This window comes from Poecile atricapillus, chromosome 4, assembly GCF_030490865.1.
Source record: "Poecile atricapillus isolate bPoeAtr1 chromosome 4, bPoeAtr1.hap1, whole genome shotgun sequence".
In the NCBI taxonomy this organism is placed as follows: domain Eukaryota; kingdom Metazoa; phylum Chordata; class Aves; order Passeriformes; family Paridae; genus Poecile; species Poecile atricapillus.
In genome coordinates, this window is record NC_081252.1 from 6884401 (window position 1) to 6939423 (window position 55023).

Below are 55023 nucleotides of genomic sequence, written 5' to 3' on the forward strand. Positions count from 1 at the left end.
CAGCCTAGTGCGGTAATTCTTCATAACTTCAGGTGGTTATAGCTGCTTGGATTCCCCAAATGCCATCAGAAATGGATGTGTGTTGCTGCTCGTTTCAGCTGTCATGTGCAAGCCTCGGGAAATGGCAGAAAACTTTTCTATTATTCAATTCACTCCCTGGTGTGCTGTGCTGGATAATTGCTTCAGGGTTTGGTGTGGTGGGGGTTTCTCTTCCTAAGAAAATGGTAAGTGAAAGAAACGGGGTTTCTCTCGCTCTCAGCATCCCAGGCAGTTCTCTCTGAAGGAATGGTGCTGAACTCTGCCTTATTAACTCTTTATTCTTGGCAGCTGTAGGAGAAAAGGGAAGTAATGGTATGGGCATGGAGCAGACAGTGTGCTGGACATTTATCTCAGAGACCTTGAGCAAATCATTTACTGTTTAGATAGTGAAGTTTCTGCAATTGCTGAAGAATTACAGGGTTTATCTCAGAAAAATTGTGTGATGTCAGGAGCTTAAAGCTCTTCCTATAGAAAGTATTGTGTGAAGGTGAAGAGTGATGTGAAGACTAAACCAAACTTCTGTGTTCTGTTGAAGTCTTCAGAGCCTTCTTTTAAACTATTTTTAAACATTGTACGTTTAATGGTTATAAATATTTTTTCTTGACAAACTGTCATGTATGGATCTCTATCCTGGATCTCTATCACTAGAGACTTTTCAAAGGTGTCTCTAGTGCTGCATTAGGCAATGCAGCATGGAGCTAAGGATGTCACAGGTACAGTAGAAACTGAGAACTGCTTACCTCAAGGACTTGAAAAAGAATGAAAAGAATTTCTATCCACCAGAATTGCTGTGCTGCCTAAACCATTGCCTTTTTTTTTTTTTATTTCCTTCACAGCTATGAGAGAATATAAGCCCTTCAATATTCACACATTGCAGAGTTTGTTATGTGATATTAAAGGGTCTCAAAGACTTCCCTTGTCATGTCTCATATCACCATTTTTACAAGCTGAAAATATCTTTTTAATATGCAGTTGTAAGGTCTCATTCTCAGCCTGGATTTACTCCTTTGAGCTGTTGAGTACTTCAGTCAGTAAAATAATGCTGTAAGTAGGCATGCTCAGGGTTTGGACACTTGTTTGGTGTTTTTGTAACTGATTTAACAATCTGAGCCCTGCTGTTCACCCCAGGTTTGGTTGTGTTCAGTTGCACTTTGCTGCTTCCTACCATATCATCTGTATATCCAAAGATTTCCATTTTAGTAACGCTAAAATGACTTCAGAATGCTTCCTTTGAGGAACTTGTATTTCTTAGTGACTGGCCAGAGCAGACCTTTATGTTCAAAGCAGTTAAGCAGCATTCTAATCATGTGAGATTTAAATGTCTGTAGTAATACACTAAACAATATGCCTCCTTTTTTTCTGCTCTTCATTTAAAACTCATCCTTTGTGTAATAAATCACCAGCATGTCACCAGCACTGTGGCACTGTCCAGGCAGGTAAAGAACAGGATGAGAATGATGGGGATTATTAGAAGACAATTATTTAAAATATGTCCCCAGAAAATGTGATCTACCTGAATAATACTGATGGATACTCAACCCAGAACTGGCTCTGTTTTAGTAGTTCTTGATGAAAAGGGTTTTTGTTACCCTTTAACAGGATGTTTTTACTTATAAATTGGACCCAGCTGTATTGTTTCTACTCAAGGGTCACAGTAAGCAGTTGCCCTAGCACAGGCCTGAGGTAAGACTAAACCAGAGTTTTCCTACTGGGCTTTGACAAATTTGATTTGAGAACAATTCCTCACTTATTTATGGATATTTCAGTTGAGCCCATTGCTTTGGCCTTGGTATTACCACAGTGCAGAAAAGTTTCTTGTCGTTTTAAAAATTGCGTTGATGCTCATGACTCAACTTTAATAGATTTTTTTTTAAATTCTCTGCAGTTTTATGTGCCTGTGCAGGTACCTAGTTTCTTACTTGAGCATCTTTTTTTACTGGATTGAGAACTCCTGTGAAGAGTTTAGTAGGCTGTGTTCCCTGGAAGAATTTCCATTAAATTATCAGGGTGACGTGATTTATAGAAGTCAAGAATTTGGTCATTTATTCTTACCAATGAAACAACAAACTAAAGAAAGCTGCAAGTGGTAGGAACTCGAGGTGTGCTTCATGTCTTTGGGGTTCCTCACAGTATTTGTTCTGTCATCAGTGGCACTTTGTTAGTGAATTTAAAAACCTGAAACAGAACAAGCAGAGCAATGATAAACCCCCCAAGCCAATCCAAACTGAAGATCTCTATTCAGATGCAGCTATTTTGTGCTGGTTGCCTGCAGATGCCTGTAATTGTGACTGCCCAGCAGTGCTGTTCAGAGTGCTAAATCTTCTGCTTAAGAAGGTGATATTTCTTTATCCTGCCAGCAAGATTTTCATGTGAACTAGTTCTGGGCTTCTGCAGTAGATGACAGGAGCACTGAGCCTTGCTGTCTGTGTTCATAACAAAATGCAACACTTGCTTCCGTGACTCAGCTTTCTCTTAGCAAGATCTTCTCCATAGTGAGACTGTAAGTCATAAACCAAATTCTGAATATTCCAAGATGCTAATTTTCACCTTAAAATGAGCATTTTGGCACCTGCTACTTTGAGCAGCAGAGGTAAAGGGTTCAGGTCTGAATTTTAACATGGTGGCATGAAAATGCAAACTAGGACATCAAATGCAGGTTGTAGGAGAACAAATGCAGGTTCTTCTAAAGCAATGAAGTTCTAGATAAAAAAAAAAAACATGCAAATTTTATTGCTTCAAACCATGGAAAAATACCATACGAATTATTCTATAGGTAAAATTTATTGTGACATCAGCTTTGTGGAACTTGGATTCATATAATATCTGACACCTGTTCTCAAGTGCTTTGAGGTACAGGTGGGACCACATTCCTCTGTCACTGAATTCCATGACTGTAGAAATCAAAAAGAGCTGAGACTGCTTATGCTATCTATGGGGGTTTTTTCATGGTTTTTTTCACTAGAACAATACTAACAAGCTTGAACTCTTGTGAAGACTTTCTAGACTCTTTCTGGTTTTTTCCTTTAAGCCTTTTTCTTGGATATTTTTTATTGATGTCAAAGCTATCATGACTTCTCCTTCCTTTAGTAAAGTACTGTGTTCTTTTGTAATGAAAGTGAGACTCTTCAGGTACTGTCCTCTTCTGAAATGCTGCTTCTCACACACTCACTGTAGGTACATTGAGAATTAGACCTTTTGTCTGGTTTTACTGTAGGAAATGATAGTGAGCAAGGACCATCTTCCCTGAAGCCACGTCTAGAGATGTGATAAAGGTCGCTGTCCCAATCTCCATAGGTCCCACGGTGTGTCATGTGAGGAGCATCCCAAGGATGGCGCTGTCAGGGGTGCACTGTGAGTTATTTTAGCTGTAATACAGCACTAGAGTATCCAGCAAGTTCTGTTGCTCAGGGGAAAATGCTGCTGTCCCTGGAGGAAAGCAACTGTATCTTGTCAAGGCCTTGAGACTGTTGATACTGTAAAATGCATGTTCTCTTTGAATTGTTTGTTTTCTTCTTCCTGTGTTCTTTTGAACTCCTGCCATCCAAACCAGCAAGTGAAAATTACGTGAGCCTCAAGCTGATACAAGAGAGCGTGCATTTAAAACTTGTGCCTTGCTCTGTTCCGTCCTGCTTCCTGACTGTCTTCAGCAGGGACTGTGCCAAGTCTGGCTGTGTCCTGCTGCCTCAGAGAGTTCCTCATTCCTCACAGAGGAACCTCACATCTGTCTTGGCAGTTCCAGCCACTCCTCCTTGCAGCTGCCCGCTGTAGCCCCACGGGGGTGCCTGCAATTAGGAGCTGAGGATACAATGACTGGGCTTTTCTTGAAGCAGACACGGGTTTCTGGGCTGGCTCCAGATTTTCCTCTCTATGGAATGGCATTAGGAACCGTGTCCTTGCTGCAAGTGTTTCTTGGGTTGCAACCCTTGTGTAATACCCAGTTCAACCAGCTCTGTCTCATCGGCCCTTCCTTGCTCTGAGCTTAGGTCAGTGTCAGTTCTCACTTTTTCTGTATCTGGACCAGCCAGGTCTGTGGTTGTCAAAGACAAGTAGGTGTATGTAGAGCTTTCCTGCAGAATGCAGTCAGTGATAATTTTAGGCACTAAAATGATGTGTTTCTTGGCATTCAGGCAGCTGAGCTGGAAACCCAAGATGAAGAGAACCCTTGGTGTGTGTCATGAAAAATCATCTGTCTGGAAGCCTCTGTCTGGTGTTAACTCCTTCAGGGTGGAACTTCTCTTTGTCACCTGACTTGTTCCCATATTAAATGTCTCTGTTATGCCATCCAGACTGAAATTCTTGAAGCTGGTGTGGCAAGGATCAGACATTTCAATGCTTAAGAATGTTAATTTCTTCTAAAGGTACTTCCATGTTGTTGTTTGGTCTTTCTGCATTCCTCAGGTTTTTTTTCAGACAGAAACCGAGAAGCTGGGGTTGTGTTATTTTAGTCCAGCACTGATTAGTGAGCGTGGGTGAAGGGCAGGTTTCCTGCCCAAAAGCTTTGAGCAGGACTTTGTGCAGCTGCAGGTCAGGTTCAAGGCTGGGTTCAAGTCTTCCCAGAAGAGAAGGGATTGATAAAGAGGTATCTGAGTAGACAGTGAGGAGAGTAAAATCTATGCAGACAGCAGGAATCTTGCTCTGACTCTTAACTATGAATGAGACGGCTCACGTACGCTCGCTCTTGATGCTGAATTTTGCGGTTTTGATGAATAGAATGCCTTGGAGTTTCTTTTCCCCTCCTTCATCTGATCTTTCTCGTTTAGTTTTACTTGATGCTCATCTTGGCACCGGGAAGATCTGTCTTCAGGGTTTAATTAAATTTGTGGACATGACATAGGTACTGTTAAGTACATCATATTTTTTAGCTTTTTTGAAAATCTGGAGTGAAAGACCAATTTGCTTACAATGTAGGAATAAAAAAAGAAACCAACCAGGACTGGAAGGATTAAGCTCTCAGTTGGGAAATGACCATGTTAATGCCACACCTTATCCTAATCCCATTTCCAAATGGACCTGGGTGCAAACTACGCTGAAGTTAGAGTGGCCATGTTCTAGATCTTCACACACCTAATATTTTCCAAGATCTGCTTTGAAGCTTTGTTTATGACTTATGATCATTATTTTATGCTTGTCACACCATCCAGTTGTTTTACTAGGGAGTTTTGACAGCAGTTGTACTGCTGGCTTGAAAAATTATTCTTTCCTTAAATACAAGATAAAGCATAAGTATATCCTTAGGTGATCTGCCTGTTAGGTTTAACTTTTGAGTTATGACTTTCTCTTCTCCAATTTAAGAGCTTGATTATTGTATTTCTTTTAATGCAAAGAATTGGCAAGTGCTTCTAACAGTCTGCAAGACTCCACAGTCCAGAGAAATGCTTTGTTTTCCTCTGATGTTGCAGGAAGGAGGTTTTGCTTTGAAAACATTCCTACAGTAGATGTAATATAGAGTGCATCAGTGTATGTTTGTACAACAGTTGTGTATGTTCTTAGTTCTTGGGAAAACTAATAAAAGATAAAATTTGTTTAATCATGTTCCCCCAGCTTTTTAGGAGTAGAAGGAAGAAGTTGATAAATTTTCTTCAGTATTTTGGTTGTTAGCAGCTGTCTACTTGGGAGTTAACTTTTATCTTTAGGTGAAAATAATTTCTAAAGCACAGTAAATACTTTGCTTTTACGCCTTGCTTTTCAGTACCTCTTCCTACTTTATTTGATCCTCTGAGCTGAGGAACCTGTGAGATTCAGAGACCTTCAAATGCACGTGGCAAGTAGTGGGAGCAGGGAAAAAAATACATTATTGCAAGATTTGGAGCTGTTGGTCTCCAACTCTCTGGCTGGCAGTGGTTTCTTTACTCCCCATTAGTTTAAGCAGGTGATACTTCACAAGGTGCTGCCTCAATTAAATCTCTGATTTTCTTTTCTTCTAGACCATACCTTGGGTAAAGCTCTGTGGAAGACAGATGTGTGTGCTGCAATGGTGACAGAAATATTTCAGAGGACTGGAACAAGTTGTTGAGAATCTGTGTTTGTTTTTCATGCTGCTGTTGAGAGCTATCTAAGGCAAGTAAACACCATGAGTTTTATCCTGAAACTTGACAGACATTTGCAAAGAAGAGTAATTTTGCTGGCCACTTTTTGTATGGTGAGCATAGTTATTTCTGCCTACTACTTGTATAATGGCTACAAAGAGGAGAATGAGCTTCCTGAAACCTCTTCAGAAGTGGAATGTGGTGATCCTCAACCGTTGCCATACAAGCTGATGGAGATGAAGAGCACGAAGCCCATCGATCCCCTGAGGACAGAGCTGGTAGTGCTGGTGTTTGTGGAAAGCCAGCACTCAAGCTTAGGCCAAGATATAATAACCATTCTGGAATCCAGCAGGTTTCAGTTTCACCTTGAGATTGCATCTGGGAAAGGTGACCTCCCAGTGCTTCTAGACAAAAGCAGAGGCAAATACGCTCTCATAGTGTATGAAAATATTCTGAAGTAGGTGAATATGGACTCTTGGAACAGAGGCCTTCTAGATAAGTACTGCCTGGAGTACGGTGTAGGTGTGATTGGATTTCACAAAGGCACTGAGAACAGCTTGCAGAGCTTTGAGTTGAAGGGTTTTCCTTTCCATGTCCACAGCAATCTGGGTGTTCAGGACTGTTGCATTAACCCTCATTCCCCACTGCTCCATGTGACTAAACCTTCTAAGCTTGAGGAAGGGCCCTTGCTTGGAAATGCCTGGGCCGTTTTCCAGGTTAATCACACAACTTATCAACCAATGATATTTGCAAAAGTAAAGACACCAGAAAACCTTTCTCCACCTGCTGCTCTAGGTGCTCTCTATGCCACAGTAATACATGACTTGGGGCTCCACGATGGCATTCAACGAGTCCTTTTCGGCAGTAACTTGAATTTTTGGCTGCACAAGCTGATTTTCATAGATGCCATCTCTTTCCTGTCTGGAAAGAAACTCACCCTATCCTTGGATAGGTACATTCTGGTTGACATAGATGATATCTTCGTTGGCAAGGATGGAACAAGGATGAACACCAACGATGTACAGGTAAAGTATGTGCACAAACTGATGGTCAATGCAGCAAAGCGGTATTTTCATCTGAAAGTGAATAGTTGTTCATGGTTGGAACTGGAGGGCTCCACTCAGGAGCTGTTCATATTTATTGCACTTGTTGTGAGTCTTACAAGCAGGAGGTGAATGTGGTGAGCAGCAGTAAATGGCAGCATCAAATGTGAAGAGTGGACTGGGTTATTGGCTGTTTGAGATAGGTTTGGATGTCAGGAGTTGTTTGCAGCATTTCACCTCTCTCATCTCTGTTATATGGCACTTGCTTGCAGGGAGGGTTTGTGCTAATATTGCTCTTAAAAGCTGTCAGTAAATGACTGGACAATTTCCATTTGAATGTTTAGAGCTGTACATTCCTGAAGGTCCTTTTCCACTCTGTTGTGCTGTTCAAGTGAGGTGACAGTGGTTGGTCAGTGGCACTAACATCTTCCCATTATTTCTTCCTGTGTTTCTTGTGTGCTTTTTGTGAGGAGTGTTGTCCCAAAGCAGGAAATAGGAGATCACCTTTCTCAACTTGGTCTAGAAGCTGCAAATCTCTAACATCCTGATTGTTGCCCTGTTTGCACTAAAGATAAGGGAGAATGTTTTCTTAGAAGTTTGTTAATGGGATGAGGAACTGCAAGAAGGAAAGCCAAGGACAGCACTGCATGCAGTGGGTCATTTTTGTTTCATTTTTAACCAAGTTTTTGGGTTTCTTCAGTGTTAATACACTTGTCAAGCCACAGCAGCTCTGCATTCTTTGCTCTCTTAAATGAAAGGTTTGACCCTGCGGTTAAACTTTTAATTTGTTTTAAAATTGCATTTGCTCTTTTCCAAACCATTCTCTGTCCATGCACTTAAAAATGAGATTTACCTCCTTGTTAAGTAGGTGTTTTCCTTAGGCAAACAAATCCCATGGGAGAGAGCAGAAATAAAGGTGAAGCTTCCTAAATGGTTTTTCCATGGAGAAGAGGATGGCAGTGTTTGAGTTAGGTGAGTGAGCATCCTTGAAGAGTCTCCTGAATGGAAACTCAGATGGCAGGAAAAAAGTCAAGTCTGGCCAGCATCACTGGCAGAACTTGTGTTGTTCTGCAGGAGCAGAACTTTCTGGTAACAAGGTGGCTGAAATAAAGCCTGAATAAATCCATCACTGAGTTGTGCAGTAGCAGTCGGAGACAGCACGTTTTGTATTGTTTGTCTTTGCAAGTGACACCTTAGGATTGTCATTTGAAAAGAAGTTGGGATGTTGAATTGCCAGAGTTATATACCAGAAGCAGGAGACTATTGAGACAAATTTGGTTACAGCAGATAGAGAAGGATAAACCATATTGTTTGGGGAAAATAATTTGCAGTATGTCAGAAAGTAATCTTCCCAAAATAAAACTGTCCCATTAAATAGAAGTAATATCAAAGTGGAAATAACTTTTAAGTGGGATAATTTCATTTATACAGAACTGTGTTCTGAAACAATGGAATCTGAAAAAAGTGTTCCCTTCTGAGTCTTCATCTACTTAGAGTTAAAATGTTGTATTAAACATGTTGTTAGGGCTGTCAGATGCAATGCATCTTCATTACTATTAATATCAAAGGAGTTCTCCTCGGTGGCACAATGACATGTGGAAGGAATGAAACAAAATCAGTTTGCAGTAGTTGGAAACACGTTATTGTAAAGTGTATTTGCAAATAAATGACATCTCATTAAACAAGAGTTTTAGTGAGTTCTGCTGCAGTGACTGTGACAGAGAATTGGGCGCTGCAAGTGTGAAAAGAGGTTCTAAATGTAGACTTTGTATCATTTCAGTACTCAAGATTCGCTCATTTCCACTAGGCACACATTTCTAATAAAAACATGTATGTTTTTCTGGCTCTTAACCTGCGGCACAGATTTTGCATTAGGTGGTGTACATTATTCTGTACCTGTTAATCCTCATGTGGTCCATTTCCTCCCTGTATAGGCAGGCAATCACAACAGTTGATTCTACTGATTTTGGTAGTGCAAAGCTTGTAGATAAAACATAGCATTACTTAGAACAAAACTTTCTGAAAAACATCTGTTTCTGGATTTGGAACTGTGGCTTTGATGGTGGTTGGGTTTTTTGGGTTTTGGAGGGGGTTTTTTAGGTGGTTGTTTGTTGTTGTGCTTTGTTGGTTTGGTGTAAGGAAGTGTTGCTGTGCTCTGTCCAAATCTTGCAGCTTACACACCAATCGCTACAATGTCTGTGAACATTTTTAAAGTTTTCATCTTTGCATCCCCAAATGTGGAAAACACAATTCCTGCAGTTCTGTGGTTAGAAACATAGAATGCTATAACCATTTAGTTTGGAATAGACCTTTGAGATGATGGGGTCCAACTATTAATCCAGCACTGCCAAGCCTACTAGCAAATCATGTTCCTAAATATGAGGCAGAGCAAGTCAATCCTCTCAGAAGTTTGTGTGTAAACACACAGTATCCCCCTGGTTTGCTCTTCCAGACTATCTGAAAACTTCCACTGGAATATCTGGATCCATGTCCTGCTGCTCCTGTGTGGAGTTTCTGTAGTCTGGCTGCTCCCAGTCTCCCCACTGTTATCTCAGTGCTCTGATGACACTGGAATAGGGGCTCCTTACTTCTCCTCGCAGCACCAAGGGCGTGTTTCAAAATTTACTGCAAGAGATAGAACCTTTTCTTTCAGCTGGAGACACAGTGATGGTCTTCACTGAAGGAAAGATGGCTTTTGACACTGAAGTTCATAATGAGTTGGATAGAAACAAGAAATGACCATTCCTGGAAGAACTGGTTTTTTCTTGAGCTGTGGAGACTGCTTCTGAACCTCCCTGTAATTAAACAGCACTGTGTCTTACTCGACACACAGAGCAGTTCCTCAGATGGTGTAAGCTGTCAAAACATCCATTGATTTCAGAGGAACTATGACAACTTAGAAGAGTTATAGATTAGTCTTAATTCTCCAGCAGCAACTTGAGATATGCGGAACTTAATTAGACTGGCATCACGAGTGTGAGAAACATAAAGGCATACCAGAATGTGGTTTGGGGTTCTTGGAGTGTTCATATATTTCATTAAGAAAAGTCTAGTTTGTTTTCTTGATGTCTCAAGAAGTTGTTAGAGTTTTTCATCTGAATCTTTGGGCTCTGGCTCAAAATGTGTTAGAGGTTTTCCAGAATCAGAAATGTAGGGATGAAATATGGATACACTTGGAGCTGAGTTTCACGCATTAGAACTCAGCTAGGGCACTCATGTCTTCTACTGGCAGTGCCTGCCTTGTCGTGGGTTATTCTTATTTCCCAGATATCAGGGGAGAACATGCTGCTAGTGGTCTGCTTCAGCATCAAGTGCTGATTTGCAACAACATCAACGGCAAAAATGCTGCTCAGTCCTCCAGTCAAATTAAAAAAAAGTGAAAAAAACCCAGCTAGATTCCCTGACTGCTGACTTGGTCCAGCTATACAGTGTCTTTTCCAGCTTCTCTTTTCCCCTCTTTATGTCTGGACACACTTGTACAGTTGATAAAGGCAAATCAGTGCATACCAGTTCTGTAATGACCTTTATCTTATACTTTTATTCCTCTGTAAGATACCTTTGATATCCTAGTGTGGCTTTGTTCCTGTATGGCTTTGGATGTATTAGTTTCAGAGAGTGTGCTGATAGAAACTAATGTGGAAACATCTGTTAAACCAACATCCATTCATTTACATCTAGCATTAGAGCTGCTCCACATATCTCTAATTACATTACTGTTTTATGTCTTAAGTGCTTACTCAACTCTGAAAATATAAACTGTGGGGTTCTAAGTACTCTTATTGAGATAGCATCAAAGCAAGAAATGAGTTGGTGCTTAATCCACAGCCTGATCTTTGTCACCACTTCCCATGTGACACCGAGACAAGGGCTCGTGATGTGTGAGAGAGATGGATGGATGGCTTTGTGTATCCATAAAGCTTCTTGGGCTCTGTCCCACGATTCTCCTGACAGAATCCTTCCCAGGTTTTGCTTTGGCCTGAAGTAGCAGACAGCTCCTGGGAAGTCAAAAGGGGTAGGAGTGGAGCTTAGAGAGAGAAGAGGTTTTTCCTAGGCCTTGCTTCAATGTCATAGGAGAGAGTGAAGCAGTAAGCAGATTTCAGCTCTGCTCAGCCCTCTTGTCATTTGTTGTTTGCACCTGTAACACTGTGGAAGAGCTGCATCCCCTTTGGTCTGTTTCCATCATGACTCTTTTTGTGACCTCCCTGCTGATAAGCAAGTCCGTCTAGTTTTGTAAATCCTTGCACAAGCAAGACCAAAAGCAGGTCCAAGTCCCATTCATCCAAGTGCCTCAGGCAGAAAAGCTGGCTGCTGCCCCTCCTCCATTGCAGATTGTCACAGACACTAATCCAGGAGCTTGGGTTGTGCCCCCATTTTCCCTTTTTTGTGTGAACATAGAGAACCATTTGCTGTGTGACTCACAAGGGTTGTGTTCCATCAGAGACCATGCCAGGGTTTCTCTGGTCCCCAGTGCTGCAGGCAGAAGTGTTGTCACCCCGTTGTGCATCTGCTCCCAGCCCGAGTTCAGGCTGGCCGAGGGAGTGATCAGAAGGGGAACAGGTTTTGTGCAGCACTGCTCTACAGCAAGGGGCTCCTTCCAGGGCTGGGCAGTGCTCTGCTGTTCCCTGCATCAGCTCCAGCAGAAACATTCCCCAGCTCCTGATGGTCTCCAGCCGAGCCAGCAGCAAAATGCTGACTGATGGTTTCCATGGGCTGGGACTGTTGTCTCTGGGTAACACCAGCATTCTGCTGTCACCTCAGCTGCGTGTCTGAGCTGTAGCAGGGCTGCTGAGATGGGCAGGGGAAAGGGGGCTTCTCCTAAAGAGCAATGCAGGTCAGCTGCTGGCAAAGCAATGATCATCAAGAGGATCATCCATAAAGTGCAGTGATAGCTTACAAATCTCAAACCCAAGCGTTTCTTCTTTGATTATTAAAAACAAAGGGGCTTGAACTCTCGGTTTGATGTATTAAGTGATATTTTTTTAGAAGACTAACTCAAGTTAGTCAAACTGGAATGATTCATAAAGCAGCTTAATTAGACCAGAGCTCCAGTGGGAGTCCCCTTTAACATGTCTACAGAGACTCTTTTAATACTCTAATCCACTTCTGAATCAAAGGTGAAACCAGGAATGGTAGTTTCAAAGGAGGAACTACAAAGAACATTTATCTTTCTCTTTTTGCTCTTCTGTCCTTGCCATCTAGATATCAAGCTTCCATTGCATTCTGAGGATGACTTTTTTTCTAGGTTAGCTTGCACAAGCAGAGCTTTTTCTATACCATCATTTAAACCTTAAAGAACCCTCAAAGTGAAAAATTGGATACTAAAGCACCACCAAACCGGTGTTCTAGAATTACTGTCATGAATTCATCCTGTTGTACAGTGTTTTGTTTCACCTCCTAGCAAGTTTTTTAAAAAACTTTTAGGTCGCCCTCTTATAATTTGTTTCCCGCTTTATCCGGTGCTATAGGAGGAGGCTTCATGCTAATGCTCCAGTAGGGTGGGAAATCCTGAAATGGGAAATGGAAGTGTGCCCTGAGGTCTGTTTTTAGACTGATGTGACTAGGCTGTGCTTCAAAATAAAATGAAAAATAACCCACACAGACCTGGGTTCAGCAAAAGGGAGGCTAAAGACTTGAAAATGCTGTAGTCTGACAAGGGAAATCAAGATCATGATGTTATATTTACTTTGCACTGGGCTTCTTTAGAGATGTGCAATCTCTCTACAACATCTGCTGGAACAGAGTTAATAAGCTAAAGCAATGCTTTTAATGTCTAACCACTATTGATTCCCTTTTCTTGAGGTAGGAATTGCTTACAGGCTTTCAGCACTACCATTAAAATATCAGGATGGTAGCAGAAGGAATGGTTGGGTTTTTGGTTGGAATATGCAATGCAGTTCCAGGTGAACAATGCCCAGTGGTGATTGCTCTCCAATCGTCTTTTGAGTGGGGGTTTTTTTTGACAATATATTTTTCTCATGGAAGGAAAACAAAGGTGACTTAATTAAAATGAGGAAAGAAAAACATGGATGGAATAATTCACTCCAAGTGAATAAGAACTTGGTACTTAACCATTGTACCTCTTCATCTTGCTCATTCCTACTTTCCTGCTTTCCTAATGTTCAGCAGGTTCCATTTCAAAATATCTGCCGTGATATTTTGGAGTGGCATCTTTGCTCTCAGAAGACTTTGGGGCACTTGAGAAATAATATTCCAAATGCTGTTTGCCTACCCATCCCAGTGATGTGGCACTTTGGGTCTCAGTTTTGTTCATTTGCTGGTTTTAAGTGTGCCTGAAATGCTGACACACACAGAGCAGCAGGGCTTCTGTGAACTGAAATGGTCACCTAAAATGTAAATAGCAGTAGCAGAGATACCTGTTAAACAATTTGAAGTGCAGGCTTGAAAGAAATAAATTAAATGGTGAGAGGATAGTAAGTTGGTTTCTCCTGGTGGCATAAAGCTTTTATGTTCAAGAGGAGTGTTTTAGGAAAGTAGATCCTATGCCCAAAAAAATGGAATAGGAGCAAAGAGCATCAGCATCCGTATTTCTGTTGTAGATCTGTTACATCTTGGGGCTCCCATAGAGGGCAATATTGTATAAAAGATAGTTTTAAGCCATGCATTAGGGGTCTGCCGATTCATCTGTGTTGATAGACCTTAAGGAAAATTGCTGTTCAAGTCAATTGAACTTCCAAGTGTGAGAAACTGGAAGAGACTTCAGGGGACACGACGCTGTTTAATGGGGCAGAAACTGAGAGACAAGTGAACTGCAGTGTGGGGTGATTTGCATTTTTCCAAGATGATTTGTAGAAGGTGAAAAGTTGCAGATGAAATGCTTTGATTTGCCTTTATCTCACTCTGCCTGTGCACTTGTGTTGTTCATTTCATGCAATAACCCCTACTAAACAGTCAGAGGCTGCAGCATCATTTTGTTGACCTTAAATTAAGGCAGAAAGCTGCAGTTTTGGAATTTGAAGTTTGTAGTATCTAATTGGCTAAAGGGCAAAAGAAAGAAGTAAAGATGAATGACAACTTTTCATATCAGATGAAAAATCAAGGCTCATGCATCAGGGAACTTCAAAACAATTAGTTTCATATCATTTCAGCCTAGGTCTCAATCCTAAAAGTGCATTAAAATGACACTCTCTAAGTCTCATTCCGTGGAGCTTAGATGAACCTCAGATTTTAGGTGTTCCCAGGATGGGAGTTACAGGAATTGATTTCTTTGCAATGTGAAGTGCCTAAAATAGGAAACAGTGGCAGTTTGGGGGCCTCTTGCTGCTTTCTTCCCTTTTTATTCCTTTCTATCCAACATGGCAGAAATGCCATCTAAGTGAGTAGCAGGAAGGCAACCTACATTGTTAGCAAGTGAGGGGAAAAAAAAAGGTTAATCTTTCAGGCTTTGGAGGAGCTGATAGCAGGAGAAAAACTGTGCCTGCAATACAAAGGCAAAAGTTATCAACTATCCTGAGAGATGTTTTCACAAATCAACAAAGAACATAAACTAGGGGAAAAAAACAAAAGGAAGCATTGCTCTGGTCTTTGTCCCTAAGATGAGAAACTGAAAAGCTGTGAGTATAAAGCAGGTATGAGCTGGTTGTCAGTGGAATGTCAGCTTCCAGCAGAACAGGAATAACTCAGGAGTCTGGAGATGAGTCTCTGCTGCCTTGCACAGTGTTTTAATCAAAGCCCTGAAGGAGCAGTTCCCAGCCAGCCACAAAGCACCACGTCAGGCCGTGCAGAAAGAGGATTGCAGCACAACTGGGGCTTCACCAGATCTGTCTGAGATCTAGAACTGGTACTAGGTGAGGCTCAACTTGAAGAATTTTCTTAGTTCCTTCTTTTGTCCTCTCACCCCAAATACAGCTTGTATTTTGCTTCAGCATGCTTCTGTAAATCCTCAGAGGATCCATCTTGGAAGCACTTCCAGGATGGAAATGCTCTGACCTTTAGATGTTGACAGATGAGGTGCATATTCTCCTGTTCTGTATTTATTGACAATAATGGCAGCTCTTCCTTTTTTTATTTAATTTTTTTTTTGTGAACAATGTAACTTTTACATATTTGTATGACTTCATTGTATAGCTGCCCTCCTGTAACATATTCTATATGTGCCAATTCTTTTACTCCAGGGATGTAAATGCAGTACCACATATTGATGAACACACTGTACCATTTAAACCACTGTCTGCACCATCACCCTTCAGAAATGAGACCTGCACAGCACTCTGCAATTCAATCAAATGAAAAAGGCCATGAATTTATCCACAGAGGCAGCATGGCTGATAAAGCAGCTCCTGTCTCCTGTGCTCAGAGGTGATTCCTGTTCCAGATCAGCTCTGTGCTGGACCTGCCTTTTGCAGATGTTGTGGGGCTGCTGCCACATGATGTGTGGTGGCTTTGTACGGGGGAGTCTCCTCCAGTGAGGATTGCACAGCACCACCAGTCATCCCAGTTAGCACTTGGATGAAATGGAGAACTGAACTCCAGAGGCAGGAACCAATTCTACTCTATTCCATTGCTTGAAATGTTTTCCTTAGAGTGTGTTCAGGGGAGGAGGGGAGATAGACCTTTTTACCTTTCTGGTTTTGTCTCTTTCCATGGTGTATCATATCCACCCTTGCCATAGCTGAGCTAGTAGGGCTGTGCTTTCTGAGAGGAATTCAACAGGAAAACGTTCCATCTTTTGTCCCCCGGGAAGAAGCAGCAGTTTTTGGGGCAATCTGTCTTCAAATGCTTCTGTAAAATTTTCCTTTTAGTTCTTGATCCTGCTCAGACACATCAGAGCGATACAAAACCCTCTGAGTAACGTCACCAGCCTCAGCAGAATGTCTAAACTCTCTAAACTCCAACTTTGCGTTATCACACCATAATTACATTAAAATGATGAACATAATGATGGCAGGTTGGAGGTCATTGGCTTTCAATCTTCCTGCTTAGGGCTGACCATAGCATTTGTCTGGATTTTCTTGTCTCAGGGACCGATCACTCCACGTTTCCTTAAGGGACCGAGCGCTTGCTCTCCACAGCTCCTTGGAGCTGAAGGTGCTTGCCCACACTGAGTGAGACTCTGTGATGTTTCTATTTGCAGATGTGCTGCTGTGATGGAAATTTCTGTTCCAGCACACTTCCACACCAAGAGAAATAGAGGAAAAAGAAAAGAGAAAGGAGTTAAAAGCCAGAAGGCATCATTTAAATGCCAGTGTGGCAACCAAAGAGGTAAGGGAATGAAACAGGGACAGAGGGAGGAGAGGAAGGTCACTGTCCCCAGGGACAGCAACGCCAGATGGCCACAAGCACTAATCAAGAATTCCACAGACAGGAGTTTTACTCTCACCCTTTGATTTTTTTTTTCAGCATCATTTGCATTGCAGTTTATTTTCATGGCCATTGGGAGGTTGGCAAAGGGCCAGATTGCCCTGAAGGGAGGACATGTTAATGTAATACGTGCAGGGGGCTGTTCTGAGCTATTGTCAGCACTAAACCTGCTCAGAGCAGCTCTCTTTGCTGGGGTGACAGCAGCAATGAAAGATCCACCTGAGGATCTCTTCCACCTGAGATGCAAATACCCTCTCCTTCCCTCGTGCAGTCCTAAAGCTTGCACATACATTTCCTGCATGGGGGCTGGACACTGCTTCCACTTGGATTTAATTGCATTTCCCTGCTGGGTGGAAACTTCCAGTGGCCAAGTGAGAATATTCTGGCTTGAAATAAGAAGAGACATTTCTTAGTAACAACCATTGACTATTGCACATCTCTCCTGGCAAAAATAAAAGAACTGACCTGAATGGTGATTGCCAGGGAATATTCCCAGGTTTACATTTGAGACACTTGCCTTTCCAGCCCCTTTTGCCTCCCTCCAGGAAAGCTGATGTTGCACAAAGAAGAGTCAGGTAAATTGCTGTTCCTGTTAGTTCTGTGTAACTGGAGCACCAGTATCCCACATTCTGGGTAACTTCACAACCTTTGGAGTTTCCCTTCCGCTGCATTGCATTTGTTTTCTGGATGTACTCAGTTTTGCTGGCACAGGACACAAAAATTATAAAAGGAAGTTTATGATAGAAGAGCAGGAAACAAATGACACTTGTGCATTTGTCCTTGATCCTTGAAAAATTAGCTGAGCCCCAGATTTGCTTTTGGATTTCTCTCTGCTTCTTGCACTCATGTGTTAGGGTGTTCCCAAAGAATCCTAAAGAAACAAATTCTCTGGTTTGCCTCCTATTCATGGAAAGGGCAAAGATGAAGTATCAGATTCAGTTGCTTAAAAATCTGATAAACCTGTAGGAGAAAGATGTTTTCTGCTGCACTGTTTGTCATAAACAAAATTAAGATTTAAAAAAAGCCCCACAACCTTAACAGCCTTTTCCAGAAATGAGGCAGACGCAGCAATCTTGAAGCAGTCATCGCTTCAGTCTTTCTATAACTCTGAAGACAACTAAATTAACACAGAAACCAGAGCTCTCACACACCCTACAGCCAACAGCTCCCAAAATTATTAAAACCCTTATGGATTCAGTTTATTGCAGATGCTGTCCTGAAGCAGAAAAGGTGATTCTGCACTTCCTTAGTCCTTTTCCCTTGGACTGAGGTTTGGTTTGGCCTTGTGTGGTCCCGCTGAAGAGCAACAGAGAGCAGTGACAAGGCTTCCTTAAGCCTGGGATCATAAAATCTTGTTGTTTGGGCAGAGACAAATCCCCCCCTGGCTACAGCCTCCTGTCAGCTCCAGGGGACAGGACCAGGTCTCCCCTGAGTCTCACTGAGTACTTGGTTTATGCAAAACATTTGGGCTCATTCCGTTTGCTGAGAAGAAGAGCCAAAGATGACAAACCTTGGGCACCGTCCCCTCCTCACCCCAAAGTGCCCCCCAGGATGGCCTGTGGCTCATCAAGTAACATTTCTGCAATCAGGCATTGCCAAAAGTGTTTCCAGCAACACATTCCATCACTTCTTGTCACTTTTGATTCAGTGCAAGCATGAAAATGTCTGAGATAGACAATGAAAGGCAATAGATAAAATCCAAGACAAGCGATCATAAATGGCCCTGCTGAGAAAGCAGATCCCAAGGAATGGAATGGAGGTGGAAGGTCACTCCTGACACATGAAATAGAACAGCCAGAGCAGATCCTGATGTCACCGTGATACTGAGATAGAAAAATCACCTGCTTCAAATCATTGAAAAGGAGAACAAGAAGCAGGAGGACAGGTGGGTAGGTGTGTTGTTAACTCTGTTAAACACTGTTTAAAAACCCCCAAAATGCAGTAGTTATTAACCAGATATTTGAGGAGCCACAGCCACAGATCTCTGCAGAACATTTACAAAGTGCTTGACAAATGGAAAGCTGGATCTTTTTCAGCAAGTGCCATGGGTGCTGTGCACCCAGACCTGCAGCACCAGGGCCATCCATCTGATTCAGGAGTCCTGCTTTCATCCTTGGAGTGTGCATCCTTCCATCCTCCAGTGTGCACCGGCACTTCAGATTGAGGTAAGGACAGCATTTAATAGGGGAAAAAGAACAGGAGCTACTACCTCCATGAAATATTGGCACCACCATGGGACACATTCACTTGAAGACGAGCACAAAGGGATTCCAACACAATTGTCCCCGTACAGAACACAAACCAAGCTTCTCCTGCTGCTCTGGGCGGTCACTAAACACAAGAAGGAGCTGTGGGTTTTCTCCATCGCTGCTGGTGCAGCTGAAGAAGTTCCTTAAGCCTTTCCCGTTTCCCTGAGTTGCCTCTGATTTCCATCACCTCCAAATGGGCATCTGTGGCACTATGAGAAAGAGCAGCATTTTCCTTGGGAAACAGCCAGAAAAGAAGCAGAGCAGGTCCCAGACTGGGGGCTGCCCCTTCCCGGGGATTATGTGTCAGCTCTGTTGGAATTGCTAATTCTTTAGGCACCTCCTTGGCTTTGAGGAGTGGATGGGGGGAGATGGAAAGCCAAGGCCTGGGCTGAAGGCCGTGCCCGAGGTGTGCCCAGCTCCCTGCACACCTTTTCCCCCCAGGTGCAGAGCAGGTGCAGACGCTGCCCATGGAAGGCAAGGAGAGCTGGGAGCCAAGAGAGGAGCGGTTTCTCCCGGAACACCGGGAGCCGTTCCATGGCAGCAGCTCATTCCCAGCCCCTGCCCCACTCTCTGCTCCCAAAGGTCACCGGGAGCTCGCCCAAGGCACGGGGGGCTGGCCAGGGCTTTCCCACCTGGGCCGAGTGCCACAGGAGGGGCCCCTGCAGGATTTCTGTCTTGCTCGGCTTCCAGCAGCTCAGACTGGCTCCTGCATCCAGCAGGGATTGGCTGGGCATTTGCTTGGGGTTTTTGGTTTGTTGCTTTGGCTTTTAGTTATTTGGAGAGTGCTTTGAGGGTCACTTTTGCTGCTTCATCAGCTTTACCCCCTGCCCAGCTGCCTGTTGTGTGCATGGAAGGGTTCAATCTGCATTTCGCTTCTTCTGCACCCCTACTTTATTATTTTAGGCTCTTTCTTTTACTTTTTCTCTTTTCCTTTTTACTGTTTTTCCCTCTTTCTTTCCCCTTTTAAAAATATTTATTTTTTGTAAATTTTTCTCTTTTTTTTCTTTTTTTTCTCTTCTCCTGAGCAGAAGCACCTGGGGCAGTTGCACAGCCGGGGCCACTCCTGGCTGTTAGAGAAGCCGGGAGCTGACTGCTCCACGGGATTTGTTTGCTCCCAGCTCCGCGGCTCGGGGCTCTCTCTCATCGTGTTTTATCAAATAAAGTTGGTGTGGCATTCCTGGCTTTGACGATGGTGTTTTATTGGGATGTGCCAAGCCTGGATTCCCCGGGAAGCAGCAGTACGGCTTTGCCTGTGCCTAAGGACAGCCCCGGAGCCGCGCAGTGCAGAGAGAAGCCGTTCCTAAGCCACTGCTGATGATCATAACCAAGTTGAAATTAGAAGAAATGAGAAGTCCCAGCTGAAACCGATGCAAAAGCAAGTTTGGATTGATTTTCAGGCCCTCCTGCTTCATCTGCTTTGCCTTAGGAGCCGGGGAAATGGCTCTGATTCCCCTCCCGATGCTGCTGCTGCTGGTGCGGAGCTGCCGGCCGGGCTTCAGGGATGCTGCGGCTCCCAGAGTCAGCCGGCGCTGCCTTTGGGGGCTCGGAGCTGAGCCCCAGTCCTGTAGCTGTGCCTCACAGAGACCCTTGGCTGTGTTTTGGGAGCTCAGAACCCGACTCACCCCATCAGTTTTGGGCTTCACAAAGGGCGGCGAGTGCCGCGTTTGAGGGGCTCAAAATTCAGGCTCAGAGCTTAAAACCAGAGACCGAATCGTGCGTTTTGGACTCTGAAACCGGGCTCGTGTCCGGGCTGGATTTGGGGTTCAGGCACAGTGACTGAGCCCTGGTTTCGGGGTTTCGGTCCGAGCAAGCGAGTCCAGGCTTCAGAGAGCAAGTGCCGCCGATTGACTCTCAAAGCCAGGCTGCGCTGGCCAAGTGCAGACAGCGATGAACCGAGCTGAGATTTGGGGATGTGAAAGCCCGGTCCCTCCGAGAGATCTGGGCTCACAGAGAGCAAGTTCTGCATTTCAGGGGCTTGAGGCAGAGACCAAGTCCCGCGTTCTGGGGATTTGGCTTCACAGAGCCTCGTGTTCGGGGGGCTTGAAGTAAACGCCAGCTGCGGTGCTTTGGTGTTCAGAGCGGGCTCGTTCGGGCAGCGTCAGTCGCAGCCGCTCAGCTCTAAGGGCCGCCTTTGGCCCGGCGCCACGGAGAGCTCGGAGCCGGCGACTCGGAGCTGCCTCTGGGGCCGGCGGCGGAGCCGCGTTTGGGGCTGAGAGCGGAGCCCGAACGCCGCGTTCGGGGCCAGGGGCAGAGCCCGGCCCGGCGCGTCGGGCTCCGCTCGGGGCCCCGGGGGCTGCCCCGGCACCGGCAGAGCCCCGGCTCCCCGCGGCCGGAGCGGGACCGTGCCCGGGGCCCCGAGCGGCCGGAGCGGGAGCCGGGCGCGAACCTCCGGCTCCCGGCCCGGCCCCGCCGCAGCGCCCCGGGCTCGGAGCGGCCCCGCCGAGAGCGCCCGGGCCGGGCCGGGGCCCGCACAGCGCCGAGCGGGGATCCCGAGCGAGACCCCCGGGACAGCGGCACCCGCGGGGCGGGACAGGGGCGGGATGGGACAGGGATGGGACAGGGGCGGGATGGAACAGGGGCGGGATGGGACAGGGGCGGGACCGGGGCGGGTCGGGATGGGACAGGGGCGGGACAGGGGCGGGATGGAACAGGGGCGGGACCGGGGCGGGTCGGGATGGGACAGGGGCGGGCCAAGGGCCGGGGCGGGGCCGGGCAGGTGCTCGGGGTTTGGGGCGGGCGGGGCCGGGCTCAGGTGCGCGGGGCGGGGCCGGGCAGGTGCTCGGGGTTTGGGGCGGGCGGGGCCGGGCAGGTGCGCGGGGCCCCAGGGCGGCTGCGCGGGGCGGGGCCGAGGGGATTTAAGGCCCGGAAGTCGTTCCCGGCGCCATTTGCTCCCCAGCGCTCGGAGGTGCCGGCACGGGCCGGGCCGGGCTCCCCGGCGGGGCCCAGGTGAGGCGCGGGAGCCTCGGCTTCCCGCCCCTGCTTCTCTCTTCCCCTTCTTTCCTCCCTTCCTTTCTCCCGCTCACCTCCATCTCCTCCCTCCTCTCCGCAAACCCCCCTTTCCTCTCCCCCGCTGCTCTTCTCTTCCTCCCCTGCACCTGCGTCTTCCCCTGTCCCTCCTCCCTGCACAGCCCGACCCTCCAGTGTATCCCTCCTCCTCCCCCCGCTCCTTCTCCCCCCGCTCCTTCTCCCCCCGCTCCTTCTCCCCCCGCTCCTTCTCCCCTCCTGAGCTCCCCTTCCCTCCTCTCCCTGCCCCATCCTGCGCACCCCGACCGCCCCCGGCCCTCCTTCCTCCCCTCTCCTTCCCCCGGGCACCCAGCCCGAGCCCCCCCCATTCCCGCTCGGCCTTTCCCAGCTGCACCTCCCTCTCGTGCTTCCCTACAAACGCCGAGCCCGCTCCTGTTCCTCTTTCCCCTTCTCCCTCCGCTCTGTGCCCCCGCTGAGCTCCGCTCCTGCTCCCTTCTGCCTCCCTCCCTCCCTGTGCGCTGTCTCTCGGCCCTGTCCCTCTGTGTCCCCGTGTCCCCTTCTCCCCTTGGTCTCTGTTTGCCCTTTGCAGAGAAGCCGCGAGGTTCGGGGCGCCGGATAATAAAGCCCCGAGGGCCGGAGCCGGCGCCCCCGGCGGGAATCCCCACACGGGGCCGGAGCCCGCGGTGCGGGTCCCCCCACGCACAACACCGCCCCACACTGCCGGGTGTCCCCACATCACACTGGGGGCTGAGGGGGGCCGGGGCTGGGAGGGGGGCTCAGGGTGGGCCCCTCCTCCGGAGGGGTCCTGGGGTGGGTTAGCGAGGGTTGGGGGGCTGGGGGGGTTTGGGATGGGGGGGTTTGGGAAGGGCCCCCTCGTTAGGAGGGGGTCCCAGGTGGGGGGTGCGGGGGGGTTTAGGGTGGGCCCCCTCCTCTGGAGGGGGTCCTGGGGGGGAGGGTTTGGGAAGGGCCCCCTCGATAGGAGGGGGTCCCGGGTGGGGGGTGGGTCAGGGAGGGCCCCCTCCGGAGGAGGGGTCCCGGGGAGGGGCGGGGGGCGGGGCCCCCTCCGGAGGGGGGGAACGGGGTGGGAGGGGCTGGGGGGTTCCGCCCCCCTAAGCCCCTCCCACCTTGGCCCCTCCCCTGCGGGCGGGGCCCGGCCCGGCCCCTCCCCAGGACCCCTCCTCCGGACAGGGGCCCTGGGGGGGAGGGGGGCGGGGTGGGTGGGGGGGGCAGCAGGCGGGGTCACGTCAGTCTGAACCGTAATCGCACATTTGTGTCAAACGACCGCACTCCCCCTCCTATTCCCCCCCACCCACCCCGCCCCCCTCCCCCCCCAGGGCCCCTGTCCGGAGGAGGGGTCCTGGGGAGGGGCCGGGCCGGGCCCCGCCCGGAGGGGAGGGGCCAAGGTGGGAGGGGCTTAGGGGGCGGAATCCCCGGCCCCTCCCACCCCGGACCCCCCCCTCCGGAGGGGGCCCCGCCCCCCGCCCCTCCCCGGGACCCCTCCTCCGGAGGGGGCCCTCCCTGACCCACCCCCCACCCGGGACCCCCTCCTAACGAGGGGGCCCTTCCCAAACCCTCCCCCCCAGGACCCCCTCCAGAGGAGGGGGCCCACCCTAAACCCCCCCGCACCCCCCACCCTGGACCCCCTCCTAACGAGAGGGCCCTTCCCAAAGCCCCCCAGCCCCCAACCCTCGCTAACCCACCCCAGACCCCTCCGGAGGAGGGGCCCACCCTGAGTCCCCCTCCCAGCCCCGGCCCCCCTCAGCCACCAGTGTGATGTGGGGACACCCGGCAGTGTGGGGCGGTGTTGTGCGTGGGGGGACCCGCACCGCGGGCTCCGGCCCCGTGTGGGGATTCCCGCCGGGGGCGCCGGCTCCGGCCCTCGGGGCTTTATTATCCGGCGCCCCGAACCTCGCGGCTTCTCTGCAAAGGGCAAACAGAGACCAAGGGGAGAAGGGGACACGGGGACACAGAGGGACAGGGCCGAGAGACAGCGCACAGGGAGGGAGGCAGAAGGGAGCAGGAGCGGAGCTCAGCGGGGGCACAGAGCGGAGGGAGAAGGGGAAAGAGGAACAGAAGCGGGCTCGGCGTTTGTAGGGAAGCACGAGAGGGAGGTGCAGCTGGGAAAGGCCGAGCGGGAATGGGGGGCGCTCGGGCTGGGTGCCCGGGGGAAGGAGAGGGGAGGAAGGAGGGCTGGGGGCGGTCGGGGTGCGCAGGATGGGGCAGGGAGAGGAGGGAAGGGGAGCTCAGGAGGGGAGAAGGAGCGGGGGGAGGAGGAGGGATACACTGGAGGGTCGGGCTGTGCAGGGAGGAGAGACAGGACCCAGGTGCAGGGGAGGAAGAGAAGAGCAACGGGGGAGAGGAAAGGGGGGTTTGCGGAGAGGAGGGAGGAGACGGAGGTGAGCGGGAGAAAGGAAGGGAGGGAGGAAAGAAGGGGAAGAGAGAAGCAGGGGCGGGAAGCCGAGGCTCCCGCGCCTCACCTGGGCCCCGCCGGGGAGCCCGGCCCGGCCCGTGCCGGCACCTCCGAGCGCTGGGGAGCAAATGGCGCCGGGAGCGACTTCCGGGCCTTAAATCCCCTCGGCCCCGCCCCGCGCAGCCGCCCTGGGGCCCCGCGCACCTGCCCGGCCCCGCCCCGCGCACCTGAGCCCGGCCCCGCCCGCCCCAAACCCCGAGCACCTGCCCGGCCCCGCCCCGGCCCTTGGCCCGCCCCTGTCCCATCCCGACCCGCCCCGGTCCCGCCCCTGTTCCATCCCGCCCCTGTCCCATCCCTGTTCCATCCCGCCCCTGTCCCATCCCTGTCCCGCCCCCATCTCATCCCTGTCCCATCCCGCCCCTGTCCCGCCCCGCGGGTGCCGCTGTCCCGGGGGTCTCGCTCGGGATCCCCGCTCGGCGCTGTGCGGGCCCCGGCCCGGCCCGGGCGCTCTCGGCGGGGCCGCTCCGAGCCCGGGGCGCTGCGGCGGGGCCGGGCCGGGAGCCGGAGGTTCGCGCCCGGCTCCCGCTCCGGCCGCTCGGGGCCCCGGGCACGGTCCCGCTCCGGCCGCGGGGAGCCGGGGCTCTGCCGGTGCCGGGGCAGCCCCCGGGGCCCCGAGCGGAGCCCGACGCGCCGGGCCGGGCTCTGCCCCTGGCCCCGAACGCGGCGTTCGGGCTCCGCTCTCAGCCCCAAACGCGGCTCCGCCGCCGGCCCCAGAGGCAGCTCCGAGTCGCCGGCTCCGAGCTCTCCGTGGCGCCGGGCCAAAGGCGGCCCTTAGAGCTGAGCGGCTGCGACTGACGCTGCCCGAACGAGCCCGCTCTGAACACCAAAGCACCGCAGCTGGCGTTTACTTCAAGCCCCCCGAACACGAGGCTCTGTGAAGCCAAATCCCCAGAACGCGGGACTTGGTCTCTGCCTCGAGCCCCTGAAATGCAGAACTTGCTCTCTGTGAGCCCAGATCTCTCGGAGGGACCGGGCTTTCACATCCCCAAATCTCAGCTCGGTTCATCGCTGGCTGCACTTGGCCAGCGCAGCCTGGCTTTGAGAGTCAATCGGCGGCACTTGCTCTCTGAAGCCTGGACTCGCTTGCTCGGACCGAAACCCCGAAACCAGGGCTCAGTCACTGTGCCTGAACCCCAAATCCAGCCCGGACACGAGCCCGGTTTCAGAGTCCAAAACGCACGATTCGGTCTCTGGTTTTAAGCTCTGAGCGTGAATTTTGAGCCCCTCAAACGCGGCACTCGCCGCCCTTTGTGAAGCCCAAAACTGATGGGGTGAGTCTGGTTCTGAGCTCCCAAAACACAGCCAAGGGTCTCTGTGAGGCACAGCTGCAGGACTGGGGCTCAGCTCCGAGCCCCCAAAGGCAGCGCCGGCTGACTCTGGGAGCTCCCCAGCAGCCGCTCAGTCACTTCGCACCTCGCAGCGGGATCAGGAGGGGAATCAGAAACAATAAATACATAATAATGGAACAATAGTGACAGTACATGACAGTACAATGGGAGGAAGAGGGATAACAACCATGATGAAGAGATTAAAAACCAAATTTTGTTTATACATACACACCTCAGAAATTTTATTAAAACCAGTTTCATTAATTCCTGATAGATATCAGGTCAAACAGTATTTGGGAAGTCTTTTGTCCTTCAGCAGAATGCTTCTTCAAAGGAACTGGATAAACTGTCATTGGTCATCAAAAGTAACTGTTCTTGAAATATCAGGGGTGAAATTTCAGCCATTTTAAAGGTCAGGTGCTGCCTCCAGTTGTGTTTCTGCCAGAGCAGAGACTTCTGGTGTTCCTAGAAAGCCACAGCTGATTTTGAAACGTGGAATGTTTTGTGAAGGTGGTGATTTCTGATGTGTCTGCATCCTGCAGTGTAGATTTCAGTGTGGAATCTGCAGCAGGGATGGAATTGTCACCCATTTATAAAAAGGCACGGAACAGCGGTGTGCCTGAGCTGAATTCTTCTGTTAAACTGCATTTACCATAAATTTGATCCAGTTGAGAATTTATATTTTGATGCCTGTTGCATAATGCCTGTATCCAGTGGGAAGTCTCCAAGAGAGGAGCTCCTCCTCCTGCCTCAGGAGAAGGGGCTGCTGGAACGTCTCGGCCAGCAAAGCTGTGCTGGACTGCACTGACAGGAAAGCCCCCGTTGGTTTGGGGGCTCATTGCGCCAGGTGCTGAGGGTGGGAATGAGTTCTTGAGCTGTGAGGAGCTTGCAGCAAGTGCCCTCTGCTCTCTGAGCCCCAGTGAGTGAATATGGGCTTGTTAACCCTGCAGTAAGAACTGTGCCAAGGTTTATTCCAGCGTGGTGTCTTTGAACAGGCTGCAGAATGTGCTGGGAAATTGTTCCTCTTCCACTCTTCTCTGCCAACTGCAGAAGCACCAGGGAAGCTGAAAAACAGAGATGACAAGAAACTGCTCAACACAGTTAAGGAAAAGGTATTTTCTGCTCTGAGCTACAAGGGAGTCCCCTGGTACATGGCATTTGTCTAATAGGACACTGATCTTCTTTTGTGTATTTTCTTTAACACAGCATGGAGTGCAAGGCAGTTGTATAAAGAGGTGTTGCTGCTGGACACTGACCTGTGCCTTCATTTTTGTACTCAAGTGACATTACTTATATGGCAATTGTTATTGCTGTGGCATTCCTTGTGACCTCTCTATACAAGAGCAGTTCTCCATTGCTAAACCTCACTTCCCCCTCTACAGACTGTAGGAGTTTTTATGATGTTAATATGAATAACTTATTCTATAATGTCTGAGAGGTGTCCCCAAGACCCACAGGTGTGCTGGTGCTACAGCTGCCAGCAGCACTGCCAGGAGCTTTTTGCTTTCAAAACTGCTCAAGAGCCAACCTGCCCAGCACACCCAGCATTCCAGCCAGCTTCTTGTAAGCAGCACTGTCAGAGTGCACAGAATTCTCCAGCTGCTGGCTGATTTACACCCAGTCACCTGCTCCTGCCCAGGGTCTTCAGTTCCCTCTGAAGCCAAATGCTGAGACCTTGTCAGTGCAGGTGTTGAATCCTTCTCTGAGTTCTCAGGGGGCAAGACAATGCAATGACTCCAAGCCTCCTCCAGAATGGAAAGACAGGACAGGCACCCCAAATCAGCCTGGAGGCGTTGTGCATTTAATAAAAGTGGAAAGGAAGAAACTCATCAGGCTTTTTTATCTTCCAAGAGAGCATGCTCAAATGAAGTCTTCGTTTACTTGTGCTAAGTGGAATAAATATTCCATTAGCTCAGTGATTCTGAGCCTTATCCTCCCCTTCCTCTGGAAGTGCAACAAGTGAGAAATTAACTGACAGCCACTAATGGGATTAAAAGCTTTTCATCTCTAGTCACCATTTCTGTGTGGTCCAAATCCCAGTGACCAAGAAAATGGCCTGATGTTCTTCCTGTATAATGGGGCATGTGGGACTGTGTCTCACTCCAGTACTTCCCAAGTGTGATCTCTCCCCATAGGGACATGGGCCAGGATTTGGGAGCGCGCTGCCCTGCCCTGCTGCCTTACCTGTGCAGCCTTGGTCAGTCTGTCACTGCTCAAGTGCCACCTTCAGACGAGCAGGGGTAGTGCTGTTCTTCATGGCGGACAATGCAGAGCTGGAGTTCCTTGTCCATTAACCTCAATTAAAACATTCCATCAGTTGCTCATTAACAACACAGACATCAGACTTTGCAGGCAAAGGTGCCCATCCACACAGCTCTAATCTAACACTTGCTGCAGCACTATTCTTTTTTTTTTTCCTTACAGTAACTGAGCTGTTTCTGCTTTGAGGGGAGGAACCAAGAAACCTCCATCACCTGCCACTTCTTTCCAGTCAGTGACGTCTTCAGCAGCACCGCAGCTTCTACAAACTGATACAGAAGCACATCAGATCCCCTTGTTTTGAACCCTCCTCTTCCCTTTAGCCCAAGTGTATGTTAAGAGCAGCCCATTCACTGAACTACCAGTATTGGGCATGGAACTGAAAGGGGGAAATGGAAATTAGCGTTTTCTATTCAGTGAACAACAAGAAAATATTTGTCCATGGCACAAAAGCAGTGTTCCTAAGGTAAAGTGCCATTACTTTTTCAATAACAACACAATCAGGGCAAAAATCACCAAATAAGAAGTGTCCCTACTAGGGCATTTACCTTCTCTCTGTTCCTTATAGCCTATGGCAAACTTCACCAGTGACCAAATGAACTTTACCTTTACAACTCCCCCAAATCCAGTCACTCTCCAGATGTGCACATATGACAGAGGAAGAAACAAGCTGTAAACAGGCAGTTTCCATTGGCACCACGGCAATCCCTGCTCAACACTACCAAAGCCAGGGAGTTCCCCAGCCTGTCAAAACCTTCCAAATCAAAAGAACAGTTCCAGTCTACAGCAGCACAGAGGAAACCACTTGGCAATTCCAAAACCTCAAGGAGAACAAACCCACAAAATATTAAGAAAGATATTTCCACATCAGCTTTGATAAACATGTTTAATAATCTGCTACTTTACAGGACAGTCACTTAAAAGCTGGGCTTTGAGAGCAACACTGAGACTTGAACGCCGCTTTTCCAAAACCCACACCTCAGACCCTGAGACATCAAAAGCCGGGTTTGTTCAGCCTACCAAGAACCACACGAGAAGCTCAGAGCTGTGGTTCTGCTAAAAACAGACATTGTACATAGGGAAAGGAGTCAGTGTCCTTCCACACTGCACTGGATCAGCAACAGCCCTTCCCAGATGTGTGCACCACCCTCAGGCAGAGGCAGCGCTCAGTTCCAGCCGTGTTCCACAGGCTCACACCGCTCTGTGTGCAGTCCTTGCTCTGCAGTGACGCTGCTCCTCCCTCCCTCCGGGGAACAAAGGTGCTACAGACACGCTGGGGAAAATCCCCACCCCAGGAGCAACCCAGGCCTGTGCACAACTTCTGAGCTGTACAGAAATGCACAACTTGGTGCTCTGCAGGAAGGACGACACACAGCTGCACAGAATTGCCACGCTCGCCACTACTGACCCCACAGGCGAGTGCAGATACACCACAAATTAAAAATTAACCTTTTCCTATTCCCAGGAATAATTTGGGAAGTTTAAACCAAATAAGAAAAAATAGAATTCTATTTATTTCATTTGCTCCTTGGTTTCAGAGAAGTTAAAATAGGTGTCAATACAGACACAGCACTTTTTCTTCCATAGGACAGCAAGTTGGCCGTGACCATGCAATTCAGAACTGCATTTTGTGCCTGCTCCACCGTATTAATGCAATCCAGTCCAAACCCAGACCTCCAAAGATGGAGGAGGAATCTGTGTTTTGGAGAAAATGCAGTTGAAAAAGCAGTCTCCACATTGCAAGGTTCCTAAGCGAAGAGCAAGGAGGTCACTTCCATCCTACCCGTGGTGTGAAGGGCCGGTGCTCTCTGCTCTGAGTTCAGTGCTGCCCGTGCAGGACGTGGCCGGGCGAGGGGCTGTGCCACACCTGCAAGGCCGACTGTCTGCAACGGCGTGCACCAAGGCAATTGTAAAAGTCATCTGCCTTGAGTCCCCAGAGGAATTCACTGTAGGAAAAACAAGACTACAGAAAAGATTCCCAGGCGAGGTGTGGGAAGCAGCTGTCACCTCCTCAGCGGGTTGGGAATCCCCCTCGATGGGTCCCTCCACGGCCCCCTCTGAAGCCGCCCCGCTCACCGCGGAAGTTGGTCCTGTTCCTCTCCCTGCCCCTTTCTCCCCGTCCTGCCGAAGTCCCTCCTCTTCCTCCTCCCCTGGGAGCTCCCCCGCCCCGGTCAGACTTGGATTTGGGCGGCGGGGACTTGGGCCGCAGCCTCTCGATCTCCTCGGTGCAGCCGGTCAGGTGGGAATTGGGAGCCGTGAAATACGAGGAATACGTTTCCGCGTTGAAGTTGCTGTTTGTGAGGGTGGGTCCCACCGTCAGCCAACCTTGGGAACAAAACCACAGTCAGCAGCAGCAACAACAAACTTCAGGCTTCACTGCTGAACTTCTCCCAGGGAATGAACACCCAAGAGAGGAGGAGAAACACTCCCCTACACATCAGTGGCACTGAACAGAATGAAAAGTCACCTCTAGGGTCGTTGCAAAGTTCAGATTTTAGCTGGGTATTTCTAAGGGCTTATTTTCACTTTCTATATTTTTTTCATTACCCACGGCTGTGGCAACATTGATGCTGTGCTTTCACCAGCCCCTACCCCTTCTTCCTACTTGTCTATATACCACAACAGTGTTTTTAAAAAGTATGGAAGTTCAACCAGAGTAACCTGACTCTGTGAGACACTGACACACAAAATCCACTGGCAGCAGGACTGAACACCTGAACCGTGTGTCCTGATCCGTGCATTTCTTGCACTCTGCACCAGGCCAGATGCAGCACTCACTGTGAGATACTGCATCTTCAGACACCGGCAAGAGCACTCAGCTCATAGGGGTTGAAAAGAAAGAAATCACTTTTCTGAGAAGTGTAAACATATGGGAGAAAAGGAATCTCAACTGGATTTTGTTATGCTCACTGATGAATTAAACACATGGGTGGGTAAAAATATTGGTTAACAAAAACCCCTCTTCTGAAAAAACTATAGAAATAGTATATAAATAGTAAATATAAATATATATATAATATATAGAAATCATAGTTGTCATAAGCTTTCCAAACAACAGTTCTGTGACTGACAGGTTTCCACACACACCAAAAATGTATCTCCTTGAGATCTGGGACACAGATCTGGAAATCTCTTTAGGAGCCTGAAATGAGTTTCACTGTTTGACCCAAACCAGCACAGCAGTTACCTGGTCGAATCGTGCTGTCCCTCCCAAAGAGGTGAAGCCGCCGTCGCCCGAGGCAGAAATGCTCAATGATGTGGAAAATCTCCACGGGTTTCTCAATGTTGCCGATCTCAGGCTCCTCGGTGATGATGAGGTCGATGTCTACGTTGGCGTGGATGAAGTCGCCGTCGGTGCTGCGGCGCACGGTGCCCTTGATGCCCATGAGGCAGTGCTCCTGCAGACACACAGAGCTGTCACCTGTCACACCCCTACTGCTGTGCCACGTGAGCACAAGGGACAGCAGGGCAGTTCTAAGCACGGCACACCCCGCTCTTACAGGAAAGAAATTAACTGGAGTAGAAAAGCTGGAGCTACCCAAGGAGCCATTTGAAAACAAAGCAGAGCAGTACTTTAAGCTGAAGCTCGATAAACTACACCAGGAGGTGTGCAAAGCAAGGCTGAAGTCAGGTATTTGGACTTCAATTACAGAACTTTAGGCTGGAAAGGCTGAGAAGTCTCCACAAGGCAGAAGAGAAAAATGTGATGGCAAGAGCAAGGAATGGTTATTAATTATGATTAATACCTGTCTTAGCATTCTGATCCTGATTTCATTAATATAATAATTTTAGAAGTTTTCAGTCATAAAATAGGGAGTGGAAATAAGATGTACTTTTTGATATTGTACCTCTGTTAATAAAGTAGCCCACGGAACTCCCCTCAGGTTCCTTTCCAGATCTTACTGCATAAAAGCCCACAACCGCTATCACACGGTCAGGGCACTCTCAGGCAGCTCATCAGCATTACAGGTGCTCCTGAGCTGTAACATGCATTGCTTTCCTTCCTTCTACAACACTGCAGACCAATTCAAGTGAGTGATATGTGGCACCCGTGACTGAGGAATCACCACGATTGTTCCAGGATGAAAAGAGGCTCCTACATAGTCATTTCAGAGCTGTTTCTGGGAATATCAAACTTGGATGAGCCACGTTCCCCAGCATAAAAGACTCTGACTCACAAAGCGCCACCAGATGGCTCAGGAAGCAGTTGCAGACAGGAGCACATCAGCATTCCCAAATTTTGGAAAGGGTTTGCAGAGTTGGTGGGTAAACACGTAAGGCACAACATCAGACCTGTCAAATCTGTGCAGATGGTATTGCACTCCAGCAACAGGGGTTTGGACCTGGAATCTACCTTAGTGAAAGGCAGGATACTGCCAAGCAAATCACCCAGCAAGCCAAGCCTCCTCAGTCCAGTCCTTAGGAGAACTATCCCAAACATTTCCATACCACACACGTCACTCACAAACACCTGGGATCCTCTGACAGGTGGCACAGCTCTGAGCACCCATGGAGAGATGGCTCAGCCCAACAGAGCAGAAGCTGCTCTAAGCACTGGCAAACACAGCTTGCCAACACTGTTCGTTTAGTCAGAGCAAACTCACTCCATTTTCAGTTTAGCACAAACAGTGACCTCAGCCCAACTCTCACTCCATAAACAGAGCAATTCCCCCATACCAGAAACTATTTTTATTTGCTAAACAAAGACAAAGTCCCCTCAAATCCTCCTGTGTTAGTTTTAACCTTGCCCTCACAAGCAAACTTCACATATTTGCAAAACTATTTGCAATAAACACACAATATTTATACTTATAAATATTTATAATTAATACAACGCACTTTCAAACAAACTTCAGATTAATGTAAATGCAAGTCAAAGAAAGATTCCAGATATCCTAAAGGGAAGTTTATACTCCCAACAATGGCCAATTTGAGACAGACTTGAGGATGTTTAAGGCTAATGAATGATTAATGAATGAGGAAGGATGTTCACTGACACTTGAAATGAATAAATTGCCAACCAGCTCTCTGTACCCAGTAAAACTGTCAGTTACACTTAAACATGCCCAAAACAATTATTTATGAGTCCCATTTACACTTCTCTAAGTTTCTGAACAACAGACATTTAAGTCACAAACCAGAACACTTTTTTCTCTGCACCTCCTTCAATACACATCCTCCACCAAGCATTTAAAAAACAAATGTTTGTTTTAAACCAAGCTGACCCATTCTATCACTTGTGCTGTACAATCACCTCCAGGAAGGCAGGAGATGCCCCCTGGTTCCCCCAGACCTCTCTCGGGTCCAAGCTCTGGGTGCACACCTGCTCGTGTGCCTTCAGAACCAATAGCCAATCTCCTAAAGTTACACTTTATTTTGATTCGGTTAAAATCTACAGATTTAAAGACTTCTTTTGACAATTAATTTAGTCAAATTCTATTGCTAAGTTTAGTTCCATAAAATGTGCTTTTGCAGAACAGAACTTGGAAGTCCTCTAACACCGGGTGTGTCATTAGCACACAGACACAGAATGGAAACAGAGGAGGAATGGAGCCAATCCTTTACCTTGGTTCTTTGGAAGACAGCCTTAGGGTCTAGAGTCTTGGTCTTGCCAGGGTTGTTCTTATTTGTTTTAATCCAGCAAATGTCCTCACATCTTCTGTAACCCCATTTGCGCAGACACTGAATGTTACAAACAAGTAAAACAGTTCACACCACACAAAAACATCAAGTGACCTGAACACTCACTTAGACACTTGACTTTTCTTATTCTAAGACTGTCCAGCTACCACAAAAACCCATCTATGACCAAACCAAATCTATCTGGCCAACTTCAGACTGAAAAACAGCTGAAGCACATAGATCAGTAACCACAGGCTGCCCTTAAACAGTTGCCTGTGAATTGTTCTCATGGAAAGCGCTGCTCGACTAAATAAAGAATGTTTCAGCACAGCAGGAGCCAATTGGGAATTCTTAGTGCAGCGTTTCCCTGGCACGCAGAAAGATGACAATTGCATCTCAATTTATGAAACAGTAGGACCTTTCTCCTAGCATGAAGATTTCTGGCAGAAAACTACTGAGACTTCTGTTAAGAAAGTTGTGACTTGGCAACCTGCTCCTCTGTGAACACGCACACATCAAAACCAAGACCCCAAGGAATTATGCTTCCTCACATAGCCAGTGACTCATCGGGACATTTACAGTATTTAAACAGTTAATGCCATTTAAAATCACGTAACGAAACATCCCTCTGTAGTTAGGGCTGAGAATTCTACACAGGGAAAAGTCAAAGATAAAAATAAACTCTTAAGCCTGCCCCTGATAAATTGAATTAAAACAACATCTTACCACTCGGCCGAGATCCAGACCCTCGCCTGAGCCGCACCACAGAAACACAAATGACCTTGGGGCTGCAATTTCTTCAATTTCCAGTTTCATGATCTAGTAATAATAAGTGCAATAAAAGTGTTCCTGAATTAAATACGAACCACCAGTTGTATCAGGAAGAATATCATGAATCTTGAGGAATTGTCACAGAAACCATCAAGAAGCACACCTGAGGGCCCAAGGGAAGCAGGGAACTAATTCCTTGTTTTGCTTTGCCTGTGTGCATGGCTTTTGCTTTCCCCATTAAACTGTCCTTGTCTCGAGGCATGAGTTTTCCAGCTTCTACCTTTCCAATTCTCTCCCTGATCCCACTGGTGGGGGAGTGAGCAAGTGGCTGTCTGGGATGGAACCATCACAAACAGAAATCCTACCTTTACAAAAAATGCTAGACTTAGAAGACCAATACAACACAAATGATCTCCTCAAATCCCTGCTTTGTTTTATCATTCTACTGGCAGCAAACATATTTAATACAGAAGCAACAGTACTGTTTCTTTTCCTAAGTACTTACATGAGAGCTGTGAAGAGGTTCTAAAAATCCCAGCTTAATTCCTATCAATAAATAGGAAAGACATTCTCTCCATTTTCACCTTCAGGAGAAGCAGCCAGAATTTGTGGGAACAGTGGTTCAACAATGACAAATGAGTAACATTCAAGATGAAGTAACTTCGGATGCAAAGCATCTGTTAGTCACTGCAAGCTGAAAGGATTCATCTCTAACTTGCAAACACATCAAATCAAGCCTCATTCAGTGCCTCTCCGAGGAAAAATAACACAGTAGGAGCCATCCTAAGAGCATGTAACTCCAAACTAGCAGGGTGAGTCCTGCCTCCAACACTCCAGTTTTTCTGTTAGGATGGAATGCCTCTTCCCTGGGCAGCACTGCCAGGCAACATTTTTGAATAAACACCAGAGAAAGACTTCCACAAGAGAGGTTTATCCCTTTTGTTAATTTTCTAGGGATTATTACTGGTTTGACCATTAAAATTTCCTGCTCAATTAATACTTGGAGAATGGAGGAATGTCAATGAAGCAAACTTAACTGCACTTTTTACTAGAAGACCAGCATATTAAAGAGCACACGTTAAGAAGCTCAAGAATTTCAAGAAGCAAGGGAATATTTTCAATGGACATTTGGTATTTCAACAGCCAAAAATCAAACAGAAACCTCAGTGAAGGTGAGGGCAGAGAGGAAACCCATTATTACTAAGTTCAGTTTTTCAGCCAGGCTCAGAGAGAACAAAAGTTGTATTTACTAAATTCAACCCTGAAACTATTTGCTTAAACAAATGTATGAAATGTTCTTCACTTACATCATCCCAGGTCCAGCATTTTTCATTGGCAGTAATGCCAGTCTCTCGGTAATATTCTTCCAATGGTGGCTCCAGGAGAATCACATCAAATTTGGACTTCAGTTCCCTAATATCAAAGGCTTCCAAGTCTGCTTGCAAATACCTGTTCAAACAGAAGATGCCAGACTGCTTGGACAAGGTGAAACAGTGGCCTGGAATCTACACTCCAAACAGCCCCTTTGTGCAGCCAGATAAGAGCAGGGTCTCCTGGGTGGGCTCTACACATCAAATGCTCAAAACCCAGAGGAGATCCATTACATATCCTCACTTAATCGAGGCTGGATGCTATTGCATTGTGTTTTTTAAGTAGTCTTAATAAACAGTCTTTAGGACTCTAACTTAGCAAGCAGGAATCAGATGTCCACTCAGACTGTACAACAATACCTCGTGCAGACTCGCTGCACTTTCTGTACACCCATGGACTGTAACAGGAGGAAACATAAACATTTAAGAAGCAGACACTCACTGCCTGGCTAACTGGGAAAGTGGGATATTTTTAGAATGATTCCAAAGATTCCAAATACTGGAAACATTGTTACTTTTATATAGTATACATGTCTTTCTCTATTCCTGTACCAAGCAAAATTCCCCTCACATTGATTCTATTAAATACACACTCACACACAACTCTCCTCCACACCTGCACAGCACTCACTGCCCTACCACTATCAAAAAATTACACTGTCCTCCCCTAAATTCCTTTGACCTTTCTAAAGCTATCAGTAGACCACCACCTTTGCCTTCCCAGAGAGGGTGTGGAAGAGATTCCATATGTGCACTTCAAGCCGTCAGAAGGCAGCATGTCATTATTGGTTTTCCCCCTTTTCTACTTCATGACCAAAACATGTCTCCCTTAGAAGATAAGGCTGAGTCCCACACTTTGCACTCAGAACTATTTCATGGGGTTTAATGACTATCATTAAATAAGGTGGATTTTTGTGGTATAGATTAGGAGTGCTGCACAGGACAAACATAAGGTTAAGTTCAGAGAGGTCTGAATCCCTGGAGTAACACGCTGCACACTGAGGCTGTGTTTGACATTCAACATAAACTCTGAGGCAATTCCAAGTCAGTAAGGACAAACGACTTCCAGTCAGCTAAACATTGTTGTCTTCAGCTCCAAAGCAATTGATGGATACTGAGATAATTAGCTGAACACTCTACAAAACCCAGCTGCCACAAGAAAAGCTAAGGTTGTAATAAGAGGCCAATTTTTAAAAGCTCTTCTTGCTGTCATAAAACACACGGTGACATGAGGTTCACTGCCACATGACATTCTTTTAGCTCCCAAATTAAAGCCTGCAGCCAAATCAGTTGACAATTTGGTCTTTAAAAAAATCAAAGCTTTAGAGACTATAAATAATCACACACCAGAAAGAAAATCTAGTTTATACACTGCATTAAACATCTAGATTAAACTAACAAAACCAGAGTGATCTTACTCTTCCATGCTTCAATTGATTCATTTGTGTACACAAACAGAAACAGAAAATGTAAATTCTAAGCAGGTGCTGAAGATAGAGATTTGCAAAGCAGACAGCTAACTTCAAACAGGTCTGGAGAAGAAAGGCATTTTCCACAAGAACACTTACATGGGAGGAGTGTTAGATTTAGATATCAGCTCATCCTTCAATCTGATGAGCTCTCTAAGTTTTGGATATTCTTCAAACCTATCTGCTAAGCCTAAGAAGAAGAAAACATGAAGTTAACAACTAAACAGAGTAAATCTCTATCAATTAAGCATTGTCCAGTATTCTGAATAGGTGCAAATGTTAATACTTAGCCTCATTTTAATTTTTGTTAGAACAAAGCAAACCCTTTAAAGCAGTTTTTCATTCAGTACTTGACAAAAGCCTCCTGCCCTCACCCAGCTGATCAGGGCTGTTACTGATGCAGTGTCTACGCTCTGATCTTCTCCAGAGCACTACAACGGATGAGGGATTCACAACTCCAGTTACCAGACCGAAACAACCTTTCATTTCAACGTGCCAGGATGGTGAAAGAAGTTATTTTGGTTTTCCCCCCATCCATAAATTTCTATTAAGATCTGACTAACATCAATTCACAGCACTGTCTGTGTAATCTTGCATGACTGTTTCCAAGGTGGCACCTGGAGTGTGGCTGGTTCCCTGGGGCAACCCTTTCACTGAGATTTGGTGCTGTGGTGGCAGTCATGAAGACCTGAACACCTGTTCGTACATTTACCTTTATGATGTCAATTTTCCAACCTTTCATGTGTACAGAATGCAAAGGAGAGAATCCTCATTAGGTCTTTTGCAACAAATGTTGTAAAAAGGAAAATATACTTTCAAGTATATATCATTCTCCCTTAGAGACAATGGGTTTGCTATTGCCAGCAGCAGGTTCAGCATAAACCAACAAGGTGCCACTCCTGCTTCCCAAGCAGTAGCACTTCAGCTTTAGCAGGAGTTACTTAAAAGGCTTCATTTTCATTTAAAAGTACAACTTGGAATGGTATTAGTAAATTGGGGAAAAAAACCTCAACCAAACCCACAAACCCTTCACCTCTCTCCGTATTTTAATTCAAACTTCTTAAGTCCCATCCTAGGAATGCAATGATAAAAGCGAAGTTCTCAGTACCTAACCTTTATCATCTCTTGCTACTTGTGCATGAAACACCTAAAAGTTATTTCCATCCTTTTCTTTACATATGTAACAGCTTAAAACTACTTTGTTCTCCTCATTTCCACCACTGTGCTGCTTCCAGCCATTTTAAGTCCAATACCCATGGGCAGCAGAGACAAACTAGGGTTTGAGGGTTTTCAATCAAAAGTTTTCAATCAAAAGTCCTCAAACTAGACCCACAGGTCTCTCCCTCTTTTCCAACAGCAACATCAAAATCAAAAAGATACAGCTGGCTGTTCCAGAACCACTTGTTTTTCTTTGGGCCACATCCACTACCCCTCAGCAGAGCTGTGATTGTGGTGGAGGAAACGTGCGCTCACCAATGTGCAGCTTGACAGAGCTCAGCCCCGTTCAAGGCTCTGGCCCAGCTGCTGCTGCTGCTGCTGTGTTCATCTCCACACCAACACCTGCATAAGTGTTTGTCCTGTCCCTTGCCCACCTGCCACACAGCAGAGATGTCATGGCACACAACAGGGGCTGCTGCTTCCCATTTCCAGGAAGTGTGAAACTGCCTCAAATACACATCAGTGTGAAGCCCAAGTGCTTTTAAGAGAAAGATCCAGTTGAGTCAAAACAGCCCATTTTTTAAAAAAACCTCTCCAGATGTGTTTCACAGATGCATTCACAAAATACAGGGAAGAGAAAACCAAAAGCAGAGGCAAAGGAGGCAAACCAAAACTCTTTGGGCTGCCATCTAAAAACACAACCCCTTGCTCAGGCAATCTTACACTTGAGAAAATACAGAGAACTGTTGCATAAACAGCAGAGGGAGATGTCCTGCTCCTTTTAAAAACCAAATGCCAGGCACCTATTCTGAGAAATAAACCCTGCAAGCTTAAATTCAAGGCCCAGTGTAGCATCATTTCAGTAGCAAGTCCTGTCTGGATACATGTAAACTTGAAAAGCAACAGACTCTAAACCTGGGCATTCTAACCAGCTGTCAGCAGTTACCTAATTTAGCTGGGAAACATTATCCACATTGCTTCCTGACTTAAATGTCAGTATTTCCCACACTTTACACTCTTAAGAGGCAATATATGCCAGTAGACAGGTGAACTGTAAACTTCCAGAGGTTTCAAGATCTCCTCATTAAACTCATCTACTTTCTGGTATAAAAAGAGCTTAATTTGGAAAAAAAAAATCTTCCTGGAGAAACACTTTTAAGTAAAACCAAGGCTAAGAGCAGCCTTGGTAACAATGACCTCCTAAGTAACTGAAAATAAAACCATTCATGTAGATGTCTATTCTGATATAGATGCACACTGAGACAGAAAACTGGGAAAAGTTTGTGTATCTCTTCCCAGCGCTTCCCAGAAACTGTAAGGAGTTAAAAAGGGGGAAGAAGAACAAGTGCTGTTGAATCAAAGGAGTCATCTTCAGTTCCTGGCTGTGACATACCAACGTCTCTGATGAAGTTCTGGGGTCTGTGCCCTGTATCCACAAAGTGCTGGCAGTAATCGTTGTGTGGATTTAAGCTCTGAGTGCCCTGGAGAACAGGAAGAAATTCAGTGAGAACAACAGGGGATAACTGGACATACACAAACACACTGTACGTGTCAGTCTGATAAATGAGAAAGCAGATTGTCTTTTTAACATGCTTTTTTAAGTTTCACTCATCAAGACCATCCTTTTAGCTCCAAACCAAGCCCACCATTCCTGCAGCTCTTTGTGAGCTGCCTCAGAACAATGAAAACACCAGTTACAGTCAGATCTGTCACAGGCAACTTCTGCACCTGTGAATTCCAAGCCAATAGTTCAGCTTTAAAGCTGTATTTCAGATCCCAGCAGTTGCAGAAACAGTTTAACACAACTAGTCCAGCTTTGACTACCCCTTCCAATCACAAAAGCAGCTCACCTTAAGAAAGGTACTGGAATCTTTGTAAATCTCTTCTTCATAGGGCAGGTTTTCATCATCTTGCTGCAGCTCTACTTCATCCTTGGAAACAGAGCAGGTTATTACAAGTGTGCATATAAGATTGAGCTGTTTCTGTCCTCTCCTTAAGTAGCAGAATCATAATGAGAAGTGGGCTGCCTACAAACAGCAGATCCAGCTCCAGTGCTGGAGAGGGGAAAAAAATTAGCCATTCCCCAAGAAGTCTGCACCTGTCTCACTCATGAGGAGAGTGTTACTGGGAAAGGCCCCTGAAAGCAGGGAAAAATAAGAACCCTTCACTTCCAGCCCCTGACAGTGCTTTACAAGGCGTAGAACTTAGCATTTTTGTCCCACCAAACTTTCATTCCTGGGACTGAAAGTATGTGTTTTGTTAAAGTTCTTCTGCAGCAGAACTTCTGAGCATTTATATCCACCCAATCATCTCTTACTTGCCAGTTTTAGCAAAGCCCACGCTTTGCAGAAACAGCTCATGGTACAAGTCAGTATTTCATCTAGACTGTCCTTAAATGTAACTTTAACATTCCTATTCTATAGCCCAAAATTTACATTAAAAATATCTAGAGAGCCGCTGACTTTTCATTCAACAGATTTCTGGGATTCAGAGATCTGTTGCACCCATATGTACTCTGAACATCCAACAGAGAACTCGGAACGGAAACTCAAGAGAGGCTCACCTCACATCACTTTCTGCCTTCCCACTGACCCTGGATCAACCCAGTACACAGATTTATAAAACACCCAAGTACAACTGAAGAACTACTAATTGGTATCATCTGCCAGATTATTACAGCTCTATTTACCTTATGCTACATAAGCTGTCTGAATGCAGAATAAAAACCAAAATGTTGTCCCTCCCAATTCTGATCTCTCTAAACATCAAAATCTTTATCTGTTATTTCCATAGTGGAGCTTTGAATCAACTTCTGAAATGCCTGATGTGATAAATGAGTCACAGTTTCCCCTTCCCATTTCAGGTGATGAACTTAGAGATACACAGTCTTTTTGCTTGTCTGTTTAACCGGATCAAAAAAAAGATATTACTATCAGAAACAGCAGGAGTGTTTGCAAGGAAAAGAAATGTACAGACAAGCAGCAGCAAGTGTTATTCAGGCCAAAGAAAAAAGCTGAAAGCTTCAGTTTTACTAAAAATTTCTTATGCCATCCTAAGTTACACCTGTTTCCCCCTTCCATCTTTCTTTAAATCTTGTCCTCCTGATGCTAAGCACTCATTAGATACCTGAGTCACCCCAGTTCTTTTTATGCCTTCATAAGTGATTTAACAAGAGTCTTGTGGCCACAAGCAAAAGCCCACACCACCAACTTTCAAAGGTAAAGGACGCAGTCCCAGCAGAGACAGAATGACAGCAGCAGTAACACAAGATACTAGGTTCCTGCACATTAATTATCCCTGTTCTCCAAAGCATCTGCTACTGAGTTGCTGATCTGGGGAAACAGAAACTCCCCACAAGATTAAAACAGTTTGTTTGAAATGACTGGAGATACATGTGACCCGTGATTCAACCAGCTTCTTCAGCCTCCATAACAATGGCATGGAAACATCCCAGGCCTCCGCTTGCACAAGCCAAGCAGAACAGGGCAGTCTTGAATTTGGCTGGCAGACAGCAAAATAGAACCACAGGCGGTTTTGTACTCCACACAAAGTGAAAACTCCACACACCAGACACTCATACAGGTTCAAACAATGGAGTCAAATCACCTGGGGAAGGCAGCAGGTGGAGCAGCACTCAGCTCCCAGAGGGTGGTGAAAAGCCTGCCAGTGGCAGCAGAGATTCTAATCCCATTGTACGTCACTTTCAAACACAGGGAGCTCAACTAACCCTGGGACAACTGTAACAATTCCACAAGGAAAGAGTATTTTAGGAGTTCTCCAAAACCACAACTCAACTTTCTGACTTCAAAATATCCATTATTCATTTTTCCCATAGTGTATCTCTTCCCTATCACCCACCCCCCAAGGCTGGCACGGCAGAGCCAGGCTCCAAGACTGGAGTCAGTGCTGCCCTTTGTTCTCACATCAGCCTGAGCCTTATCAAGTACCACCACTATAAATTCATACTTAATCTACAAAAAAATAAAAATAGACATATGAATAATAATAAAAAAACCACCAAAACACATTGCTTTTTTTCTTTTTTTGCATCAGATGTGCCTACATGGCTGAGAAAAGTAAAATACTTCACCTTTTATCTCAAAAACTGCTCTCACTCAGGTTTGAGGGTACATTCATTTCCACCAAATCTGAAGCCAGGGTACAAAAATTTTAAATAATTTCAGAAGACTTACCTGATCCCGTCACATAGAACCCAACACTGCAAGTCAGGGACATAGACACAAGTCCCTTCACATCAGAAATACCTCTGATTTCCCCAACAAAACCAGCAAACTTGGACAACTTGTCCACAACACTGCAAGTTAAGTCATTATTGCTTTTGTCTAAGGTGCATTAAACACAATACAATAGGGCTTGACACCTTAAGGATCCAGATTTTTGTACAAGTTCATATTACAGGACTAAATTTAAGCAGGCTCAGAGAGCTCAGGAAAAAGTTGCATAAATGCAGATGGAATTTTACTGTTCTCATCTCCTTGCCAATAAGGAATTAGCAATGCCTGCAGGAAACAGCTGATGACTCCACTATAGATGTTCTATTCAGGGGTTTTAAGTTTCTTGAGTCTGCTGATCTGCTCAACTGAACTTTTTCTGAGCTAGCGTTATTAAAATATTCCTCCATTTCAACAATAGAGAAAAAGTCTGGCCACTGTCAAGTGGTTACAGCCCACCTCAGGTAAGTCTTCTCCACAATGATTAAGAAAATCTCAATGGTGGGATTCATGTACTTTGCCAACCCAAGTGACTTACCCATATATACTTCATAGGTATTTAAAATTAAGTTCTTCAACCATGTACTTGGTGAAGAAGTAAAATTAATTGGTATTAATTGATCACTAATGCAAGAATAAAAATCCTGCTTCACGAACACCCTTCTGCCTCATGGTAACAATTTCTTCACTGAACAGGATGTACAGACTAACACTTAGCAGGTTAAAAATAATGTCTGTCCCTTTACAGAGAGACTTTCAAAATAAATCATCAAAACCCATCCTATCATACATAAACTTTTTAGTCTAGTAAGATAAAAGATGGACATTATTACAGAAAGATTAACAAACCTGAACAGAAATTAAACACGACAAAGGCTTTGTATTTAAGAAACGACTATTTCAGGCATCCAGGAGAATAGCAGACACTGCATTATTTCAAAAATACACTGACATGGATTCGATTTGACCACAGAAACAAGGTTATTAGGACATGGAAAAAAGGGAGGAGGACATACACTGCAACCAGATCCCAAAGCAAATCATAAAGACAGCTGTATCATAATCATGCCTTTGTTTAATCTCTTTCCATCTCTCATCTTGGCCCAAACATTGCGTTAGGAGAAAGCTGTCAAATAGCTTTGGGATGAGCATTTGAAAAGTGAAGGGCATGACAGTTTGATACTTCAATGACCATGCAGGCATTTTGGTTTGTTTTTTTCAACCTAACTCTTCCTGGACATTTTGGATACTTGAAAGTACACCCTGAACCAAGCCTCTTAGTTCCAGTTCCCTTAGAATCCCTTGTTTCTTCCCAATCATCCAGAACTGCATTCCTTGGCACTGCACAGATGGAAGACACCCTCAGCCTCCCTTGTCTCATTCCATGGCTAACTGCAGGCTTTCCTTCCGACACAAAGAAATTCTGGTCAAGATTCTTTCTGTCTGTACCCAAGCACACACATTTTACCACCTCTTCCCACAGCCAGCCACGGCTCAGTGCTGTTCCCTGTGGGCACTCACACCTAGGCCTGCCTCCTCCTGGGAGCAGCACTAACTAAGCCTCCACACATTGGGGTTTGGTGAGTGTACCTATGCCTATGTCGCACCTGAGGTGAACCGTGTAGCACCTGTGTCCTCTTACACTTCTGCAGTGGAAGGCATCAAGGGAGATGCCACTGTGGAACACACACATTAAATGATCTACACAAATCACATTTACTTGAATATGCACACACATTTTCTAAGCACCTCAGGGACTCAATACCAGAGTTATTTAACTGTTTCCTCATTTTCTTACCTTATATTCTTCAATCTCTTCCTCATCAGCTTCTCCCTCATCTGGATATTTACGTTTTGCATTTGGTGCAGAGGTATCATAAGCAGCCCTAGGAAGAGCCAAAAATCCTCATAAAAAAGTTTCGGTCTCCAAAGAAAAGTGTTAGGAATCTTGATAATTTGCCTTGACTGCATGTTAAAAATATGAAACTACGTCAAATTATCACACATGAAAAGCTGTTTCCCTCTCAGTATATTTGAGTTCACCACAACTTATTTAGGACAGAACTCTTGAAAAGAGTCATTCCCTTGCCTTTCTCATTTTTCTGCTCAGAAAAGTAAAGCTTACTTTAACCAAAGCACTGCAGCTACAGAATTAAGCTCATTCCTCTCCATTTTTCTGCTGTAAAAGGTACAGCTTGTTTTACCCCAAAGCAGTTTCTCTACAAAATTAAGCCTGTTCACACATACAAGTGAGAACTGATAAGCAGTAGCTGCTCTGCCCTAGACATTCCGTAGTTTCACGAGAACTTTTGGACAGAACTGTGCTTAGCAAAAGCACGAAAGGCTCTGGGACCCAAGCAGACAGCCCATTCTAAATGCAGATCTCGATTTTCCTACAGGGTAGCTTTTTAACACCAGAAACAAAAGTCACTCCGTATTTCCAAGATGCTCCTAGAAAGGAATAACTAGACCCTACTCGTCTTAGTCGCGGCTCTGAGTTGACTAATTACGGAATTTTCTTTCACCGAGCGCAATCCCATCGCATTTCCCGGGCCCGTACTCCTATCGAGCCCCAGCCGTGCTCAGCCACCGCCCTGCGATACCGACCTGCAGGTCTCCCTGGTTTCCGCGATCTCCCGCTGCTCATCCTTGCTGTTGAGCACGGCGCCGATGCTGTCGGCGTTCTCGGCCCCCAGCTGCAGACCGGGAAACACAAAGTCACTCCGCGGCCGCCCCGGCCCCGACCCTCCCCGCGGGCCGCTCTGGGTCCCGCCTGGCCCCGGTGCCCGGCTGCTCCCGGCCGTACCTGCTGCGCCAGGAGCTGGCGGCGGAGCTTCTGCCGCTCTCGGATCTCCTGCAGCCGGCTGTTCATGGCCGGCACCGGCACCGGCCCCAGCACCGGCACCGCTCCCGCCGCCGCCGCCGCTTCCCGCCCGCGCGTCACTTCCGCGCGCGCAATTCCCGCCGGGAAACGCCGCCGGCAGCCGCGCCGTGCCCGCTGTGTGTGCCCGCCCGCAGTGTGTGTGTGTGTGCCCACTGTGTGTGGTGTGTGTGTGTGTGTGTGTGTGTGTGTGTGTGTGTGTGTGTGTGTGTGTGTGTGTGTGTGTGTGTGTGTGTGTGTGTGTGTGTGTGTGTGTGTGTGCGTGTCTGTATCTGTGTCTGTGTGCCCGCTGTGTGTGCCAGCAGTGCTCGGCTCCCCGCAGGCGCTGCGCTGCACCGAGCGGCCCGAGGCGATACCCAGCTCGGGCCCTGTCACAGCCGGGACCGCTTAAGCACCCGGGCGGTTTTCCTAAAGTACATCCCTTATGTCCAGTTCCAATGTCCTGTGTGGTTATTCGCAGGTTAACCTTCGCGCTCTGCTTTCATCTCATCCTTTAGAAACTTCCGCTGGGAGGGAGAATAATCTAAGCAGCTCTTTTCATCTGATTTTTGGTGTCTTCATCGCTTCCTGCTGTCTCCCCTCTCCTCTGTGCTGTCTGTCTGGGAATGTATCTAATCCATATTTCACACTGACTTTCTGAGTGAGAATGATTCAGAATGAAGATGGAAACAAAAGCCTGTAATAAACGTCAGTCCCTATGTCTCACAAAAAGAAACTTAACAAAAGCATAAAGAAACATTACAAATTATCCCGCAGCTATAATTCATGCTGATGTTTGCTCTCCTGACACGGACCAATTCTTGCCATAACTGCCGGGGCAGGCAAGAGCTGAGAAGTGATGCTCAGCTCCCTGCTACACACGGCGTGCTGCTCCTCTCCTGGCTGCTGAGTGCCAGATTATGGCTTTAGTGACACAAGATGTTATTCTCCTTTTTCTGAATGTGGTGTATGTTGTGTACATAAAATTACATTCTGCAGGTCACACTGAAAACTGAGAAAGATGCATGAAGAGAAGGAAATGAAAGAAGTGCAAGTAAATACAAAAAGAAACCAATTCCAGCTGCTCACATTTCTCAGTGACACAATATCCTAGAGATATGATGGAGCTTTTGAAATGTTAAAACTCTACAATACTAAAAGTTGCATTTTCTATCTCCTTAGGGAATACAGTACTAGTTACACTGCCCTATCTATGGAAATGTTATGGAAAAGAAATACTCAGTAGCTGTCTCATGCTACTGTACAGTGCTTTGATGTTGTTGGCTGTAATGAATACAGTACAAATCTCTGCACAGTAACAAAATCACTTCCTCCTGGATGTGATCTGATGAGGTCTGTGGGAGCCTGCACTCCGTTTTTAGAACTGGTTGCTAAGATGAGCTGATCTTTACAAACATTAATGGCTATGAAGGTGTTCTGCTGTATGCATGCACTCTTTCAAAACAAAAAAGTTGAATTTTTGGAGAATGCTCCATGCCTTTCTTCTCCCCTGTGCATGCTGTGGTTTCAGCTCTGTGAGCCTTATATCCAGCCTGTGTTTCTGTTAAGGCAAGTACCAGACCAAATTCTCGCTGGTCTAATGGTGACTGAGGACTTTGTGGAATTGACATCGACTCTGATCCATTTTCCAGACTTTTTCCTTCATATTTATGAAGTCAATTGTTTCCTCATCCTGTTTTTATTTAGCTGATTATCCCTGAGTACATTACCTTTCACTTCTCTTTACTGACACACATTCAATCTTTTTAATTATTTCTCTTGTTGGGATAATTTTGAATTCAAATCCTGTCCTCCAGCCTACTTGTATCTACTTCCAGCATCAGGGGCTTGTGCAATAAGCGGATATTCTCTGCCACTTTGTTTAACCATTTATGGCATTATAAAGTATTTATAAAACACTGACAAATCATTTTATTCACATTCATTCACACCCATTTGGGAATTGTCTTACACTGATACATTCAAGTCTATACTACTTAAATATATATATTCAAGTCTGGACTACTCCACTGAGCAAAAAACTCTTACTTATTTTTTGTCAGTAGAAATTATTGTAAAAGTTACACAGAATTAGACCCAAACTGCTTAACTTAGCACTGTTCTTTCATTTTAATTGTTCTTCACATCTCAATATGTAAACTACATTTGTGCCCTATTAGATACTAAATAAATTCAAAAACTAGAAGCACCAAATAGACCAAACAGACGAAATGAGAAAGCTTATCTCTTCATAATAATCTCAGAAGAGATTATTAGAAAAACAGAAAATACAATAATATTTTATAACAGAAAAATGTATGTTAGTGTGGACTAACATCACACTCTTATTTCATGTCCTTTCCCTCCACACTTTCACTGAAGTACCTAGATCTACCTCTTTAGAGATGTCTTTATGAACTGTTACCTCAATTTTGGAGCCTATTTTGAACAAGTGACAGTATCCCAGCACCCAGTGACCGTGCTCACGCTGGTTTTTCTGCCCCTGCCTTAGGCTGTGTCCCTGCCAGAAGGTAAATCTGATTTAATGAGCCAACTGCAAAAGCACCACACCCATGAATCCGTACAAACTCACTGCAGCAGCTGCAATTTTGTTCAAAAACCTATTGCAAGTAACTGAGTAGCAGCAGAGTGTCTGTCAGGCGAGTGCTGCCTGTCCTTAGTAAGCCCACAAGCATCCAGCCAAAACAGAGCCATCATAAACACCCTGCCAGAGGCTGTGGATAATTTGCCTGGCATGTGCTGTGATTTCACACTTCATCTAGATCAAATTGCATTGCCACTTGATCCAGCCTTGGACATGTCCTTTGTGATGGACACAGAGCCTTGATGGTGGAGCTGCTGCCCCTGCACCAACTGCTCGTACCTGGATGTCACCAGTGATGGGAATTTTCAAAGAGATTCTGTAACTCCTTTGCTTTTGAATGGCATCATATTTCGTTCTACTTTGCCAGCAAGATTAAGTGACTTGCACACAACAGTTTAAAAAAATTATAAAGTATTTCTAATTCCTTTACATGGAAGAAACTCATTTAGTTTCTTAAATGGCCTGAACTAAACATTTTTTTGGCTTCCTCACAAGCAATATCCAACATTGCTGGAAGAAAACCAGCAGGATTGGAGCACAATTAGAGAAGCTTTTTGAACAGAACTTTGTTTTGTTGAAAAATGTGGACAGGTCAAGAGCGGGTTTTAACACCTTGCACTGGTGCAAGGTGTTAACTGCTTGTTTAACTGCTGGGAATAAAAATAATTTCTACTTTTAAAAATTTCTCTGATCAGTAAATTTTGTTCTAGAAACGTCACAAACGACCAAAATTATAATCTATATTCTTAATTCAAGATATCCTATTTACAGCTATTCAGACTTGACATTAGGAAGCATTTCTTTATGAGAGGGTGGCTCCTTGGAGAGGTGATCAATGTCCCAGGCAGTCTGTCAGTGTTCTAGAGGTGTTTGGACAATGCCCTTAACAACAGCCTTTAACTTTTGGTCAGCCCTGAGGTACTCAGGCAGATGGACCATATAACAGTCTGGTCTAGTTTATTCTATTCTAGAAATTCATTGTATTAATTTGAATTGCAAAAGATAAGATTTGGTATTTTTTACATTTCTTCATTCAAGTCCCACTTCATTTGGAGATCAGGCAATACTGGCTTCTCATCACATTCAGAAAATGCTTTTCGATAAAAATATCTGTGTATATGCCTTAAAATACAGCATGTGAAGAGAGGGTGGAGTGCAGCTTTGTTTCCTTGCATCTTGCCTTGTATTGACTCCTTTTCACTTAGACACTGCTCCCGTAGTGAGGCAGGAGCAAATCTCTAGTAATTATACAATCCAATGGTATTATTTGTTCTACCACTGAGCTGAATGTGATCCTCCCCAGGGCAGTACAGATCTAATGGCATGACACCTCTTGGCTTTACTGTTGCAGACCAAAGCATCAGTGTGAATTGGCAATGCTTTGAATAAAGAGACAGATTTCTGTGTTGAAGTGTGTTGGTGTCACACACATGTCAGTGTTCACTGACTTACAGACTTCACTCTACAAGCACAAGATCAGGAAATGTTATGTAGTGCTTTCCTGCTTCCCCTGTGTTTTTCATACAACACATTAAAATTATAGTGCCAGTTTTATCTTACAGACATAATCTGTGTCCCATCATGCTTGCAAAACAAGCACATTTATTTTTCTGTTTACAGGTGGTACTTGAGCACATTCTCTGTCTCAGAGCTGCTTGGTTTGTGCTGACTGGCAGTAAGGGAGACTGAATGACACCGTACAGAATGTGACAGGATATGGCAACTTGGCACCCTGAAAACCTCCCGTGTCTGACATCTCTGTATTCCAGAAAACTCTTCCTTATGTATTACCTGACATACTCAGTGCTTCAGTTTTCAGTATTATTTAGTTTTTCCTGGCTACCTCCATAGCTAAGTAAATGGGGTATTTGCCATCAGCATGTTATTTGTACAAAGCATTTTAAAATACAGCCCTGAATTTATTGTTTATCTTCTTGTTACTCTAGAATATGGCTTGTATTTAAACATCAGAGAAAGGAGTTTTCCTGTTTTTCACTTTTCCTGGATCCTAGGAAATTCAGAGAGAAATTCAGGAAGAAAAACCCACACATACAGGGAAAGAAAAAAAAAAAAGTGGACACATGGACTACACATCATTGGAATACTTTCCCCAGGGAAGTGTCCCAATATTGGACACTTTTAAGGGTGCTGGACCATCCTGTCTAGGCTGTGTTTTTGCCAAGAAAATTTGGATCAGATGGTCCTTGAGGTCCTTTCCAACATGGTGTTCTGTGATCTTATGATTCAAATTGCAAGTCCACCTCCTACAGCTCCCAGCACAAGTTACTTAATTGATTTCTAAGGGCTAAATTAAAGTGCTGCTGAAGCTAATGGCAACACTCTGAGATGAGACCTGGTTCCAAAATAAAGTAATAATCATAATAAAGCAAGGAGAGGTTAGAAATTATACAGCTGATAAAGTTAAGAGTACTTCTACTTCAGACAACTGGACATTTGGTCTGGTAGGATTTAAAGACTTGCCATTAGGAGGTATTGTGCAAAATAATAATATTTAAAAGTCTAAAGTAAAAAAAAAAAAGTAGGGTGTAGTGTAATACAGCACTTATTCAAAAAATAAATTGAGTGCTAAGCAGATCAATATGAAAACAGAAGTCACTATCTATGTTTTTTGTATAGCTGTACCTATAGAAAAAATATGTTGCTCTTCATAATCCAATGGGCCTAATTGTAATTTTTCCTTTTACTTGATATATCATGATGTCAGACAAGAGCACCAAGTATGAGAACAGTAAGTTAGAACATGTAATTCTACAGAGCCATTAGATTATCAAGGAAATAGCAATGGGGAAATCACAATGATAGGACAAGAGGGATCTGAGGAGATCAGAAATGAAAATGAATAAGGGAGGATTTAGCCAACAATGATGATTATAAGAGAGCACTTTGTTTTGCCAGTAGTTCCAGCAGCGGAACTTTCCTGCTTTGCCCCCTTGTCACCCTTCCCACATGCATTCAGTGGCAATCAAGGCAATCTAAGTGCCAGTGTCTGCCACAGGTCTGCACAATGCCAGTGCTGTTCTAACTACAGGAGACATAATTCAACAGTGCAAAGGTAACTCTGATCCCAGCTGGTACAGAAACTCCTCAAAACTGTACACAGGGTCCCCACCTTTTTTATTTTAAAGCAAATGCGTCTGCATTGTGAAATTTTTACTACATTGGTGGAAGGAGGCACAAATACCAAGTACATCTTTGTGCATCACTTTATAACAATCAAGGTGAAATGGTTGCTCCAGCTCTGCATATATTTGTGAAAGAGGGCTAGGAACTACTGGGATCTCTATTTTTTTAATGGTACAAATATGGGCAACTAAGGCATGTATCCATAATGCACAATATAGTCTCACTAATATAAGAAGATTCACTGGTTCAATGAAATTATTAACCTATACTGCCAAGAGACCATGGATTATAAACACTCATCAATCTACTCCCCTCCTTAACAGTTACACTTCTCAATTGAAATTGCAGGTAAAACAAAAGCTAATTTAAAATTAGTCCTCTTGCTTTCAATACAAACCAATAAATCCCAGTCTCCGTGACTCAAGTAAGTATAAACTGTTTTTTTTAGCTTTCCCTTCAGTACGTATGAGAATATGTGTTCCTTTGAAAAAATAGTAATATTCTTATCCAAAACTATTACTAATGATAAGAGAATGAAACCTTTGCAATATCTTCCTCAGAAAACAAATATATTTAAAATAGGAAGGATTAAATTTGGGTAATGCTGACCAAGGATCATAGCATATATGTAGCTCAGCGCTGAAGTAATTCCTGCACCCCTCTGAAACTCTGCAGAAAAAAATGTCTTTACAGACTGTGTGTGTGTTGCTGTTGGAGGTAAATGTAGCAAAGAGCAGAAATGCCTCATTCCACTGCTGCTAATGAGGAGGTGGAACTTGGGTTAGGTGGAAAACAAAACCACAAACCAACCCTGCCTGCCTCCCTTTCTGTGGTTTGGAATTTTCGCTGCACTTACACTTCACTACAATGAAATGCAGAATCCTCAAACAGGTATTATTAAGAAATGTTTTCAGAAATTTATCTCTGAGCAAAGAGAAGACAAATGCTACCACTGCAGACATAAATCATTGGAGGCAGCTACCTGGATTGTTTGTGAGAGAAGAACTTATTTAAACAAGTGCATTTATAAAGCATTGTTTACCCCAGGGAACTTTCCACACATGAATGTCACAGGAAATTGAAGAAGGTCATATATCTCAGCTCTGTGAACCAGTTGTCCTCAGTGACAGGGGATGTTTTGTATAAATAAGGCTTAATCCTGCTCTGTGGCAGGCTTACCTAATGTTGACTCATTTGCAAGGACCACCTTGTATATGAAAAAGAGTCCAAAATGTATGTTTTATGATGAAGAAAACACTAATTTTTTATTTTTTCAGATTCTGTGTCCCTTAGAGGACTGTCTCAGCAAATCCCGCATAGACTCAGAGTAGTCAGGTTTGGAACTAAAGCTCCATTTCTCAGCAAAACTCCATTAAGTTTGTTTGTTAACAAATGTGATTTTCTATACCATTTCTTCAAAATATCCTCCTTGGCATATTCTTGCCTCTTTAAATATACTTACTTACAGGCTGGCTACACAGCCTCCCCTTTCACCCAGTTAACAGACTGCAACATATGGGATGCTGCCTTTACTTCCCATTGCAGCATCAGGAGATAAAGCAGCACCTCTGCTGTGTTTCCACAGGCAGGCTGGGGCTGTCCTGCCCTCACACTCCAGTCTCACTCCCCACTCTGCCACATGGCACCGCACACTTGGGATCTGCTGAACGCTCCTGCTGTGAGAGGAGCATAAGGAGTGCTTGGAGGGTGCTCAGGTAAGCAATACCAAAGCAGGCTCAAACCCCAGGGCATGAACACGCAAGTTCCTGGGTGTTGCTGAAATAGTAGCAACACCATGGACATATCCTGTCTCCAGTGCTCCAAAGTGTTACACCTGGAACTCCTATAACTTGCTTTACACATGCAACAGAAACTGGTGCCCAGTTTTAAACCTTGCAGTTACTTACAGTGTTGAGCACATATACAGCTCTGTACTGATCTCCTCCAGAAAATCAAGTTTCTTACTGCCTTGTTCCAGGAAAACAGGTTCCTTATTCCCTTCTAATACAAACTCATCTCCTTGCACAAGAAAGTACTTAACACTTTAAAAAAGCTTTTCCTGTGATCTCATTACTGTGCACACTGTGTTATGTGTTAATGGAAACCTCATCAATTACCGGCTGTTCAGCTACATCCTGTGCAATGCAGGGTCACCCTATGGAGCTTATATGGAATTATGGACAAAAGGCCTATTCTCTTCCACATAAGCACAAACCCAAATTAATTTTGAGTCAGACTTGGCAGCATTTCAAATTTCTGCTGCCCATGTAGTTAAAAAGAATGACACTAATGAATAAAATTATTTTATAAGAGCGCTGACTTACATCCTAAACATGTTGACTCATTTCTGCACCCATGCCATGGCTCATTTCGCACATGGAAGTGTCCTTTGTGTGAAGCCTTGCTTCCTCTCTTAGTCCTGAACTTCAGCCTCATGTTTGATCTCTCCCAGTGCCCACTAGGTCATGTGTACGAGTTTTTCCATTTATTCCAGCACTTGATCTATTTGCCCTGGCACAGTTGATTATATGAAAAAAAAAAAAAAAAAGTACAAAATTATTATGAATGGTTATAATGAAAATAATTTCCTTGTTGTGCCTGGCTGTTTGACTACATTTTCTCTGCTTGGTACCTCTTTCCTGGGGGAATTTCTCACAGAGCTCATTGCCTGAAGTCAGCCCTTGCTCTGAGCTCTGCTTGGCACTGACCTGGCCAGGAGGGAATACAGGAGAGAATGCCTTGGACAGGGTTATCAGTGGCAGTGAGACAGGACTGAGTCAGGCCTTTACTTGTCACCAGTATTTTAACTGAATTCCACCAACAGCTGGAAGTGCTCAGCTTTTCTAAAAGCTCTGCTGACAGCACACTGCATGAGTGACTCGAAAATAAAGGTAAGCAGCTTTACTGAACACAGGAAGAGGCTAATCAGTGAATTTTCCTATTGATTCACATGGCAGCAGAATTAGACTGATTCTCCAGCTGAATTTTAAATGCCGGGTACTAAATGCTTTGAAATGCAGGACTACTATTTTTGCATGGTTAACCCACACGTCAGATGTTTTCACCTATTCACATGAGCCACTCACTGAAAATTAGCCCTCTAATAACCTGTATCCTCACACAATGCAAAATCAGAGCCAGCCACAGGGAAGAACTATCAAGTGCTTTTAGAAAGCTATTAGGATGAAGGAAGCTCTTGAGTAAGTTTCCTTCAAAGCCTTGCTTCTTATGAATAACCCACAAAGGTCTGTTTTATGTGAATATTTCCAGTATTTCCATTTCTTGGTTAACCTAAGGAATCTATGCATGGAAATGTGGGGGGAGCAGGGGGTGTTGCAGTGGTCAGATCCATTGATAATTACGAATTATTCTTTGTTTTATCAACAGTTTGGTGTTGGGACTATCAAATACCAGTAGAGAAAGAAGCAGCCAAGCCTGTGAAATTCTACAGAAACTAAAACCTATTCTGGCAGATGATTTCCAGCTGCTGTCATGGAAGTTGCCAGTGCACAGCACAGATTTGACTGCTGTCAAGACAAGCATTGGACTAAGTATTGGAACCATTTTGCAAAATGGGGAATGAGCTTCACCTGGAGCCAGCTCACCCACTGGGATGTCATCTTAAAGGATTATTTTCCCTATCAATCCCAAAACACCAAAACAAGACTTTGCTTTCCTAGAAAAATACAGGCCTTGTTAAACACAGATTACTGACTTTAAATCCCCCAGTGCTGCAGCAGGAGTTTAACTAGCACAGTTTCCAAAGATTCATGATTTTTCAGCATTTTTTGCCTTTTTTTCCTGAAAAGGTGGATGCTGTAATTTCAGAATCCAAGCAATATGTAACACCCAGACTGATTCTGAGGTTTCCAAAGAACTTCTTGCCTATTTTCCTAACTAAGAAAACATATTTTTTCTTTCCTTTTCATTTGCAATTCAACTTGTGAATGACTTTTCAACAGTTTTGCACAGCACAGAGAACACTTTTTAAGGCAGCCAAATGCACTAAGTGCATTTCCTATTTGGCATCTTTCTAAAGCTATACTAGAGTAATAATCCTCTGTTTCTTGTTTCTAAATATGTGGAGGTAAAGTCC

The 55023-nt window shown here is 45.6% G+C and overlaps 1 protein-coding gene, 1 long non-coding RNA gene and 1 pseudogene across 2 annotated transcripts; 2 read left to right on the top strand and 1 right to left on the bottom strand.

Annotated features, from left to right (window-relative positions):
* The first annotated feature begins 6109 nt into the window (after positions 1-6109).
* LOC131578483 (bifunctional heparan sulfate N-deacetylase/N-sulfotransferase 3-like) lies at positions 6110-17676 on the top strand (annotated as a pseudogene).
* Positions 17677-25346: 7670 nt separating this feature from the next.
* Positions 25347-28947, top strand: LOC131578484 (uncharacterized). Its single transcript, XR_009277509.1, has 2 exons — positions 25347-26549; positions 26644-28947. It is a non-coding gene; the product is annotated as an uncharacterized LOC131578484 (long non-coding RNA).
* A 240-nt stretch (positions 28948-29187) lies between these two features.
* METTL14 (methyltransferase 14, N6-adenosine-methyltransferase subunit) lies at positions 29188-45287 on the bottom strand. Its single transcript, XM_058837192.1, has 11 exons — positions 45125-45287; positions 44926-45014; positions 44117-44204; positions 39937-40017; positions 39480-39567; positions 37028-37118; positions 35397-35538; positions 34045-34137; positions 33262-33378; positions 30884-31094; positions 29188-30021 (listed from the first exon to the last, which is right to left on the bottom strand). Exons 1-11 carry the CDS (start codon positions 45188-45190, stop codon positions 29708-29710), a joined length of 1380 nt encoding a protein of 459 aa, XP_058693175.1. The 5' UTR covers positions 45191-45287; the 3' UTR covers positions 29188-29707.
* Between the last annotated feature and the right edge of the window lie 9736 nt (positions 45288-55023).

Excerpts from the sequence above, each read along its gene's own strand:
- METTL14 (XM_058837192.1), bottom strand. The coding sequence starts at position 45,190 with ATGAACAGCCGGCTGCAGGAGATCCGAGAGCGGCAGAAGCTCCGCCGC. Across the intron at positions 40,018-44,116 it reads AAGAGATTGAAGAATATAAG|GATGAAGTAGAGCTGCAGCA; the intron begins GTAAGAAAATGA and ends TCTGTTTCCAAG. Across the intron at positions 35,539-37,027 it reads AAATCTAACACTCCTCCCAT|GTATTTGCAAGCAGACTTGG; the intron begins GTAAGTGTTCTT and ends CTGTTTGAACAG.